The sequence below is a fragment of the Emys orbicularis genome, chromosome 15 (assembly GCF_028017835.1).
Source record: "Emys orbicularis isolate rEmyOrb1 chromosome 15, rEmyOrb1.hap1, whole genome shotgun sequence".
NCBI classification, from domain to species: Eukaryota; Metazoa; Chordata; order Testudines; family Emydidae; genus Emys; species Emys orbicularis.
The window spans coordinates 9387224-9458789 of record NC_088697.1 but is presented as its reverse complement, the minus strand read 5'-3'; the positions used below and the strand labels follow the sequence as shown (position 1 = coordinate 9458789).

The 71566-nt window shown below is 48.0% G+C and overlaps 1 protein-coding gene and 2 non-coding genes across 3 annotated transcripts; 1 reads left to right on the top strand and 2 right to left on the bottom strand.

The window, feature by feature from the left end:
* Positions 1 to 20059: 20059 nt before the first annotated feature.
* Positions 20060 to 20141, bottom strand: TRNAS-ACU (transfer RNA serine (anticodon ACU)). The gene has a single exon. It is a non-coding gene; the product is annotated as a tRNA-Ser (tRNA).
* Positions 20142 to 22876: 2735 nt separating this feature from the next.
* Positions 22877 to 22948, top strand: TRNAC-ACA (transfer RNA cysteine (anticodon ACA)). The gene has a single exon. It is a non-coding gene; the product is annotated as a tRNA-Cys (tRNA).
* A 15684-nt stretch (positions 22949 to 38632) lies between these two features.
* Positions 38633 to 65627, bottom strand: LOC135889543 (zinc finger protein OZF-like). Its single transcript, XM_065417405.1, has 5 exons — positions 65611 to 65627; positions 48502 to 48584; positions 40547 to 40660; positions 39418 to 40137; positions 38633 to 39333 (listed from the first exon to the last, which is right to left on the bottom strand). Exons 1-5 carry the CDS (start codon positions 65625 to 65627, stop codon positions 38633 to 38635), a joined length of 1635 nt encoding a protein of 544 aa, XP_065273477.1.
* Between the last annotated feature and the right edge of the window lie 5939 nt (positions 65628 to 71566).

Sequence of the window (71566 nt, the reverse complement as noted above, 5' to 3'; positions counted from 1 at the left end):
CCTCCCCAAGTTCCATAGCCTCCTCACCCAGATGCCCAAGAACACAAGGGGGGGAGGCTACGGGGACCCACACACTCAACCCCAGAGGATTGCCAAAGCACCAGAAAGCTGCCATATGCAAACTTTTGATTTGGTTTCTGGACTTGTCCTTCCCTCCTCCTCCACCCCCCTAACCCAACCCCCCTCTCCCCAGTCTACCTTCTAATTTCTCTCAATGCATTGCGCATCAAATAATAAAGAACAGTTTTTAAACAATTTTGACTTTATTTACTTTCATATATATAGGGTGCGGGTAACTTCAAGAGAAACAAACACAACTGTCACACCGTACCCTGACCAGTCATGAAACTGGCTTTCAAAGCTTCTCTGATGTGCAGCACGCCCTGTTGCGCTCTTCTAATCGCCCTGTTGTCTGGCTGTGCGAAACTGGCCGCCAGGCGAGTTGCCTCAACCTCCCACCCCACCATAAAAGTCTCCCCCTTACTCTCACAGATATTGTGGAGCACACAACAAGCAGCAATTACAATTGGAATATTGGTTGTGCTGAGATCTAACTGAGTCAGTAAACTGCGCCAGCTCCCTTTCAAACGTCCAAAAGCACACTCTACCACCATTCTGCATTTGCTCAGCCTATAGTTGAACTGCTCCTTACTACTGTCCAGGGTGCCTGTGTACGGCTTCATGAGCCATGGCATTAAGGGGTAGGCTGGGTCCCCAAGGATAGCTATAGGTATTTCAACATCCCCAACAGTAATTTTCTGGTCTGGGAAGTAAGTCCCTTCCTGCAACTGTTCAAACAGACCAGAGTTCCTGAAGATGCGAGCGTCATGCACCTTTCTCGGCCATCCCACGCTGATGTAGGTGAAACATCCCTTGTGATCCACCAGTGCTTGCAGCACCATGGAAAAGTACCCCTTGCGGTTTATGTACTGGCTGCCACGGTGTGCCAGGGCCAAGACGGGGATATGCGTTCTGTCTATTACCCTGCCGCAGTTAGGGAACCCCAGCGCATTAAAGCCATCCACAGTGGTCTGCACATTTCCCAAAGTCACTACCCTTGATAGCAGCTGGTCAATGATTGCGTTAGCTACTTGCAGCACAGCAGCTATGGCCACTCACTTCTCAACTGTGAGGGCTGCTCTCATTTTGGTGTCTTTGCACTTCAGGGCAGGGGACAGCAAGTCACAAAGTTCCATGGAAGTGGCCCTACGAATACAAAAGTTTCGCAGCCACTGGGAATCATCCCAAACCTGCAACACTATGCGGTCCCATCAGTCTGTGCTTGTTTCCCGGGCCCAGAATCAGCATTCCACGGCATGAACCTGGCCCAATGCCACCATGATCTCCCAATCGCCCATGCCGTGCATCTAGGAACGTCTGTGTCCATGTCCTCATCAGTATAGTAATCGCACTGTCGTCGCTTCCTCGCCCGGTTTTGCAGGTACTGCACATACTGCTGGATAATGCGTGAGGTATTTACAATGGTCAAAACTGCAGCAGAGATCTGAGCGGGCTGCATGTTTGCCGTGCAATGGCGCCTGCACGGGTCATCCTTGAAAAAGGGCACGAAATGAGCTGTTTGGTACAAGATGGCTGATAAAAGGTGGTAAATGGTTGTCTTCTGTAGCTTCCACGGGGGCCCAGGACAGCTTCCGCCACTTTCTCCAGATTGTCTGTGCAGCTCTGTTCACGATGGCCGAGAAACGGTGGGGAATTGTTGCCTTCTGTAGCTTCCACGGGAGCCCAGGACAGACAATCTGGAGAAAGCAGCGGAAGCTGTGCGGCTCTGTTGACGATGGCCGAGAAACGGCGGGAAATGGTTAGATGAAAGAGGAGAGGACATTCAAAGTGGATTCAACATACCAGGAGACAGGCGGTGCACCGTGCTGCACCATCTGCTGGCAGCATGGCGTCTGCCGTAGCTTTCACGGAGGGAGGAGCGAGTGACGGCCCACACCCAGAAAAACCTGCGAGAATGTTTTAAGCACTGGGAGCTTAACCCATAATTCCAATGGGTGGCAGAGACTGCGGGAACTGTGGGATAGCTACCACAGTGCAACGCTCTGCCATTTGATGCTAGCCTCGGTACTGTGGATGCACTCTGCCAAATTCATGCGCTTTAGTGGGGACACATAACATCAAATGTATGAACTCGATTCTGGACATTCAAATAAAATAACTTCGAATTAATTTCGTACTGTAGACGTACCCTTAGTGTCTCATGAGAAGAGCGCTCATATCAAGACTTCAGATCAAGCTTTTTGTACCAAGCTATAGGCAGAGGGACTACAAAGCAGAAATTAATAGTGAGTGCCCTTAGTGCTCAAGCTGATGTGCACAGACAAAGTGTGAAGGAATAGTGGCAAATGTTTTTGCTCCATGGGCAATGATGAACTAATCGACAACCTGAAAAATGTTGAATATGTGTCACTGTCAGTGCATTGAATCACAGATATGTGAAATTGCTTCCTCTCTTGGATCACAATTTCAAGGTTTATGAAGGCAGTTTGTGTCTGCAAACTAAACCTGTGTATTGTGCCAAAGTTAAAGAAGAAACATCAGAATTTATTACAGCTGAGATAATAAAATGTTCTGAATAAGTATGGAACCAGATAATACAAAGACAAACTTTGGTGTCGATACAGACATGGAAGAGAACATTTGCACACCAAAGTAAAGATGAGCTTAAAAAGTGATAGGCCTTGGATGTCCTGCTCACATCGTGCACAAGTATACTGAATTACAGGGGATATTATCCTGGTAGACATTGAGAGCATTCTAATTAACATTTTTGGAAATTTTTATATATTCACTGTTTGTGTGGAAAGACTGCAAAGTTTTTATGAGTATGTGGGACGAGAATATTGGAATATACTGGGATACATATCTGTTGGAAGATTATAACAACAAAATGTAATATGGCCAGAAAATTCTTAGCATGTGTAGAGGATAACTTTCTGATTCATAAAGTTGAGGAAACAACCAGGGGGTTATCCATTTTGGATCTGGTTTTGACTAACAGGGGTAAATTAGTTGGGAATGTGAGGGTGGTGGGGAACTTGGGAGAGAAGTGATCATGATCTGATAGAATTCAAGATCCTGTGGAAAGGAGGACATGAGAACAGCGAAGCAAGACCACTGGACTTCAGACAGCTGGATTTCAACCAACTCAGAGAAATAGTAGGCAAAGTCATCTGCAAATTTGATCAGTATGCTCTCTCTTCCTACATCCAGGTAGTTAATGAAAATGTTAAACAACATCAGGCCGAGAAGAGGAGGTTAGACTAGATGACTTTTGTGGCCTGGTCTAACCCTATGATTCTACCATTCTATGACCACCTCTGCTCACATTTTCCTATATCTTTCTAGAAAACCCAACAGACCTCCATCGGTAATCTAATTAATACATTGTTAAGGGAAAGGTTTCTCTGCAGAGGAGCATTGGGAAAAAAATCAAACCACGAGCCTGGAGTTGATGAAAAGGCTGCTGTGACTGGCATTGGCAAGGCGGTTGCTTGGACTGCAATTGCTGCAACACAAAAGCCTGTGCCACACGTCCTTGTGATTTGCTGGAGATGTCTGCACACAGAGACCCTGATAGTGCAATCTCAGTAGGTTTTGCAGGAATTGAGAGTTACTCTCCTTTCAACTTCGTTTAATTATCATTGATGAAAAATGAAGCAGTTAGAAGAAAAGTTCCAGAGAGCAGCAATGTGGCTAATCTGGCCAAGGCCCTGTTAGTATATAGTTTGTTGGCCTGAGATAGAATTTTGGGTTTGATTTTTGATACTCTTATATCCTTACTAATATGTGTAAACAAGGAACAAAGAAACTATGTTGCTTCTGCCCAGCCAGATGGGCTTGTTAGTATAATGGAAAAGTTAAGGGATAGCACTAAATTGTTACTAGGTACGGTGGGAGTGTAATATACGAGCATACACTGCCTGGCTCCTCTCTCAAACCAAGGTAAAGCAACCAGTTAGGAGGGGCAAGGAGGGGAATGGGGGAAGGAATAAGACACACTAAAAGCCAAAGAACAGCCTGGCCTTGACCAGTACACAACCTCAATTCTTACCCCTCTCATGGGATAGAAAAGAGGTGGTACCAAGCCCCCAGACTCATGACTCTCCAAAACAGAACATGACCATAAATTGTAAGGGCTGGGACTAGGGGCAAGTACTGCAGGTATATTTGAGCCTCCTAAGAAAGAGAAGTTGGGAAAAGGGACATGGATAAAGGCTCTGCGGTGTCAGAGCTGCGAACAGAACACTGGGAAACAGATTCTGCTGGCATGTGGACTATGGATATTCTTGCTTGAAACTAACCCCAATAAACATTGCATTAATTGCACTTCAAACTGCTGGTCTCCTGATTTCTGCCTGTGTGACAAGAACCAGGGAAGGGGATGAAGGGAATCCCCCTAACAGACTGCTGCTCAGTAAAGAGGAGATTCAGGATCCAGCACCCAGTAGTGCCTGGCTGAATGTGTCTCCTCTCCCCACAGCTTGGTGATCTTTTGAGGAAATGGAGAAGACTGTCTTTGCCTAGCCATACATTGCTTGCAAAAGAAACAGGTCTTTTTGGTGACAAGTGTTGAAAGGAGCCACTAGACAAATGTGGAGACAAGAAAAATGTCCCCATAACTGAACTTGCATCTGTGGATGTTGAAGCCACAATACAAAGTGGTAAACACTATATGACCACGGCTGGTGTCAGAAGAGTCTCTACTAAAGCCTTTTTCCACTAGCAGGGTCCTCTCTGCGCACAGAACTCCTGGTAGGTTGATGTCTGCAGGGAGTGGAGAACTCTATTTTGGCATCTCTTTGTCTCTTTTGTGGTGAACATCTGCAATGGCTGTTAAGGCCTCTAGATAGTGGTCTTTGGGAAGAGCTGGCTGAAGAGCCTTCCTACTAACCAGGAGAACCTGGCTTGGCCTGCCAGTTCTTCCTTGCCAAACCTAGTGTCTCTGTTGGCTCCTTTTTTGTATCTCTTTTCATGAAAAGAAAAGATCTGTCAGCACAATCCTTCTAAGCGCTTGTTTAAGACACAGAGAGACTTCCTTGCGGCTAAGTCTTAGTGTAATTGGGCATGCCTCACCACTGCTGTGCCTCCTGCTGGCCATCCTGGGAATTAGCTCTGGTTCACCGGTGCGCCTTCATCTAGTGGCGTCTGGCCACCATCTGTTCTATCATTAGGACCCATGTCATTCTCAGGACTGCAGTGTCCTCTTATATACACAGCCCTCTGTCTGTGCCCCACTCAGTTCTCTCCCCACTTCCGGGGGGGTGGCTGTCCTCTACCCAGCCACTTGCCTCAGTGGCCGGCTGCAGTCCAGGGTGTAGCCACCTGTATCAGTGGCAACTGAGGCAAAAGTGGTGAACCTCCAACCCCCGACGTCTGTTTCCCTGGACTACTTCCCCACAGACCTAGCACCTTTCTCCACCTTTTTATTAGGGCCTCAGTCTGGCAGTAGTTGACCAGGAGCTCACTCATGTTCCCCTTACCCACCCAGCAGTACTCTGATCATGGTGCCCTCCCTTCTTCTTCCTTCAGGGCCGTCAATCCTCCCTCCTCAAACTCCAAGGAGTGACTGACTCTTGCTGTGCTGAGCAGCCCTTTATATATGGGCTGCTCCAGCAAGCCTTCTCCTGATTGGCTCTCCCAATAAGCCCTTTCCTGATAGGCTGGGTTCTGTGCAGCCTCTGCGAGGCTGCCTTAATCTTTCTCTCGCTTGTTTGGGGCAGCCACCCCACCACACTTAGAAAGTGGCAGATGAGAAGTCTAGAGCTGAAGGAAAGGTTACCATGACTCAGAATTGAGCCGAGATTGCTGTGACTGAAACACAGATCACTAACCACTATATGATCACAGTGGTTGGTGGGAGAAGCACATGTTAGAAGCCCTGTGTCAACTGAGCTGTGGCTTTCTGTGCACAGAGAGCCATACACCTCAAGGTCTGCCAGTCTTGAGGGAAATGGGGAGCATCTGTACTTTGGAATTTGCAGGTGTTGTCCTTTACCATCAAATAGAACAGTTGCAAATATTTTCTTGAGGTAGGTATTGTGGCTTAGCTGGCTAAAGCACCTGTCTAGTAAACAGGAGATCCTGGGTTCAACTCCCAGTGGTCCCTTATTGTATGGCTTTTATCTCCTCTGCTCACATTTTCCTGTGTCTTTCTAGGAAACAGGAGATACCTCCCTTGGTAATCCAAGTAATTGCTTGCTAAGGAAAAGGCTTCTTTGGAGAGAAGCATTGGAAAGAATCAAATCACAAGCCTGGAGTTGATGAAAAGGCTGCTGTGACTGGCATTAGCAAGGCGATTGCTTCGACTGCAATTGCTGCAACACGAGAGCCTGTGCCACACATCCTTGTGATTCGCTGGGGGGGGGGGGGTCTACCCAGAGATGTCATGTCACCTTCCTTTTGATTGTCATTGATGAAAAATGGAGCAGTTAGGAGAAAAGTCCCAGAGAGTGGCACCCTTGCTAAGACGGCCAAGGCACCTGCCAGGTAAAGTGGAGGTTAGCACCACCCAGTGGTGCCTTGCCAAATGTGTCTGCTCTTCCCACCTTTTGGTCAATCTTTTGAGGAAACAGAGAAGACTGCCTTTGCCTTGCAATGCAAATGCTTGGAAAACAAACCGGTCGTTTTTTCTGACAAGTGTCAGAAGGAGGCACCTAAGAAACGTGGAGACAAGGAAAAGGTCACCGTAACTCAACTTGCATCCATGGCTCTTGAGGCCACAACACAGGGTACTAAGCACTGTATGACCAGAGCTGGTGACAGAAGGGTCTTTTCCAAAGGCATTTTCCACTAGCAGGATCCTCTCTGTGTGCAGAATTCCTGATAGTTTGATGACTGCAGACACTGGAGATCACTATTTTGGCATCTCTCTCTGTCTGTCTCAGTGAACATCCGCTGTGGTTGTTGAAAGTCTGTGATGGGATCTCCAGGATGCAACCTGAATAGTGGGACCCCGAGCCCTTTGTCCCACTGCCTGGACTCCCTCTCACACTGTGATGCTGTGACAAGCTGCGAATCTCTGGCACATATTGCACTTACACAGACATCCACAGGTAGGGACACATCCAACTGCGTTACATGAATGCTTCTGCCAGCCACTCATAAAACTAATGATAGAGAGCCTCCCGCCAATTCCCCCCAGCTCTGCAGCCTTGCACCCCCTGTATTATACCATCTTGTCCTAGTCAGAAGCCTGACCAGTGTGAGTTTATTATCCAGTTCACCCCTCCTTTATTGTGAATAGTGCATACACCAGCCTTGTAATGGAATGGAGATTTCCCAAGAACTTCAAGCAAAGTACACTAGTTTAAGTGCAGCATAAAATAGATTTATTAACTACAGAAAGACGGACTTTTAAGGATTATAAATGGTAGGCATAAAAGATCAGAGTAAGTTACCAAAGAAAATAAAAGATAAATGCACAATCTAAACTTTACACCTTATTTCACTAGGCAGTTTTTAGGTCAAGCAATTTTCTCACCCCACTGGATGTTACCCTCCTTAATACATAGAATTCCCCCTGAAACCTGGACCACAGTCCTCAGATGACCTTTGTTTTCTCAGGATTCCTGCTGCTTCCAGCATAGGTGGGGGGAGGAGAAAGGCAAAAACATGAGGCCACAGTCTCCTATTTTATATTCTTAGTTCAAGTGTCTAGAAGACACTTGCCCAGACATGTCCGGGTGGGCTCTGCTGAGTCACTAGCTTGGGGAATCCTCCTGGTGTGAGTTAGATTCATAGATTCATAGATTCAAGGACCGGAAGGGACCTCGAGAGGTCATCGAGTCCAGTCCCCTGCCCACATGGCAGGACCAAATACTGTCTAGACCATCCCTGATAGACATTTAATAAAGACAAATGCAAAGTGCTCCGCTTAGGAAGGAACAATCCGTTTCACACATACAGAATGGGAAGAGACTGCCTAGGAAGGAGTATGGCAGAAAGGGACCTAGGGGTTATAGTGGACCACAAGCTAAATATGAGTCAACAGTGTGATGCTGTTGCAAAAAAAGCAAACATGATTCTGGGATGCATTAACAGGTGTGCAACTGAGTCATAGACTTGAGCAGTCCCCATAGTGTTGTGTTTGGGCATCTGTCATTGAATTGGAAATCCCTTAATTACAACTCCTCTGCTGATTCATGGTTGTTGAACACCCTCCTCGGCAGGGCTCACTAGCAAAATTATAGCATATTTCAGTAACAACCATACAGCAAAATGCATAACTTCATACACCCTAATGCTATACATATTTGGACAGAATGACAGATTTCAGCAGATCATGACTTTTCATATGATAACTTACATGGAATGCGTTGTATGAAATATTACAACCATATATGAATGATGAATATGTGGGCTACAGGGGACTATTTTGAGGTACATCATGTCACAAAAGCCTCTAGAGACTGGCCTTTGGGAAGAGCTGGCTGAAGAGCCTTCTTAGTAACTGAGAGATCCTGGCTTGGCCTGCCAGTTTGTCCTTGCGAATGAAACTTGTCTGTTGGGCTCCCTTTTTTGTATATCTTTCTCATAAACAGAAAAGAAGTTCTTGGCCAATCCTTGAAAGTGCTTGTTGAAGACACAGAGAGCCTCTGCACTGGGGCAGCGGGGTGGGGTGCGGGAGTAGATCGGGGGTGGTGCTTACCTTGGGCAGCACAGCTCCCAACGTGACCGGCACACACTCCCCTCCGGCAGTGGCTCCTAGTCGGTGGGATACCGGGGGAAGGGGAGCATCTGTGGAGTTTGCACTCGGGGCCACAGGGATATGCTGGCCACTTCCAGGAGCAGCACGGCATGGAGGGAGGGGGGCAGAGTGGGCAGGAAGCCGCCTTAGCGCTGCTGGCACGTCTCCATGCATCGCTTGGGGGGGGCAGCAGGTCTCCGTGGGCTGCCTGGGGCGGGGGCAGTGCCAGAGGGGGCTTGGGCCACCCCTTTACCTCCACTCTCCGGGCTCCCAACTCATCTTGCTGGCCAACAGGGATTTTAGGGTGCAGCAGCGCAGGGAGCGGGAAGGGCGAACCTCAGCAGCCGCCTCCCCCACATGCAGGAAAACGGCTTTAGCTGCTGGCCCCGTGGACTAAGTCACCAGGCCTCAAGCTTCCCAATTCGACCCAACTGGTTGATCTTGTGTCCAGAATTATTTGCTGTTGGGGTTTCCCCCCAACAGTACCCCACAGGGGTTCAGGGTCCTCTCCAGCACAGGCCACACAGGGAGGCTTAATCCTTGAGCTGCAGCACATGCTGGGCAGGCTTAAGGCTGGGCTCCCCAAGGCAGGAGAGAAGAGAAAGATTCGGCCCCTAGAGGGGCAGGCTGGGGCTTCCTGGATTCCATTTGCTCACAGCCACCCCCTGCCCCCACTCCCAAGTCATCAGTGGCACCCCCAGGTTGGCCAGAAAGGAGCAGCGGTAATCACTGGAAAAAGTCCACCTATGGCTTGCAGGCAACTCCCAAGCCCACCACAGCAGAGCATCTCGGCCAGAAAGGAGCCCACTCGGACTAACCATTGCTTCTTTTTCTTCCACCCAGAACCCCACTTCTCCTGGGCTGCAAGTAGCCATCCCTGGGATCCCAAGAGGCAGGCACAGGATTCTACCTCCCAGCAGCCAACCGCACCTCCATGGATTAGGCCCTGGGAAGGGCAGGCGGGGGCTTCCTGGATCCCAGATGCTCAAAACCAGCCCAACCCCTGCCTCCAAAGCCCTCAATCACGCCCCCAGGTTGTCCACAAAGGAGCAGCCATTCTTGCTGCCTCACGGGTGACAGGGAGCCTCTCAAGACCATCACCACACACCCAACTTGGCCCGAAAGGAGTGCTGGCCCATGCTCACTCGGCTGAGCTTTGCTTGTTTTCCTTCCACCCAGAACCCCGCTTCTTCTCCTGGGCTGCAAGTAGCCATCCCTGGGAAGCCAAGAGGCAGGCACAGGATTCTAACTTCCTGCAGCCAACCGCACATCCCCAGGCTTTGGCAGAATGAATGGTGGCACTCTACTAACCCCACTTAGCTGCACAGCTTCTTCCCTGCCTTCCTCAGCTTGACTTTCCTTTTTTGGCCCATTCCTGTCTTACTACCTGTGACGTTATTGATATAATCTGGGACCATATAGATCATTGTTGCAACCAAGGTCCTGTAGTGGCACGCAAATCTTGTATAAAGGGGGTCAAATGAGGTGTCTAAGACAAGGTTATGGTTTACTGGTTATGATTAGGCTGTCTATATGTGTGTATCAATTTTGTAGTTGAAGTTATGAATATTGGCTCTATACTGTCTGTATTTCAAACTTATGCTATGCTGCTGGGTGACATCCCAGGCAGACTGGTGTTAGCTCTGCCTAGCCTGCTTGATGGCCCATTAAGGACCATCAGCTATACAATGGACCCATTGAGAGAAGGCAAATATGCCTTGAGACTCAGCAAAGTATGCAGGGACTGGCCCAGGTGACTGCAGACTCCATCTTGCTGTAATTTTCCACAGTAAGAACAAAGAGGTGTTCTTACACCTGGAAAAGACTATATAAGGCTGATTCCTCATCTCCATCTTGTCTTCAATCCTGCTTCTTACCTCTGGAGGAACTTTGCTACAAGCTGAAGCTTTGAACAAAGGACTGAGGACCCATCCCAGCGGAGGATGTATTCCAGAGACTTGATTTGAACCTGCAGTTTGTTCTATCGCTGCTGCAAGCCTGAACCAAGAACTTTGCCATTACTGTATGTAATTGATTCCATTTAACCAATTCTAACTCTCATCTCTATCTTTTTCCTTTTATGAATAAACCTTTAGATTTTAGATTCTAAAGGATTGGCAACAGCGTGATTTGTGGGTAAGATCTGATTTGTATATTGACCTGGGTCTGGGGCTTGGTCCTTTGGGATCAGGAGAACCTTTTTCTTTTACTGGGGTCTTGGTTTTCATAACCATTTGTCCCCATAACGAGTGGCACTGGTGGTGATACTGGGAAACTGGAGTGTCTAAGGAGATTGCTTGTGAGACTTGCGGTTAGCCAGTGGGGTGAGACCGAAGTCCTCTTAGTCTAGCTGGTTTGGTTTGCCTTAGAGGTGGAAAACCCCCCAGCCTTGGGCTGTAACTGCCCTGTTTGAGCAATTTGTCCTGAGTTGGCACTCTCAGTTGGGTCCCGCCAGAACCGCATTGTCACAGTGGCGTAGTCGTGCTTGGATCCACAGAACCAGGTCAATTAAGCTTTGGGTCAGAACCCCACGCTATCCAAATTTGAATTTTGGGATTGAGAGTTTGGTTGGTTAAAGAACAGTTGCAATGGCTGAGCAAAGAGCATATGAGGGCCTTGACAAAAAAGCCCTGAAAGATTTGTGTTCAGAGAAGGGGATAAGCTTTAGAAAGAAAGCTACAAATCAAGAACTGAGAGATCTGTTAATGGCCAGTGATCAGAAGGCAGGAGATGCCACAGAAGCTGCAGAAGCAATTGGAATGCAAAAGGCAGCAAGTAAACTGCAACTTGAGCATGAACAAAGACTGGCAGAAATTCGATTGCAGGAACTAGAAGCTGAGGCAAAAGTGCAAAGATTTCAGCTCCAAGTCCAAAAAGCAAGGGACGAAAAGCAGACATTGTATCCTCTTGAAAGTCCAGTTTATAACAGTGTTGGTATATTGCATAGCTCTGAGCAGTTGTCTGGGTGTAACCAAATGTACCCCAACACTGCCACCTTTTATGTAAATGCTGTTACTGTGTGTTCAGTAGAGGGTGGCTCCATAACTTGTGCCAATGCTCTGTATGGGAGCGGTAGTGAAAAATTCACAGAGAATGTAAAAGTCAATGGGAAAAGCTGTTTGGGGCAAATTATGGCTTCTAACATCACTCTTGTTAAAGCAGATCTTGTCAAAGAGGAAGATTATTTACCAAATCAGAGTGTGAATGTTGTAGTCCTCTATGAGTTTACTGTACGTGTGCCTTTAGCCAGAATCCACCTTGAATGGAATGGGGCTCAGCATGAAGTTATAGCTGGTGTAAGGAAGCTATTGCCTAAAGATCTTTTGATTGGGGAAAATGTTAAAGCTTTGTTCAGTCCAGGTAGTCAGTCACAGGACAGGAATGATCTTAAACCTCTGTCTATTGTGGGCAATGATTTGCCTGGGGAGGGTTGCTCCAAAGGTTTGTCTAAGAAGAGCTATTTGTCTGTGAATGAAGTTTCTGAATGTCGGTCTAGTGTCTCAGAAGTGAATCTGGAGTTAAATCAAGAGCAGCAAAATCTTACTGGGCAGGAAAATGTTTCTCTGGAGCAGATTAAAGTGGATGGTCAGGTGGAAGCCCTAACTGAGGAAGGAAAGGGTGGATTTTTGATGGGTGATGCATTGGTGGCTAGTACAGCTTGTAAAAGTGAACCTGAAAAGGGTAACTGTGATTTGCTGGCCGTGGCTCAGTGTAGTAAGAAGAGCAGTTTATCTGTTGGGAGTGGCAAGGTGCCTGGTAAGGAAGCTGCCCCACTCTCCCAGTCTTTGTCTGTAATCAGCCCTGTGTGCTGGGACAAAGGAGAGGAAGGCAGGAAAAGTTTGGAGGAGCCAAGGCAGCCTTGTGAGCTGATGGCTTTGTCTAGTCAGCAGTTTGGGAAGGCAGGGATAGTGGAAGATGAATGTCCCTATACCTTACCTGTTTCCTGTGTGGAGAATACTGATAGTGAAGGAAATGTGCCTGTATCTGTCAGGGGTATTGACTTGCCTATGGAGGAAGCTACCTCAGTCTCCAAGCAGTTGTCTGTGAACAGCCCTGTGTGCTGGGACAAGGGAAATGAAATCCCGAGCTGTGTGTCTGGTAAAAAAGGTGTCTCCAGCTCTTCTTTGTCTGTGGAGCAGACAGAAGGTGCCTTTCAGCCTGTGATGGTTGAGAATAGTGCAGTTGTCTCAGAGTTGGTTCTGAATTCAACTAAAGCCCAGGAAGGGAATGGTCCTAAGTCTGTATCTGCTGGGGAGAATGGCACTGTAACTAAGTTGCATCCAGTTAGTGTCTTAGCAAAATCCCAGAGACCAGACAATTCTGGTGCTTATATTTTGCCTATTGCTAGTGTGTGGTTGGTAAAGGGTGTAGCAACTCTGTCTAATCAGGGTAATACCCTAGCCAGGGCACAAGGAGAGCATGAAGGTGATTTGGTTGTGTTACCTACTGATGGTGTGGAAACTTGTAGCAAGAAGGAAAGGATTCCTGAACTTGTGTGTGGCAAAGGGAAGGGAAATGTTTCTAACCTTTTATCTAGGAAGTCTATGGGTTTGCCTGAAAGGGGATTGTGTAGAAATCTGCCTGATGGGCCAAAGGTGATCCTGGATGTAAGTAAGACCCAGAAAAAGTCTGTTGTTGCTCAGGGAAGTGTTCCTTTAGAGCAAGCCCTAGGTGAAGAGGGTAAGGGCAAAATTTCTGTGAGGGGTGATTTGCTGCTTAGAAAAGCTCCTGGGGAAAGGAATCCTCATGGTAATCTGTGCAAGCAGTTCCCTGCAACTGAAGGGCGTGAGAGTGATTTAATCAAGGAAGTTTCAGTTCCTAACAGCCAGAAATTTTCTGTTGTGAATGGATCCACTGACTTTCCTTTCGAAAGATCCAGTGTGGGTAGCTTTGAGAAGGTTTCAGATGGACTAAGAGCTGTTAAGAAAGTTAAGCAGCCAAGTGGCTGTGTGTGGCCAGCTTGTTGGGAAGACAATGGTGTTGGGACAGGACTGTCTCCATGCTAATTCGTTAAGTGAGCAGTCTGTGCCTCAGGGTCTGAGGACAGATTTGGTTATTGGTGTTTCAAAGCAGAACAGTCTTATGGCCGAATGCTTGAGGATGCAGGGGAGAGCAAGCAAACTCTCACCCTCAGACTCTTTGGATTTGTGTGGTATCTCTTTAAGACAGAGTCCAGCCTTGGAAATGATAGCAGTTAAGGATATGAAAACTGGTGGACTGGCTCCTGTCTGTGGTAATGCAAATTACTTGTCTGGCTGGGAGAGGAAGGACTTGCTAATAGCTGTTAGCACAGAAAGCCCACCCCATCAGCCAGTGAATTCTGTTAAGCAAGAGAAATCAGGGTTTGATCCTGCAGGACAAGGAGGAAAGAGAAAACTAAAGTTTGCAAAGGGAAGCAACAGGTTAACCCTAAAATGCCCAAACTCCAATGGTATTGAGCCAAAGCTGTGGCATGACAACCATAATTGTAGACGGACACTTGCAATGGATTTGTTGTTAATGCTAATGGTGATTTTGTAACTAATGTGTTGCTATTACCAAGAACTGTAAGAATGTACAATGTTCCTAATCTGTTGGAAAATCCCTTGAACATGTTAAAAGGAATACATGAGAACACACGTTATGTTAAAAGGCCTTGTTGTACTGGTGTTTCACAGGTAATGCCTGTAAACAGTCTTGGAACTTTTCACTGGGGAAAAGACATTCCAGACCTGATGTGCTGTATAAAAAGGGAAACCGAGGCACACTACCATATTGCTTTCACGGCTAAATGCCAAGATTCCTGTACTATGAACATCATTAATATCTACATTGATTTAATGTTAACTGGGTTCCAAACATTTGCCAGAGCTTGTATGGATAAAGTAGCTGTTTTCTTTAGCTCTTGGCAAGATCACATGAGACATACAGGAACCATGCTGCAAGAGCAGATCCAATCCACTATTGTTCTAACTAAGTTTTACCTTGAGTTTGTAAAGAGGTTCAATCATGTTATTGAACATAATTTTGATAAACCATTTCTGTTATACTCTAATATGGCTTCTAACCCCAATACTGTAGTGAGACAAACCCAAGGATGGGGAGCTCTTGGGATGCAGTCAGTGATGTTTGTGTCATCCCTTCCTGCATCAATTTTGCGTTGGGGGTGTGACGTTATTGATATAATCTGGGACCATATAGATCATTGTTGCAACCAAGGTCCTGTAGTGGCACGCAAATCTTGTATAAAGGGGGTCAAATGAGGTGTCTAAGACAAGGTTATGGTTTACTGGTTATGATTAGGCTGTCTATGTGTGTATCAATTTTGTAGTTGAAGTTATGAATATTGGCTCTATACTGTCTGTATTTCAAACTTATGCTATGCTGCTGGGTGACATCCCAGGCAGACTGGTGTTAGCTCTGCCTAGCCTGCTTGATGGCCCATTAAGGACCATCAGCTATACAATGGACCCATTGAGAGAAGGCAAATATGCCTTGAGACTCAGCAAAGTATGCAGGGACTGGCCCAGGTGACTGCAGACTCCATCTTGCTGTAATTTTCCACAGTAAGAACAAAGAGGTGTTCTTACACCTGGAAAAGACTATATAAGGCTGATTCCTCATCTCCATCTTGTCTTCAATCCTGCTTCTTACCTCTGGAGGAACTTTGCTACAAGCTGAAGCTTTGAACAAAGGACTGAGGACCCATCCCAGCGGGGGATGTATTCCAGAGACTTGATTTGAACCTGCAGTTTGTTCTATCGCTGCTGCAAGCCTGAACCAAGAACTTTGCCATTACTGTATGTAATTGATTCCATTTAACCAATTCTAACTCTCATCTCTATCTTTTTCCTTTTATGAATAAACCTTTAGATTTTAGATTCTAAAGGATTGGCAACAGCGTGATTTGTGGGTAAGATCTGATTTGTATATTGACCTGGGTCTGGGGCTTGGTCCTTTGGGATCAGGAGAACCTTTTTCTTTTACTGGGGTCTTGGTTTTCATAACCATTTGTCCCCATAACGAGTGGCACTGGTGGTGATACTGGGAAACTGGAGTGTCTAAGGAGATTGCTTGTGAGACTTGCGGTTAGCCAGTGGGGTGAGACCGAAGTCCTCTTAGTCTAGCTGGTTTGGTTTGCCTTAGAGGTGGAAAACCCCCCAGCCTTGGGCTGTAACTGCCCTGTTTGAGCAATTTGTCCTGAGTTGGCACTCTCAGTTGGGTTCCACCAGAACCGCATTGTCACACTACCTCCTTTTGCAAGTCATGCAAAGGAGGCCAGCAGGAAGTAACGGCCTCTATAGGGCAACCTCCAAGGGCAGAGGAGGCCAAGCCACAAGCCTCCAAAAGGTAACATGGCTAACTCCTCTAGGTTCTTCAGACTGATGTCAATACACTTTCTCCGCTGATGTCACCACCTTCTGTCACGTGGGGGTTGGAGTTATCCAAGGGATAGGCCAATAGCAGAAGGAAGAGTGTCTTCCTAGACAGAAAGGGGATCCAGGAAAAGAAAGCCAGCATATTTCTGCCAGGTTTTGAACCAGGGGCTTTTTGTATGTTAGGCAAATGTGATAACCACTACACTACAGAAATTCTCTCACACTGCTCTGCCCTTCCCTTCAAATTCCATCCACTTGGCTAGTGCTCGCCCTGGCACACACCTATGGGCGAAACTGGAGAAAGTGGTGGCAGCCCTTCGATAGGTCAGCTGGTAGAGCAGAGGACTGGGGCTGGTGCTCAGGAAGTCATCCTTATGTTGCCCTGGTGATTCTTGCTTCAAGGAGAGCTTCTTTTTCTTCCTCTTGCTGACAAAGAGGAAGAGAAGAATGAAAGGCCAGGTGGGCCGGTGGAGGAGCCCATGCTGTCTTTTCCTGCTGCGTAGCCTGAAATGAGGGACTCATGGCAGTTAAAGGCACTGCTGCACTTTCAGAAAACAGCCCACCCCTGCACAAAGGGGGATAGAAGAGCATGCCAAAGCCTGGGATTGAAACTCGGACCTTTAGTCTAGCGCTCTCCCAATGGAACTACTTCAGCAGCCGCTAGGTTTCTTTTTGGCCTGCTGCTTTTCTGTCTGGGATGTTTTGTCAGCTGTGGCACAGAAAAAGGACATCATTGTGAGTGGCCCATGAAGGCAAGGTTAACTTTTGCCTTCCTTGCTCAGCTTTACTTGCTTCCTCGCCCTATTCCTGCCTTAGTTCCTGGGTTACCTGAAGGCGACTGGGGCCCAGTGGTACGAGGAGGAAGTTGGGCAGCTTGACCCTGGTGGCAAAAGTCCTGCCGCCACTTGCCACCCCACTCTCTACTCCTAGCTTCACATATTGGCCGCCAGGGACTTGGTGCCCAGCAGCGCAACAGAAGGTGGTGGACAGAGCCACCCTTGCCTTGAAGCTCCGGCTCATTAAACCATATTTTCAAACGATGATGGCCAATGAGAGACCAACATCGCTTGCTATTTTAGCACTTGAAAATGCCATTGGCCAATCTTTGGATCTCCCTAATGCTGCGCTTCAGTTCATGAGGGCAAAGGCGAGAAAAGCGACCTTTGAACTAAAGGACTATGGTTAACATTCTAACGCTGTCTCTTACTGTAACACTATTTAATACTGGTCCACCCTGTGTTGGTGACAGTTTGATTTCTAGACGTTAGTACATTTCAGTTACTGTTAAAATTAAAGTTTCTCTATGCTTAGAGGAAATGAATTTATTTTATTTGCTTATATATGGCATGAATAAATAACGATTTACAGATCCTAGCATGCAAATTTATCATCTTATATGATAGAGAAAATCATGCATCAAAATTGTGCATCAAAATCATTAAATGAGTTACAAATGCAATGAAAAATAAGATATTCAAAAGTTTAATGTATGGGGGGGGGGGGCAGGCACCGAAGACGTGTCTTGCCTGGGTGCCATTTGGTTTAAGGCCGACCCTGTCAGGGAGAACAGGAGTTTGTTTCCATGCCTATTTTCAGGCTGTAACCTGTGGCAATCTGCTCTGTGGAAGGGATATTGGTAGCCCAGACTTAGGGCTGGAACAGGTCCCTGGTTTAGGGGGTGGCTGCATGGTTTACAACACTCTGATTTCTCAAACAATCTGTATCTCTCAAAACCTCAGATCTGCGTCCCCATAATGCTCCTGCACTGCCTCCTCTCCTTTCACATTATATAGAAAGGAGCAGCATCAAGGGTTAGGGATGGGCCATAGGGCACTACATGGGTGGCAGAGGCTTCAGGAGCCCAGAGTGTTTGCCTGTCTGGGGCATGTTGGCTGAGACCTCAGGGACACATTGTGAGGCAGAATCCCAGGCATCTATATGAAAGGAGCATAAGGGCAGAAGAACAGCCATACTGGATCCATCTAGCTTAGTATCCTGTCTTCCCATAGTGGGCAAAACCAGGTGCTTCAGAGAGAATAAACAGAACAGGTAATCATCAAGTGATCTATCCCCTTTCACCCATTCCCACCTCCTGGTAAACAGTTAGTCCACCGCCTTAACCACTCAGACACAGCTACTTGCTTTATACAGTTTTCTCACTACACTCTAGTTCTGTTCTCATTAAGTGATCAATTCCAATTGTTTCCTTAGACCAGCTTCCACAACACACTCACTGCTGTGCCATTGTGTAAGTGTGTCCATGGCTGAACAGCAAGAATTCCTGCTCATTTCCCTTCTGGCTGGAGCATGATGAGAGTGTGTTTGTGGTTAATGACATTGCTGTAGATTGTTGTCCATTTCCTGCCTTGATAATTCAGACAGTCTCTTTCCCGTCATATCGCCAGTACATCAGTGATTGCGATAGAAGGGGGCAGGTTTTCGCTGGGTCACTGAGCTTTGCCAGGGGGTTGGTGGCTCCTTTCTTTCCTCTCTCTGGAGCAGGGCCGGCTCTAGTGTTTTTGCTGCCCCAAGCAGCAAAAAAAAAAAAAAAAAGTCAGCGGCAGCTCTACCCCACCGCTTCATTCTATGGTGGCAATTCGGCAGCAGGTCCTTTGCTCCAAGAGGGAGCGAGGGACCTGAATTGCCAAACGTGCCGCCTCTCTTCATTGGTCGCGCCAGGCATCTGCTTGCTACCCTGGTGCCTGGAGACGGCCCTGCCCTGGAGTAAACTCAGCTTTTTATTCCATCCTTGATGTTTTATGGAATAATAATAGCAGCAGGAAGAAAGAGGTGGGTAGGGTGGGTCTCCGGGGAGGGAGCAGAGAGGTGTGGGTTGTGGGCAGACCTTGGGGTAGAGGGTGGAGAGGCACGAGCAGCAGGTGAGGAGGCCTCAGGGGAGGAGAGGAGCAAGTGAAAGGCAGACCAGCAGGCCTCAGCCAAAGAGGCAGAGTGGGGGAGGGAAGTGGCCAAACGGGAGCGAGCGTGGAGCACAGATAGGGCCTCAGAGTGAGGCGAAAGAGCGGGGTGGAGTGGGGGGGCAGTGCCACAGTCCAGGTACCGATGGCCCCCCCACTTCTAGGGAGCTTCCAGCGCTCACACCCAGCCTCCCCAAATGCAAGAGTCACGGGCCACCTATTCTCTGGGTTTTCACTAACCAAGCATCTCCCCAAGCTATGTTGATGGGAGAAGCCCTCCTGTTGACACAGCGCTACCTACACTCTAGTTGATATAACTGCATTGCTCAGGGGGGTACATTTTTTACACCCCTAAGTATTGTAGTTACACCGACCTAATTTTGTAGCATAGACCTGTACAAAGAATCACACACACACCTTGGGAGTAAAACTTCACCTGCTCCTCTGCTTTACAGAATCCAAACACAAGCAATGCTTGTCAGGCCCCTGTGGGGGGTTGGCAGGGAGTCAGGTGTGGGCAGACACAAAATTTTTACCTTAGGAAGGCACCATGGCTTAGCTGGCTAAAGCACCTGCCTTGTAAACAGGAGATCCCTGGTTCAACTCTCAGTGGTGGCCTTTTAGGGCCCCTCGTATTGGCTACTGTCAGAAAACAAGATACAGAGCTAGATGGACCTTTCGTCTATCCCAGTATGGCTGTTTTTAGGGTTTAAATTACACTCACAGGCACTGATAATAGAGTTACTGAAAGCTTGGGTCCAGTCCCCTCGCAGATGACCATCCTGCTGATCTTCAATCTTTGGGGCAAGATAGTATTTTAAATGTCCCATATCTGCAATCTTGTGCCACTGTGTTTGGGGAAGATTATGAGGATGTTACCTTTTGATATAAAAACTAAGAAATACAGAACAAGAAAATTCTTTCAGAAATCTGGGTTTTAGACATATTTCATTTAAAGCAGGGGGTCTGAGTTCCTGAGAAGGTTTTTGTTTGCAGGAGGCAACATGGTTTGGTCTGTCATTGTACCAAAGGGGAAGATGGTTGTTTGCAAAGAAGGGGAGGAGACTAAATGAGTCCAATGAGGATAGGATTTGAACCCATACATGCAGAGCACAATGGATTAGTAGTCCATCACCTTAACCACACGGCCACCTCATCTGAACTGTCAAGAAAAGGACAGGAGGAGAAATCTAAGGCCAACAGAGATAGGGCCAATATGTAGTTTTTAAATACTAAGCGTACGCAGGGTCTGAATGAGTTCCCCCTTCACATCAAGTGATGAGCTGGGGGAAAGACTTCAGGAATAGACCGTGTTTGCATAGACAGACGTACCCTGCCTAGGTACGCAGCATGATGGAGCCACTTTGCCAAAATGACCGACCAGCCCAGGTGAGTTAAGTGGATGCACGTGAATTAAGTGGATCCCTGGATGCAGGGAGCTCTGACGTTGCTCCATGCCCCCACACAGCTCCCTAGAGGTGCACAGAGGAGCAGCATTCCAGGGAGGAGCAGGCAGCAATGCCAGCTGCTCCATGCATACAGGTCAATTTCCCCACATGGGTGCAGGAGGGGGTGCAGGGGTTGGGGTGAAGGAGGTGTAGGAGGGGGGCAGTGGCTGGGGGCACAGGTGGGGAGTGCAGGAGTTAAGGGCAAAGGGGACACAGTGTAGGGGTGAGGGGGCAGGGGTTGGGGTGAAGGAGGTGCAAGCTTTGGGAGTGCAGGATCTAGGGGGAGTGGGAAGCCCACAGGGGCCAGGGGCAATGGGGGTTTGCCAAAATACAAGTTTTGCCCAGGGCGCCATTTTCCCTAAGGCCGGTCCTGGTGGGGAGTTTCCCCATTGATAACATTTCTTGCTGGGTGGGGGAGGGGGGAGAGAGAGAAGAGGCATTTTCTCTGTTTCTTTCCTCTCCATTTCCCCCCATTCCTTCAATTCCAGAATCCTCCCTTGTATTTCAGACTGTGCAGTGACGCCCTCCCCACCCCAGGACTCTGGAGCCTTTGCAGCAGAAAGATCCCAGGAGCTGAGGATGAATCCAGGGGGTGAGTAGCTGGCAGGAAGGAGTCCTAGCAACTCTTCTGGGAGTGCAGGTGAGGAATGACTCTCCCTTCTCTAGATTCTCCCCGTGGGGCTTTGGGGAGCAGGGAGGGTTGTGTGATAAATTCCATCCAACATCCCCCTTTGATCCAAGCCGAGGGACGTCTGAGCTCTCCGCGATCCCCTTGACAGCACCAAACAAGGGGTGTTTTTCACTGCCCAGGAGACCCCAGCCAGGGATTAAAGGCAGCTCCAGACTTTCCCTTTCTCCCTTCTGGGTAATCAAGTTCAAGTTTTTACAAGGAGCTAAAGAAGTCTCAACCCCGCATCTCAATTAATGTCACATTTCTCACTACTGGACAGAAACGAATGTCATTTCAATCCCAGGTGAGTCCACTTCAGTCATTTCTCAGCCTGAGTCCTTCACCCTCATTCCTTAGGGCATTGTGTCACCGTGTGGGCATTTTTTCCCCCTCCTCAGGTTTACACAGAGACACAATTTCCTTTGTACAGATCCATGAACAGCACAAGCTTTCTGTGTCTCTAGTCTGAGCCAGGGCGTTCAATTCCATTGGAACCTTCTCTCCTGCAATGGCAATGGTCCGACAGAGGGGACGTGGCCACCTTCAGCCCTGACAGTGAGATATTCGCTCTCCTCTTTCTTCATGCGACTGTTGTTGTTCCGTGAAACGAATGATGGAATAGAAAGCTGAGTTTACTCCAGAGTGAGGAAAGAAAGGAGCCACCAACTCCCTGAAAAATCTCAGTGTCCCAGAGAAAACCTGCCCCTGCTATTGGAATCACTGATGTGCTGGAGATATGACAGGAAAAGGGACTGTCCGAATTGCCAAGGCAGGGAATGAACAATCTACAACTATGTCATTGACCACAAACACACTCTAACCATGCTCCAGCCAGTAGGGAAATGGGCAGGAATTCTTGCTGTTCAGCCATGGCCACGCTTACAGAGCTGCACAGCAGTGAGTGTGTTGGGTAAGCTGGTCTGAGCAAACAATTGAAAATGACCCTTCAGTGAGAACCGAACCATAGTGTAAAAAAAGCTCATGTGTTAAGTCGTTGTGGCTGAGTGCTTAGGGATCTAACCTAGGAAACCATGGGGGCCTTTCTGTGGAGGTTTGATTCTTGCCAACTAGGGAAGGCTGGTGTGTGGTGTCTTCATGGCTGTACTTTCAGTGCCTGAGCACACAGGGAGCCAAGTCTAGTCTTACTAGGCTAAGGACAAGTCTACATTTCAAACGTTGAGTCTATGCTGCTGCAGCTCAGTTAATGAAGATGTTCTATGCCAGGGTTTCTCAAACTTCATTTCACTGCAACCCCCTTCTGCCAAAAAAAACCTTACTACATAACCCTGGGAAGGGGGACCAAACACCAAGCCCCTCCACACTGGGTGGGGAGGGAGCCGAAGCCCGAGCCCTGCCCCCCTGGCGGGAGGGCAAAACCGAAGCTTGAGGGATTCATCCCTGGGTGGTGGGGATCAGACTTTTGGCTTCAGCCCCAGGACCCAACAAATCTAACGCCAGCCCTGGCAACCCCATTAAAACAGGGTCATGACCCACTTTGGGGTCCTGGCCCACAGTTTGAAAACCACTGCTCTATGCTGATGGGAGAGAGTTTTCCTGTCGGTGTAGTTAATCCACTTCCCCAGGAGGTGGTAGCTATGTCAGTGGGAGAAGCTATGTCAGTGGGTGTGCAAGTTGTGGTGTTTACCACATTTATGAAGTTTAATTGAATCCCGTTTTTAAAACCACCTGTGGTCTGAGAATAGAAAAGGAACTCGCTGAAGCGAGGTCTGTCCTTCAAAGTCCTGGAGATCATGATTCCAGCCCACTGTTGTCATGGGGATATAGCTCAGTGGTAGAGTGTTTGACTACAGATTAAGTGGTCCTTGGTTCAAATCCAAGTGCCCTCTGATAAAGGAAAACATTTTCATTTATATTCTCCATTATGCTCACAAATTCCACTCTATGAGGATTCTTGAAATGAATGTAAACACTCAATGTTTCACTATGCAAATGCATAAAAACGTAGCAACCTGTCCATCAGCTGAAATCATTCCAGTCTTCTGTGTCTAGTTTATGTTTTCATAAATTAAACAAAGGTATATTATGAATGCACATTTGCAGATCCCTGTTCTCCAGGGGCTATGCTGTGCAGAAGAACAAGAATCACATCCAGTTCGGGTTCAGGAGTCTAATGAGCAAAGGCAACTTGGAGCAGGCTAAAGTCACCAGCACCGTGGCTCCTTCACATTCAACCAGCAGCTGGGCCCCCAGGACAAGGAATGAGAAGAAGACAGTGGCTCTGAGCAGGAATATACCCACCAAGAAGCTGGCTAAAGCCGCCAAGATCCCCAGGAAGGCCACCATGCCCATGTCTAGGCTTAATCATCAGACCGTGGTGACTGCAGTGGGAACCAAAAAGGCAGAGACAAGCCCCCAAAAGTTCTAAGCTGCCACGCAGCAGAAGGTGGTCAAGATTCCACCTACAATTAAGACCAGAGAGCCAACTTCAAATCACCCAAAGCCAGGGCTAAGAAGGTGGCACTGAGAAAAAAGTGAAGAGATTTCCATTGGGATGACTCCTGCTCCCCTAATGGCTCTTTTATGATCACCATGGACCACCCAGAGAGATCAAAGTCCTGCAGGACAAACAGCCCCATGGTTAGTATAATGAAGTGGCGGCAGTGGGGGGAAGTGTTTCTCTTCCAGAGAGGAAGTGCTGTGTTTTGTGTAACACCTCCCAGGTGAGTGATGCACTGACAGGGCAGCTGCCCATAGCTCCCACATCAGCTCATTCCCTTTGATCTGTTTCTGCTGTTATTTCAGAACCAGCACCAGCGGGAGTGTGTCCCTGTGACCTCACCAGCTGTACAATAGGCTGTGTCTGCATCCCAGCTTTGATTAATCCCAGCTTTTAATTTATTCCTATTGTGATAGTTTCCCAGTTCTCTGCCTCATTCTAACATTCTGGTCAGAGACTGAATACGGGGAGGAATGGACTAGTTTGTGTGACATTTGGTAAGTTGTCATAGTAGGTGATTGAAAACTCTGCCGGAGGTGGGCAGGAGCCTGTTACAAACATAAAATAGCTAAGCTTTACCAAACTACCTGACACATTCAAACCTTCCTGTACACACACAATAGAAATTGGGGCTCTGAGAAATGGCAACTTTCCTTTAACACAGATCATTGTTTTCTGTAACTTCCAGAGGTATTGAAATGGCAGCTGTTTGAAGGTAAGGTGCTTCTATTTCATGATCAGCAGCAGAGTCTCTGTAAATTTGCCACCCATAGAGCTGGTTGTTTCTGCATCTAACTAATTGCAGGGTTAGACATACCATTCAGTAACATTAATGCTCTGTAATATAATAATTAGTAATGCTGCAAATGTTCCCTTCTCCCTCCAGAACTGCCTCAGAATCACCTTCCTTTTGTAGATCAATCTGCTCATGTGTGTCTATGAGGAAAATATGGTTTCTAAAGGACTGACACCGAATGGCCACACGATGCAGCCAGAACATCAGGAACGCAAAGCAACAGGGTCCTGGTTTGCACATTGATGGTGACAAGGGATTGAACTCGACTCCCCTCTGTTAACAGACACATTTGTTTCATTCTCTGCAGCCGAACATAAGCTTAAATGAATTTCCAGGGCTGATGAAAGGGAGCTTTGGGATTGATTTCACTTGTCCACCAATGCAGCATTTCTTGGTATAAATAGCAGCACGGGCTGGATAGAGAATGAAGCCAGGCATTGACGTCCCCGGTAGCAAAGCCTGGCTTCCCAGCTGCAATCGGACATGCTGCACATCTGCAGGGATGGTGTAAATAGCCCAGCATGGCCGCTTTGGGGCTGTTGTGCCTGGCACAGGGCTGCTGGTAGAAGGGCTCATTCCATGAATGGCTGCACGGTGCATGAGGCCCACACACCCTATGGCAATGGAGGGGTGTTTCCACCCCCAGTTGTGATGCAGGGAGAACAGGAGTTCACATGCCTATTTGCAGGCTGTAATCTGGGGCACCCGGCTCTGTGGGGGGGATCCTGGCAGCTCAGTTTCAGGGCTGGAACAGGCCCCTGATTTAAAGGGTGGCCACATGGTTTCCAACACTCGGATGTCGCAGTCAATCTCCGTCTCCCAACGCCGCAGGCTGTGGCCCCAGGGAAGGCTCCTGCACTGTCTCAGCTCCAACAACCAGGGTTAGGACTGACCCATGGGGCGCTAGGTCAGTGGCAGAGGCTTCAGGAGCTGAGAGTTTGCCTGAGGCCGCAGGGACACAGCATGAGGGAGTATCCCTGGCATCTACATGAAAGGAGCAGAAGGGGATTTACTTGGGATGGGGAGTGAGTTGACAGTGTCTCAGGGGTGTGTATAGATCAGGGGAGGGCAAACTGTGGGCCAGACCCATCAGGGCTTTCAATCTGGGCCATGGGATTGCCAGCCCCAGGGCATGCAGCCCCTGCGGGGGGAGCGGATGACAGAGGACTCCATGCACTGGCCTCGCCTGCAGGTACCGCCTCCCAGAGCTCCCATTGGCTGGGAATGGGGAACTGCGGCCAATGGAAGCTTCGGGGGTGGTATCCACAGGTGAAGGCAGCACGTGGCGGAGTCGCCTGTCCCACCCCACCACCAGAAGCCACTGCCGGACATGTGGCCACTTCTGGGAGTGACGCGGGGCCAGGGCAGGCAAAGAGTCTGCCTTTGCACTGCACACTGCTGCCACCCCAGAGCCACTCGAGGTAAGTGGTGCCAGGCTGGAGTCTGCACCCCGAACCCATTCCCTGAGCCCCCTAACCCCTGCCTTGAGTCCCCTGCTGCACCCTCCAACACCCCAACTCCTTGCCCTGAGCCCCAAACCCCCTGTCCTGAGCCCCCTCCTGCACTCCACACCCTTCCTGCACCCCAACCCTTTGCTCTGAGCCCCAAACCCCCTGCCCTGAGCCCCCACCACACCCCTCCTGCACCCCAACCCCCTGCCCTGAGCCCCCTCCTGCACTCCACACCCTTCCTGCACCCCAACCCTTTGCTCTGAGCCCCAAACCCCCTGCCCTGAGCCCCCACCACACCCCTCCTGCACCCCAACCCCCTGCCCTGAGCCCTAACTTGCTTATTGAGGTTCTGGCTGCACTTTTCCCCGCACTTGTTAATTTACACACACCCAATCCGAGGCCCCATGAAGTCGCGGGACCACCTCGTCAACCTCCTCCCGGCCATGGCGGCCATTCATAACACCAGGGAGAGGAGGTTGGCAGAGGGGGGCCCCTGCGACTGGGGGCTGTTGTTTGTTCTTTTATCCGCTCACATACCTGGGCAGAGTTCCTCTGGGCACCATCCACCAGCTCTCTCAATGCCTTCGAGGAGCAATGGGCACTGTCCGGGGTTCTCTGCTTGGTGTCCCCTTCTGGTTCCCTAGTTTTGGGCCTTTGACCTCCACACCTGTTCCTGTTATTGCCTTTATTGTCCCCCGAACTTGGTTGGGTTCTGGGTTTAGTAGCTCCTCCCTAGGCTGGGGGAGGGGCTTTTAGCAGTGGGTGCGCTAGCGCCTGCCCACATCCTGGCGCCCAATAAGACCATTCTCCCACTGCTCCCTGGCCCTGCAGTATCACAGTAAAATAGAAATTAAATAGCACAATGACATGCATCTGCACAATAACAGAGCTAAATGATGAAGTGATAAGAGTAATTCAGGGAATCCCAGCAGCAGCTAAGACAAATTTGTGAACTGCTATGAGAAAGTATTTCACTGAATTAAGTCTCCTACAGCACCTCAGTAGGTGACATCAGACAGAGAGGAGCTGCAGTGACTAGGCATTGGGATGCCTGTGCCTTTAAGAACCCAGCCCTGGGAAGTCCATGCTGAGAGCTGCTGTCTGTGGGAGGGGAAATAAAAAAGCCCCTCTGCCCCCTCCCCTATTTTTGCAAACACTGGTGTCTCAGTCCACCGAGGTAACTGTTACCCTCTCTGCCCCTGCCAGGGTTTTGCCCTCTGTCACCGTCTGGCAGCGCCTTTCCCCTGGGCTTAACCCCAGTCCCTTCAGCCCTGATTTTTGCCCCCCAGTCCCAATCCTAACCCTGCCTCCAGCTGCTTGACCCCCTCGACCAGTCAATTTCCGCCCCTTCCTCAGATCCCGGCCATCCCCCTCCTCCATTTGCCCCCTTTGCCCCCTTTTAATCCCTGTAAATAGCAGTCCGCAGAATCTGATTCCAAGAAAGGGCAGGGTGAAGGGAAGTGGCTTCAGCAGATGTTACTGAGCATGCTCAGTTCATGTGAGCATGCTCAGTACACCCTAAGTAGGAAATTCCTACAGATAGTTTCTCACACTACACCTGAGGCAGCGGCTCCATCACTGTCCAGGACCTGCCTAAGCACATTCCCTGCTCGGGAGCAGATCCCCAGGGGCTGCGAGAGCAGCTGCTCCCAGAGCCTTTGGGCGGAATCTCTGTCCTGCCCACCCAGTGCTGGCCCCAGGGTCTCTCTGGCCCCTGGTGCCTGCAGCTCTTAGCCAGGGGTGGCAGAGCCTGGGACTGGGTCCAGCTGGAGAAAGTCCCCACCTCGGATGGGCACAGAAAGTGCTTCCGTGAAAGTCTGTCCCTGGAGCCAGTCTGCTCTGCTTCCACTGTGACCCTGCCAGCCTGCTGGCTCCCCCCACCACTTGCTCCTCTCGGCCTGTCTGCCAAGGGCTCCTCTTCACCCCCTGGCCCCACCCACCATCTTCTCTCTGCCCCTTGGTGAGACCACAGTCCACCTCCAGCTCCAGCCAGTCTCTGCTTCCCACCACCTGTGGGGCCCCACCTGTCTCCCCAGAGCTGAGCCACCTGGAACTGGTGCAGAAGCCTGGCCAGTCTTGGCCAGTGGGCGGGGGGGGGGGGAAAGACAGTGTGGGGGGCTTGACTGGGGGTCCCCGCCCCGGGACCAGCCCTGGCAGCTCAGCTCGGCAGACAGTTGCCTCCCAGCAGGGTTGGTGAGTGTGGCCAGGAGGCAGGGCGTGGGGGAGTGGGTGTCTGGAGGGCCTGGAGGGAGTGCTGGGCTGTGAGAGGATGGAGAAGATCTGTGTGTGCTGGGGCACTAGGGAGTGGGGGTTCTGGGCAGTTGTGGTGGGGCTATGGGCAAGGTGGCCCTGGGCAGGGGTGGTGTTGTGCAGGCCACTGTGCATTTGTGGCAGGGTCTAGTGGGGGCACTGGGCATAGCAGGTCCGGGGGGGCTCTGGCCATAGGGAATCGGAGGGCTGTTCCAGTGTTGAGTGGGGATACCCTGTGGCATGGCATGGGCCCATCCCTGAGGGGAAGGGGCATGCTGCCTCTGGCCAGCCATTCGCTCCAGGGACCAACCCCCCTGCACCATTGCCCCCAGGGGGGCCCACAAATATGTTGGGCACCGGGCCCACAAAAGTTTAATCCGGGTCTGCCTGGAGCAGCCCCTCTGGGGCCGGAGCAGCAGCCCTGGCTCCCAGCTCACACTGGAGGCAGCAGCACCAGCAGTGTCTTGTACCCTACAGAGTTCCGCCTCCAGGATTTTCCCCACAGCTTTTTTCCTGCCTTCCTTCCTACCAGCTCCTCACTGCTCCAGCTCCTTCAAGCCCAACCCGGGCTGCAGCTGCTGTATGCACCAGGCCAGGGACTTTGAGGTGGGAACTAGCCCCATCTCTGCTCTTCCTTCTGCCTCTGTGTATCCCAGAGCAGCTGCAGGGACTGACCCACACCCAGGCTCTCGCTCCTATTAGCACTCGCAGGGGCCGATCCAGCTATGGGAGAGTGAGTGCCCCTGGGAGCAGGGAAGTGACCACATCTCCCTGCCAGAGGGCGGGGGGAGGGGGAAGAAAGGGAAAGTGGGGAGATTGAAAGGGGATAAGGAGAAATAAGTGGGGAAAGCAGCACCCAGCCCTTTTCTACTGCATCACCCCTGAGCAGATTGCTCCTGAGCTCTGGGTAAATAGCCCCCAGTGTCCAGGGTCTCCCAGATCCCCCTGCCTCCCCAGAGAATGCACATAGGCGTCTCCTTCCTGCCAGGCGTGATTACACAGAGCTATAGGTGTCACCCTTATGCCATGATTTGAGAAAGACAGCAAACCTTGGGAACGTGTGTCTCTATTTACAGTCCAGTGTAACAATCCCTGCTCCAGGAGATGTTTGTTCTATACTCCTGCTGGATGGGCACAGAATGGGGCAGCCAAGGTTTGTGTCAGTTTTTGTTGCTGCAGATTCCTTAATTTAGAAGAGTAATGAAATGAAGAAAATGGAGATTGAATTAAAGGGAAATATACAAATACAAGTTCCAGCCCCTGTTGCTTATTAAAAGAACGGACTCAATATCCCAGTATGTATTTTATTAACATGAACAAATAAATCCAAGGGCACATGTCACTTAGGCTAAATGACTATAGACGCCACTCAGCTAAGGGTTAAACAATACAGTGATAAAGTTCAGTTCAAATCAGTAAATTAATGAGTTAACATGGATATTGCATTGGAATCAAGTCGTCAATTTGGTCAAACCATCAGATTAATACAGCAGAAAATCAGCCCTTATAAATCCTAAAAGAGCAACCCAAGAAGGCAGGGGCATATTTAGTGATGCCAAAACCCCAATCAGAGATTTTTACCCAGGCAGTGCAACCCAGATTTACCCAGCTGAATATTTCAATACCAAAACCAAATTATTGCTTACATTTAGCCTACAACTTCAAAGCCAATTAGAGTTTTCTCCTTAGATGTCACTATTGTGTAGCTAATACTTCTCCTGTCCTCTCGCCCCAAAACACATACAGACCTTAGAAAGACATCAGTAAAAGAAGTTCAAACAGGTCTCGCTGAACAATACACATCTGACAGCTCAATGCCTTGCAATGCTTCCATAGGTGAGGAGCATGCGTTCAGTCATTTCATAGAGCAGCGTTTTAAGGCTATTCAGATTTGGGGAACAATTCTTCCTAGCATCTTCCCTTTGTAGATTTCAATGGTGTTCACACACTCACACCCACTGAGCCACACTGTTACACGCAATCTAATAGAAAGGCTGGGAGGTCTGCAAGTTAATAAAAAGAAACTGACACAAAATAGAAAAAGGCACAAAACATTTCTAAGATTATAAGGGGTTGGGTCTCTGCACCTCTTGGTCTTTGGATTCACCCGGAGTAGGAACTGTAGCTGCAGTTTAGGAACCAGGTAATGGCATAGATGGTCCAGCACTTTGGGCTAGCAGCCTTTTCAGGTACAGGGAGACTTGTGAAGGCTGCATAGCCTGTCGCCGTTGTGCTTCATTCCCCAGAGGGGATCAGTCCTGGGATCCTGGCAGTCAGTCTCTCTGAGGCTATGTCTACACTGGCAGAGTTACAGTGCCGGGAGTTACAGTGCCGCTCAGCGAGTGCTGAAGGGAAACCGCTATTGTGTGTTCACACTGTCAGCTGCCTGTGCAATAGCGTGTTCACACTTGTGGCACTTGCAGCGGTGTTCGGAGCAGTGCACTCTGGGCAGCCATCCCACCGTGCATCGCTTCCTCTTCTGCTGCTAAGTGTCGTGAGAAGGCAGAGGGGGTCGTGGGGCATCCTGGGTCCTGTCCCAATGTCCCATGAGGCATTGCTTCGCATCCCAGCAATCCCTGTGCTTCCATCCGCATTTGGCGCCATCTTTCAATGGTTGGTGCACTGCGCATTCTGCCTCTTCGGGCTGCAGGAATGGATCCCGCACTGTTGACCAATATGCTACACGTCACGAGTGGCAGTGGAGTTATTTCTTAAACTGCAAAAGCAGAGGAGTTCGATATTGATCTCGCCACACGCAGTAGCTACGACAGGAGAGTGCTTGTGGCATTCACGGAGCTGCTGACCACAGGGGAACGCCGCTTTTGGGCTTGGGAAACAAGCACCGAGTGGTGGGATCACATCGTGATGCACGTCTGGGATGGCGAGCAGTGGCTGCAGAGCTTTCAGATGAGGAAACCCACAATCATCCATCTAGCCCAGTGAGCTGCCTGAGAGTGACCAGTGCCAGAGGCGTCAGAGGGAATGAACAGAACAGGCCTGTTGACCTGCAAGGTGAAGGTCTGTCACCCTTACCTTTAACTTCATTGTTGTCGATTCCTACTTATCCTATCTTACCACACCTCCCCCGAGGTCTCAGGACAAATCAGGTGTGAACCACTCCTTTGATACAGATGTGTCACAATCCAGCTGAATTGAGGCAGACTTTGGGCCAATCTCAGTTTGGAAAAGGCCTGTTTAACCCAGCAGCTTTCTCAAAGTATCTGTTGCTGTGAACCGCATGTAGTGTGGATGTGTCAACCCCAAAGGTATCAAACATGACAGAAACAGAAGGCCAGTTCTGAGGAAGTTTCCAGAGCCAGGCCTCAGGGTTAAACAGCTGTGCTCAAAAGGAAAAGGGGCTTCAGCACCTATAAAAATAACTAGTTGCAAAAAAAAAAAAAAAAAAAAACATTAAAAAACCAACCAACCAACCAGAAAAAAAAAAAAACCCTCAAAAAAGCTACCATCACACATCCATCACCATTGTAGATTTTGACATCTCCTGCCTCATGTGACATCTTTGCTTTGCAAACAAGAGACCTGGAGAACTATGTGGCTGTTACCCTCTAACTGGGTAAAAGGTTCCAAATCCTGTCTCAAGTAATTTTCCTCTTAACAGAAGATTTAAAATCTATCAAAATAAATTCCATTTTAAATAGAAATAATTACAGTCTCTACTGGGTCTCTATTCTCCTACATGCTATTTCTCTCACATATTCCCCCACTCTAATTCCTTTGGAGTAAGGTTTTAATTTCAGGATTAGCCTCCATTTCCAATATAGTAGGATGGGGCAGGGAGAGAACTAGAAGAAAACCTGAATTATATTGTAACACTGAAAGTTATCACATAATTAGCCTCTTACATTACACTAATTAACTTCATGTTTAATTTCATTGTCACTGGTAACAACTTATTAAATGATTACAAAATATAAACCTATAGGGCCGTTTTCTCTTAATTCCCATTTCCACCCAGTGAGCTTTGTGTGAAGTCACATTCTACAATAACCTAGGAGCCTTCCATTTCTGTGAGTTCATTTCTCCGTGGACCTTCTCCCAGAAGTGTGGGTGGAAGGGGTCTCACACTACGTGGGAAGGCTGCATCATGAGAAAAAAAAACACCTGTGCTCTATTTTTGCACTTGCTAATCTTTCAAAGTAGCAGCAGCAGGAGAAGTAATACAAATGCATTTGACTTAATAGCAAATCTAAGAGACTAAACCACAGACTCTGGACTTAGCATTCATGTATCCTGCAGTCTGAACTTGGAATCTGATACATTCCCTCATTGGCTACCATCATTTGCCCAGCATGGAAGTGCTTCTTGTCCAACAAGGCAGCCAGATTGGGACATATAGGCATGGAATGGCTCTGAAGGAATCAGCTATTGCCTGGGAGTTTGCCTGGGGGAGTTCCCACAGAATGTTTTTGCCTTTCAGGCTTCTGTGAGAAGTAAATACAACATCTGAGGAAGACATGGATACTGAGCAATCAGCTGTTGTGACCTGCACAGGATGTGCCATGTTTGTCTTTCTCCCAGAGGATAGAAGTGACTTTGGCTGTACAAAGTGCAAACTGGTCTCCATATTAGAAGGTTAAAGGACTAGAGACACAAGTATGAACCTTGCATTGCATCAGAGAAAATGAAGACTTTCTGGACAGAAGTCAGCATTTGGTTCTGGAGGCACAACATACCGAAGAATCAGAGAGGGCAGTGCAGAACGGGGAGGAAAACTGGCACCATGTGACCTCCAGAAGAAGAATGAGAACCCATGTACCCCCCAATGCAGATAGAGGTACAAAACGGTTTTCAGGCTCTCTGCACAGGTTCTACTGTGGAGAATGATTTGAAAGAGCAATCTAGGGATCAGAAGGAGACCCCATCGACCAGAAGGCATGAGATGCAGTGTCCTAGGATGGAGGTTCCACGACCACCACTCCCAAGAGGCGGAGACGGGTGGTGGTGGTCGGGCACTCTTCCCTAAGGGGGACAGAGTCATCTATCTGCTGACCAGACTAAGAGACTCGAGGAGCGTGCTGCTTGCCTGGAGCTAGAATTCAGGATGTGACGGAGTGTCTGCCAAGACTGATCAAGCCCTCGGACCGCTAGCCCTTCCTACTTCTCCATGTGGGCACCAACGATACTGCCAAGAATGACCTTGAGTGGGTCACTGCAGACTACGTGGCTCTGGGAAGAAAGATGAAGGAGTTTGAGGCACAAGTCGTGTTCTCGTCCATCCTCCCTGTTGAAGGAAAAGGCCCAGGTAGGAACCATTGAATTGTGGAGGTAAATGTGTGGTTACGCAGGTGGTGTCGCAGAGAGGGCTTTGGATTCCTCGACCATGGCATGTTGTTCCAGGAAGAAGGATTGCTAGGAAGAGATGGGATCCACCTAACAAAGAGAGGGAAGAGCAGCTTCGCAGACAGGGTTCTTAACCTAGTGAGGAGGGCTTTAAACTAGGTTTGCCAGGGGACGGTGACCTAAGCCCTGAGGTAAGTGGGATACCAGGAGGAAACACAAGGAGGAGGATGCAAGAGGGGGGCCTCCTGATTCATATTGAGAAAGCAGGGCAATCGGCTAGTTATCTTAGGTGCATGTAAACGAACCAAGAGTGATGTCGTGGTGGCTGTGTGCCATAGACCCCCGGACTAGGAGGATGAGGTAGATGAGGCTTTCTTCAGACAACTAACAGAAGTTTCCAGATCACAGGCCCTGGTTCTCATGGGGCACTTCAATCACCCTGACATCTGCTGGGAGAGCAATATAGCAGTGCACAGACAATCCAGGCAGTTTTTGGAGAGTGTTGGGGACAACTTCCTGGTGCAACTACTGGAGGAACAAACCAGGGGCCGTTCTCCTCTTGACCTGCTGCTTACAAACAGGGAAGAATTGGTAGGGAAGTAGAAGTGGGTGGCAACCTGGGCAGCAGTGACCATGAGATGGTTGAGTTCAGGAGCCTCACAAAAGGAAGAAAGGAGAGTAGCAAAATATGGACCCTGGACTTCAGAAAAGCAGACTTTGACTCCCTTAGGGAACTGATGGGCAGGATCCCCTCGGAGGCTAAGATGAGGGGGAAAGGTATCCAGGAAAGCTGGCTGTATTTTAAAGGAGCCTTAATAAGGGCACAGGAACAAACCATCCCGATGTGCAGAAAGAATAGCAAATATGGGAGGCGACCAGCTTGGCTTAGCAGTGAAATCTTCAGTGAGCTTAAACACAAAAAGGAAGTTTACAAGAAGTGGAAACTTGGTCAGATGACTAGGGAGGAGTATAAAAATATTGCTTGAGCATGCAGGGGTGTAATTCATAGATTCATAGATTCTAGAACTGGAAGGGACCTCGAGAGGTCATCGAGTCCAGTCCCCTGCCCGCATGGCAGGACCAAATACTGTCTAGACCATCCCTGATAGACATTTATCTAACCTACTCTTAAATATCTCCAGAGATGGAGATTCCACAACCTCCCTAGGCAATTTATTCCAGTGTTTAACCACCCTGACAGTTAGGAACTTTTTCCTAATGTCCAACCTAGACCTCCCTTGCTGCAGTTTAAGCCCATTGCTTCTTGTTCTATCCTCAGAGGCTAAGGTGAACAAATTTTCTCCCTCCTCCTTATGACACCCTTTTAGATACCTGAAAACTGCTATCATGTCCCCTCTCAGTCTTCTCTTTTCCAAACTAAACAAACCCAATTCTTTCAGCCTTCCATCATAGGTCATGTTCTCAAGACCTTTAATCATTCTTGTTGCTCTTCTCTGGACCCTTTCCAATTTCTCCACATCTTTCTTGAAATGCGGTGCCCAGAACTGGACACAATACTCCAGCTGAGGCCTAACCAGAGCAGAGTAGAGCGGAAGAATGACTTCTCCTGTCTTGCTCACAACACACCTGTTAATACATCCCAGAATCATGTTTGCTTTTTTTGCAACAGCATCACACTGTTGACTCATATTTAGCTTGTGGTCCATTATAACCCCTAGATCCCTTTCTGCCGTACTCCTTCCTAGACAGTCTCTTCCCATTCTGTATGTGTGAAACTGATTTTTTCTTCCTAAGTGGAGCACTTTGCATTTGTCTTTGTTAAACTTCATCCTGTTTAACTCAGACCATTTCTCCAATTTGTCCAGATCATTTTGAATTATGACCCTGTCCTCCAAAGCAGTTGCAATCCCTCCCAGTTTGGTATCATCCGCAAACTTAATAAGCGTACTTTCTATGCCAATATCTAAGTCGTTAATGAAGATATTGAACAGAGCCGGTCCCAAAACAGACCCCTGCGGAACCCCACTCGTTATGCCTTTCCAGCAGGATTGGGAACCATTAATAACAACTCTCTGAGTACGGTTATCCAGCCAGTTATGCACCCACCTTATAGTAGCCCCATCTAAATTGTATTTGCCTAGTTTGTCGATAAGAATATCATGCGAGACCGTATCAAATGCCTTACTAAAGTCTAGGTATACCACAGCCACAGCTTCTCCCTTATCCACAAGACTCGTTATCCTATCAAAGAAAGCTATCAGATTGGTTTGACATGATTTGTTCTTTACAAATCCATGCTGGCTGTTCCCTATCACCTTACCACCTTCCAAGTGTTTGCAGATGATTTGTAATCAGGAAGGCCAAAACACAACTGGAGTTGCAGTTAGCAACAGATGTGAAGGGTAACAAGAAGGGTTTCTACAGGTATGTTAGCAACAAGAAAAAGGTCAGGGAAAGTGTGGGACCCTTAATGAATGGGGGAGGCAACCTAGTGACAGATGATGTGGAAAAAGCTGAAGTACTCAATGCTTTTTTTGCCTCCGTCTTCACAAAGTCAGTTCCCACACTGCTGTCCTGGGCAACACAGTATGGGGAGGAGGTGAGCAGCCCTCAGTGGTGAAAGAACAGGTTAAGGACTATTTAGAAAAGCTGGACATGCACAAGTCCATGGGTCCAGATCTAATGCATCTGAGGATGTTGAGGGAATTGGCTGATGTGATTGCAGAGCCATTGGCCTTTATCTTTGAAAACTCGTAGCGATCAGGGGAGGTGATAGGAAAAAGGCAAATATAGTGCCCATCTTTAAAGAAGGGAAGGAGGAGAACCCAGGGAACTACAGACCAGTCAGCCTCACCTCAGTCCCTGGAAAAATCATGGAGCAGGTCCTCAAATAATCCATTTTGAAGCACTCAGAGGAGAGGAAGGTGATCAGGAACAGTCAGCATGGATTCACCAAGGGCAAGTTATGCCTGACCAACATGATTGACTTCTATGATGAAATAACTGGCTCTATGGCTATTGGGGAAAGCGGTGGATGTAAGATATCTTGAATTTAGCAAAGCTTTTGATATAGTCTCCCACAGTATTCTTGCCAGCAAGTTAAAAAAGTATGGATTGGATGAATGGACTATAAGGTGGATAGAAAGCTGGCTAGATTGTTAGCCTCAATGGGTAGTGATTAAAGGCTCAATGTATAGTTGGCAGCTGGTATCTAGCAGAGTGCCCCAGGGGTCGGGAAGCTGCTATAAATGTGAGGTGTCTTGCAGAGGACCCTGGGTCTCATCTTGTCAACATGGGAGCATCGATCCGGATCGGCAGAAGCCCGGCTCCACCCCTTCCCCCATGTAACTCACCTGGCCAGTGAAGTTAAGGGGAGCAACTAATTGGTAACAACAAGAAGACAGGAGTGTGCTTGTGTGTGTGTATGTGAGTGCATGAGTGTAATATATATATCATATGCATATGATACAGTGTTAATTAATACATGTATTACTAATAAAAGTGGCGTTTTGCCTTATTCCCCCTGAAAAGATCCCGTGCAGTACTTTAAGTACAACAGCCACACCTGGAGTATTGCGTTCAGTTTTGGGTCCCCCATTACAGAAAGGATGTGGACAAATTGGAGAGAGTCCAGCAGAGGGCAACGAAAATGATCACGGGGCTGGGGCACATGACTTATGAGGAGAGGCTGAAGGAACTGGGCTTGTTTAGTCTGCAGAAGAGAAGCGTGATGGGGGATTTGATAGCAACCTTCAACTGCCTGAAGTGGGATTCCTGAGAGGATGGAGCTCGGCTGTTCTCAGTGGTACCAGATGACAGAACAAGGAGCAATGATCTCAAGTTAAAGTGGGGGAGGTCTAGGTTGGATATTAGAAAACACAATTTGACTAGGAGGGTGATGAAGCACTGGAATGGGTTACCTAGGGAAGGGGTGGAATCTCCATCCTTAGAGGATTTTAAGGCCTGGCTTGACAGAGCCCTGGCTGGGATGAGTTAGTTCGTGTTGGTCCTGCTTTGAGTGGGGGTTGGACTAGATGACCTCCTGAGGTCTCTTCCAACCCTAATCTTCTATGATTCTCTCTGTGCTTCATGAAACTTTGGATCCAAACAGTAAAAGACAGTTGTCCCCAATTTAACCATGGCATCCTTTAGGAGTGTGATCAGTGCCACTTAACAAGGGAGCAGTGTTCTAAAAATAGTCTTCCTGGGCCACAGGTCAACATAGCGTCCATCTCTGGGGTGAAAATCAACTACTAGTACTGGCAATTTCTACCTGAGTTCTTGTCAAATCTTTGACCTTACTTGGAATAATTTTACACTTCTCTGACATAGAATTCTTCACCAACCACACAACATATCAGTAGCGATGAGCTGAACAGAAATGTCACTTCCATTTTTCCCATCTCTACCTAGATAGGGATTGCATTTCCCAAATAATAGGCAACATGCACCTGATTAGGAAGGAGATATCTTCAAGAGCGACCTCCTGCAGAGCCCATGCCACAACTGCTTTGGGAGCCCAATGCATGGGTATTTTGCTTAGTTCCAAGTCATTTACTAGGGAATCCTCTTCCCAGCTCTTTAGAAAAAATACTGACCTAACCAATTGAACAACAGGGGGATTGGGATGGTGATGGGGAATAAGGGAATCCCTCTGACCTACCCTATCTTCTTCTGTTGTTTCAGAGGGTGAAATGACATTTTTCCCTATCCCTGCCCTCTTCCTGTTCTTTGTTATAGTTCAATATATTTTAAGTGAGGAAAATGGTAGTAAAAATATCTGCTCACACACAACAACATGAAGCAACATCAGAACAACTGGGAATGAAACAACTTGTTCCCGAAGGGGGAACTTGATGACTAACAATTGCTTTGAAATGGGGGAACAGTATAACCATGATGCTCAGGGTTTGTTTAGATTAGGAAAAGTGATGGAGTTTAGGTCAGGTCAAGGGGGAACCTAATGCCAACCACTGCACCTGGGCTGCATCTGCTCTACAACTATAATTGTCTTTTTATACCAAGATCACTAACTTGAGCAGCCAATGCCATGTACAGTCCTAGTGGATGTAAGGCACAGGTAGTTTTTGCCTCAGTGTACCTTGTTTTATCAAACCTCTCTCCCCCACCTGGAGCTGATGAACATTCCTGGCTGGAGGGACACACACTCCTACGACTCAAAAGGAAAGGAGTTGACAGAAAAGATCACAGGACTGACTCCAAAGAAGGTGAGCTGCAAAAGGCAGAAGCAGGCAACTCATCTGGTGGAGCTGAGAGACCATGGTGAAGATGGTGCAAAATTCTTTCGCCAGCCCTAGTCAAGGCATTTATTACAGTTCTCTCTCATGTGGATTTTCTGATGTGTAATAAGGCTTGAGCTCTGATTGAAACTTTTCCCACACTCAGAGCATGTGTAGGGTGTCTCCCCTGTATGGATTCTCTTATGTCGGATAAGGTGTGAGCTCCGACTGAAGGTTTTCCCACACTCAGAGCATGTGTAGGGCCTCTCTCCTGTGTGGATTCGCTGATGTGTGATACGGGTTGAACTATGAATGAAGCATTTCCCACACTCAGAGCATTCATAAGGTTTCTCACCCGTGTGGATTCTCCGATGTGTGACAAGGTTTGAGCTGTGATTGAAGCTTTTCCCACACTCAGAGCATGTGCAGAGTTTCTCTCCTGTGTGGGTTCTCCGATGTGTGATAAGGGCTGAGTGCCCACTAAAGCTTTTCCCACATTCAGAGCATCTGTGGGGCCTCTCTCCTGTGTGGATTCTCTGATGTGAGATGAGGGCTGAACTATGAATGAAGCATTTCCCACACTCAGAGCATCCATAAGGTTTATCACCTGTGTGGATTCTCCTATGTGTTCTCAGGATAGAGCTGCGATTAAAGGTTTTCCCGCACTCAGAGCATGTGTAGGGCCTCTCTCCTGTGTGGATTCTACGATGTCTGATAATGTGTGAGCTCTGAGTGAAGCTTTTCCCACACTCAGAGCATGTGTACGGCTTCTCCCCTGTGTGGATTCGCTGATGTGAGATGAGGGCTGAACTATGAATGAAGCATTTCCCACACTCAGAGCATTTATAAGGTTTCTCACCCGTGTGGATTCTCCGATGTGTGACAAGGTGTGAGCTGTGAGTGAAGCTTTTCCCACACTCACAGCATGTGTAGGGTTTCTCTCCTGTGTGGATTCTCTGATGCGTGATAAAGGTAGAGCTCCGACTGAAGCTTTTCCCGCACTCAGAGCATGTGTAGGGCGTCTCCCCAGTGTGGATTCTCTGATGCGTGATAAGGTTTGAGCTCTTATTGAAGCTTTTTCCGCACTCAGAGCACGTGTAGGGCGTCTCTCCTGTGTGGATTCTCTGATGCGTGATAAGGTGCGAGTGCCAACTAAAGCTTTTCCCACACTCAGAGCATGTGTGGGGCGCTTCTCCTGTGTGGATTTGCTGATGTGAGATGAGGGTTGAACTATCAATGAAGCTTTTCCCGTACTCAGAGCACATGTAGGGTTTCTCTCCAGTGTGGGTTCTCCAATGTGTGACAAGGTCTGAGCTCCGATTGAAGCTTTTGCCACACTCACGGCATTTGTAGCATATCTCTTCCAAGTGGATTCTGTCGCGTGTAATAAGGTCTGAGTGCCTACTGAAGTTTTCCTCTGGCTTCTGCTGAGTCTCACAGGCTTTTGCTTTTTCTGGGTGTGCACAACTCCCGGAAACATTTCCTTTCGATCTTCCTGATAACGTCCCATGTGGTTCCACTTGCTCAGCATCTTCCTCCTGGGGTTTCTCCTCCTTATTCTCACTCACCATCCCATCACCTGATGGGAGACAGAGAGAATCCAGACATAGGTCACTCCCTGCGCAGGAAAGAAAGGAGATCTCAGAGAGAGGAATGGAAAAAGGGATGAACAAACCAAAATATGTGCAGGAGAGATCAAACCTATCAGGAGCTGATTTTCCCCAAACCCTTCCCCAGAGGAGAGAGGAAGGGATCAGTTTTGGTCCGTATCTCACCAGAACACTCAGGGGGAAAGCGAGATCGGGGAGGGACCTGCTGCCAGTTGTCAGTCAGAATAGAAGGGAAGCCATGAGTGACATCTGCCATAATGATTCCACATCTGAAGGGAACAATCCTGAACTTGGAGAGCTCACAGGGTCTATGTAGGGCATCCCAAATGTTTCCTGCATTCCCAAACAGTTTTTGAGTTGGTTTAACCAATTCCTCACCTGTGTAGGCAGCTCTCGGGAGCACTTCTTTCTCATAGCCCTGGAGGTCCGGGACCCACGGCTCTTCCCCTCGTTCTAGCTGCGAGATCACATCAGGTTTGGAAATTGGAAACCCTACTCCAGGCAAAGAAAACAAGGGAGGTCAGTGGAATTTGTGGGATACTTCTCACAAAGAATATTACATGGTTTAACCCCAGCTCATTTTTAAGCAGTAACATCCCAAGGCCATCTTCCTTGGTTCAAAGTGGCAGGAGAGTTATTATTATTATAAATCATATTCATTACCTTAGTGCCTAAGGACCAACTAACAGTGGGTCCCCATTGTGCTAGGCAAAGTACAAACAGAGAATAGAAGATGGCCCATGCCCTGAAGAATTTACAATCTAAATAGACAAGACAGACACAGAATGGGGGAAGGGGTAGAACCTACTGTTAGAATAGAGATATTCAGGCCTGCCTGTAAAGCCTATACTTTAAGAAACTTAGGTGTATTTTTATCACTTTGTCTTTATACCCCTGTAACTAGCTAAGAATCAAAATCACAGTCTGCCTGTGTCTGGGCCTTCTCTCACTAGGATAGTCTGAGGCCTTGTTCTTAGGCTAAGGCCTTTGGCTAAGCAGCAGGGGCAGCCATAAGCTGGGAAGCGTAGGGTCACATCCTCACATCCCAAACCAGTCACACTGAAATAAGGTGGTATTGGGCTGTTAGGAAGACGATCCTGTCCGGATAATGCCTATCACCATCAGATAAAGAAACAGTTCTTAAGACGGTTAAAGAAAGCTTAGTTTGATAGCATCCTGTTGTAGCCCTAAGGTTTAATCTGCTTGTTTGCATAGATATATCTTTTCTTATAAATTTTAGTATTTGATGTAATAGGTTTATAGATTTATATTAAAAGTAAGTTTGGCTGTAATGCAAGAGACCTATAGGCTAAAACCCTGTATGTTAAGTGAAGGCAAAGTTAGCATATCTATATTGGGACCCTTTACTCAGAAAAGTAAAGATGACCCAAATAGATAAAACACCCACGCAGATGTCTAGAGACCTTTACCTAACCCAATAGACAACGCAGGATGGCAAAGGGGATTTTTCAAAGTTGTACCCACAGACTTAACAAGTACACCACAAGTGGGTACATACCTGTCATCCATACGCACATACATACTAGCCTATGGGGTAAGTGTACCCTAACATTTCTGTGGGGGAAGGATGAAATTTGGGCATAAGAGGAAGGATTTCCGACCAATGCCCTATAAAAAGGTGATTCATCTTGCCATTTTAGAGGCAATCTACTCTTCACTGTCTCCATCTTCAACAATGTATCGATGCTCCCCATCTACGATGGCTATTAACTATTAATAGGCTGTACTTTGTTTCTTTTCAAACTTTAAGTTTTAAGGGGACTAGGCTAAGCTTGGTTTCCCTACGCTTTGTTTCAGTTTAAGGTTTATTAAGTTAAGTTAGAGAGTAAACAGCTTTAACAGCTCTTTGCATCAGTTTCCTCTGCTAGAGGTGTGAAGCAGGAACCGCTAGAGGCGGGGTCCTGTATCTTCCAACACCAGGTTATTAAAACAGAGTGTATTAACCAAAGTTTGCAGCACATAATATTGTATTATCATATGCATCTCTTGAATAACAGTAGTACAATTGCAACTCTGTAATTCTAACTGTTTTACCATCTGCTTACTATTTCATTGATTTTAAGAAAAGGTCTTTATGACTATATCTGTCTCAGTGTGAACTTCCTGTCATACCCCCGAAAGTCCTTTTATAACATCTGTGAAACCTGATTCAGGACGAACTTTTATCTTCTGATCAAACAAATTGGCGAGCCTAAACCCATACAAATTATATCAATAATAATTATTATCAATTAATTAAAAATTAAATAAATAAAAATACATTAAGTGGATCAATTAAATCAACATTACTAACACACCCCAAATCAGGCTACACTGTCTGGCAAGAAATCACTTATCAATGGTTGTGGTTGTGAAACACTCATTTCTGTATTGTTTTATCTTTATGGCCACCACTTTTACATTGTTAATCAGTCTGGTTCTCTAATTGTTTCTGTCTGCTGTATAATTAATTTTGCTAGGTGTAAGTTAATTAGGATAGTGGGATATAATTGGTTAGAGAATTATGTTACAATATGTTAGAATTGGTTAGTTAAATTTCAGCACAATGATTGGCTAAGGTATAGCTGAGAATATTACTCTATAAACGGAGTCAAACAGGAGAGGGAAGAGAAACTGGAATAATAGAATCATATATTCTATGAATCATAGAATATCAGGGTTGGAAGAGACCTCAGGAGGTATCTAGTCCAACCCCCTGCTCAAAGCAGGACCAATCCCCAACTAAATCATCCCAGCCAGTGCTTTGTCAAGCCTGACCGTAAAAACCTATAAGGAAGGAGCTTCCACCACCTCCCTAGGTAACCCATTCCAGTGCTTCACCACCCTCCTAGTGAAAAAGTTTTTCCTAATATCCAACCTAAACTTCCCCCACTGCAACTTGAGTCCATTACTCCTTGTTCTGTCATCTGGTACCACTGAGAACAGTCTAGAGATCCATCCTCTTTGAAAACCCCCTTCAGGTAGTTGAAAGCAGCTATCAAATCCCCCCGCACTCTTCTCTTCTGCAGACTAAATAATCCCAGTTCCCTCAGCCTCTTCTCATAAATCATGTGTTCCAGTTCCCTAGTCATTTTTGTTGCCCTCCGCTGGACGCTTTCCAATTTTTCCACATCCTTCTTGTAGTGTGGGGCCCAAAACTGGACACAGTACTTCAGATGAGGTCTCACCAATGTCAAATGTTTGTTAAGGGGGGAAGGGGAGGGAAAACGGGAAAAGGGAACCCGGACACAGGCAAGCCTCTGCGGCATGAGAGCTGAGAAGGGGGTCACGGGGTAAACGCTTTGCGGCATCAGAGCTGGGAAAGGAACACTGGGGAATAGATTGTATCGGCGTATAGAGATAAACCTGACTGGTGTGAAGAGCTTCGGAATACGTAATCTTATAGGGGTAAAAATTGTACAGGCTACACTACCACCTTGTGACATCATCAACAAAGTGGCCATTTGTGCCTGGGTAGGGGCCCTGCTATGGGAGGGAGGAAGGCAGCAAGGATTCAGCATCGGTGGCCAGGGTTGCTGTGCATAGAGATGGGGAGGTTATATGGGGAGGGGGGTAATGAGTGAGAGAGGGAGGTCAAGAGTTAAAATAATAATAATAATATTTGGGGAAAAAATGTATAATGAAGTGAAACTGAATAGAAATAAAACTGGAGTGTAGGCTTTAAAGCAATAAGGCTTGGGTAGGAATTCGGGGTTAAAGGTCTGGGATCCCCCACAGCTCTAGATCCCCAAACCTCTTCTCCCTCCCACTGACCCACCCAGCCCACTTCCTGTGTGCCCTTACTCCACACTCCCCTCCCCTTCTTCCCAGTGCTCTCAGCCGTCACCACCTCCTGGTACCTTGGTAGCTTCTTGTCTTCCCTCCTAGTCTCTCTCTACCTCATCCCTCCCTGCTGGTTTTTAGTTCTAATCCTGCACACACCCTCCCCATGTCCTGGCACCCCAGAATTAGCTACTCACCCGCTTCTCCTCCCCTCCCACGGCTCTCTTATCCCTTCACCCGTGGGGTCCTGAATGGCAACATTATACGCTCTCCTATCAAAAGAAGAGCTCATCTGACTGTCACACAAGCCATGCATGAGTCATACACCCATTTACTCAATTTAGAATTTTACAGGCGGCATATTTTCCTCTTAAAATGAGGAAAAGGCATGAAAGCTACAGTTATTAATGTAGTTATTAATGTAGCCAATAAGGATACATTAAATGCAATTTTAAAATGACTGACGGCACCAGAAAGGCACATGTCCAAAAATTATACTAGTGGGTGGGAGATAAAGCAAAAAAAGGGGGGCAAGGAAACTTGTCAAAACTTGTATTATGAATAAAGGTATAAAGTTATTACTACTCAGGTTCTTTAGAGACCCCACAGCTCCTTACCCAGAAAGACCACCGTCTCATAGTTCTCCTGCATGACATCCCTGTAGAGGGCTCTCTGAGTGAGGTCCAGCAGAGCCCCCTCTTCCCTGCTGAAATACACAGCCACCTCCTCGAAAGTCACCGGCCCCTGAAAGAGAAAGAGTCCAACACTCAGTACCTGCTGCCCCACTCACAACCCCACTATTCACGGAACAGCAGCACCAGGTAAATGGAAGCTCCGCGAGGCACATGTTAACAGAGTCCCAGCCCACCTTGCCTAAAACAGCCAGGAGGCATCAGAGGGTGGAAAGAGAGAAACTTTGTGTCTCCCAGCTGACAGATGGAGGCAGGATCTTCACATTTATCACATACCTACTAGTCAGGGCTTGATATAGGAGATGAGGCTGTCTCTGGACCCTACTGGTGGCTCCCTGCTAGGAATCCCAACACTCTCCAAATAAAATATATGGAAGAAAGGGGAAGTCAATAGTAAAGAATAAAAGTTAGAAGGTCAGAATCGCAGAAAATTGGTAAGGGAAGCTATCAGAAATCAATGATCAATTAATGAAAATAAGAAGGAAGTTTTTAAAAAGTATATTAAGTACAAAATTAATCCCTAACAATGGTAGTGGTAAATTACTAGATGGAAATGGCAGAATTATCAAAAATAATACAGAAGAGGTAAAAGTGTTCAATAAATATTTCTCTCCTGGATTTGGAGAAAAACAATCATATAGTCATATCATAAGATGTTGACAATGACACTCTTTCCATTCCAACAATAACTCACGAGGACGTTAACCAGCAGCTATTAAAGTTAGACATGCTTAAATCAGCAGGTCCAGATAACTTGTATCCAAGAGTTTTGAAAGACCTGGTGGAGGAGTGTGGAGGACTGTTAATGTTGATTTTAATTAGGACTTGGAACACTGGGGAAATTCCAGAAGACTGGAATAAAGCTAATGCTGTGCCAATATTTAAAAAGTGTAAAAGAGATGACCCAGCTAATTACAAGAGTGTCAGTCTGACATTGATACTGGGCAAGATAATGGAGCAGTGAATATGGATTTAATTAATAAAGAATTAAAGGAGGGTAATATAATTAGTACCAATTAACAAAGGTTCAGAGACAATAGAGCATATCAAACTAACTGGATAGCCTTATTGGATGAGATCAATACTATTAGTTGCAACCAAAGTTTTTATGTAATACACCTAGACTTCTGTAAGGCATATGACTTGGTTCAGCACAACATTTTTACTAGAAAACTAGAAAGATACAAAATAAACACAGCATACATTAAATAGATTAAAAACTGTGATTGTAAATGGGGAACCATGGTTGAGTGGATTTCTTTCTAGGGGGTTCCCACAAGGATTGGATCTTGGCTCTGTGCTATTTAACATTCTTATCAATGACCTGGAAGAGAATATAAAATCACCACTGATAAAGTTTGCAGTTGCCACAAAGATTGGGGGTGGTGGTAACTAATGAAGTGTCAGTAGATTCAGGCTCCAGCACTGGGAGTCTGGGAAGTTTTCCTAGCCCTGGCTGGAGGGCAATTTCCTGTTCCACAAAGAGGGAAAGTTCCATTCCCAACTCCTGTGCCTTGAAATTAGGCCCTATCTCACACTACACCCCATATTCAGGATAGTGGGGTGATTATAATAGGATTAGGACATAATTATGATGCATTTTGTGCAAGATGCGTCATGTTCGGTGTCATTGGAAAAGTCATGATTTGCTGAATATGATTATCCTACCAGTGTGCATGGATCATGTTTGTATCTGAAGTTATGAATATTGACTATGTATCTGTATTTCAAATGTGCTTACTCTGGGTAACACCCACAACTAACCTTTCAGGTACAACAGTGAAGAAGCCAGACAGTGCTGATGGCTCATCAACAAAGACAATGGACTGTGGAAGAGCTTAGCCTTCCTGTGAATGTGTCAGCCAGCCTATGAGTCATGGCTACTATGACTCAGCAGGGCATGCTGGTGCATGTGACCAGTCCACATGACACTGAACTCCATTTTGGTACCTGTATTTTTCCACTAACTGGACTGGGAACTGAGTTTGGAACAAAGGGTTCCCGCCATATGGAAAAGCTACCTAAGGTGGGGTGTAACATCATCTCTTGGCCTCATTCTCCTGTGACAGGTTGGATCACAGAAACCCCCTTGAGAGCTGCCACCTAATATACCAGGACTACCTCTGCTCCTGTTTTCCCTGCCAGCTCAGGACTCCAGCACCCTGTCTTGCTGAGTCAGACACTCCCATCTGCTCCAACAAAGACCCAGGGTCTGAATTACTTGCCCCAAAGCTGCAAGTTTACCTGAAAACAGCTCACAGAAGTGTGCTTGTCTTTAGCACTCAGATGCCCAACTCCCAATGGGGTCTAAACCCAAATAAATCTGTTTTACCCTGTATAAAGCTTATGCAGAGTAAACTCATAAATTGTTCGCCCTCTATAACACTGATAGAGAGATATGCAAGGCTGTTTGCTCCCCCAGGTATTAATACATACTCTGAGTTAATTAATAAGTAAAAAGTGATTTTATTAAATACAGAAAGTAGGATTTAAGTGGTTCCAAGTAGTAACAGACAGAACAAAGTAAGTCACCAAGCAAAATAAAATAAAATGCGCAAATCTATGTCTAATCAAACTGAATACAGATAATCTCACCCTCAGAGATGCTTCAGTAAGTTGTGTCGTCCCCCCCCCCCCCCAAGGCTGGACACAATTCTTTCCCCTGGTACAGCTCTTGTTCCAGCTCAGGTGGTGGCTAGGGGATTCTTCATGATGGCTCCTCTCCCCCTCTTTGGGCTGTTCCACCCCTTTATATATCTTTTACATAAGGTGGGAACCCTTTGTCCCTCTGGGTTTCCACACCCCCCTCACTGGAAAAGCACCAGGTTAAAGATGGATTCCAGTTCAGGTGACATGATCACGTGTCACTGCAAGACTTCATTACCCACTTGCCAGCACACACATATACAGGAAGACTCACAGGTAAAACACAGCCATCTGCAGACAATGGTCCTGGTTAATGGGAGTCATCAAGATTCCAAACCACCATTAATGGCCCACACTTTGCATAATTACAATAGGCCCTCAGAGTTGTATTTTATATTTCTAGTTTTAGATACAAGAGTGGTACATTTATACAAATAGGATGATCACACTCAGTAGATTATAAGCTTTGTAATGATACCTTACAAGAGACCTTTTGCATGAAGCATATCCCAGTTACATCATATTCACTTATCATATTTTTATAAATCCATATAGACTGCACAACATCACATCCCCAGACAAGAGAACTCCTGAAAGCACCTGAGGAACAAAGACTGAACTAGGGGAAGTGTTGGTCCCAGGGTAAAGGGATTTCTAGCTTGTGTATGGAAACTTGGGGGACTGTTTCTATCATCAGTCAGGGTGAGAAATTGCTAATTCATATTCTATGCATCTAGTATGTTATGCTTAGTTTGAGTTTTTGGTTATTTGCTAAGTAATCTGCTTTGATCTGTTTGCGATCACTCATCACTGGGAAATTGGCTGTTGTCTTCTATCTGTCCTTGAGTGGCTTAGGTAAAGCACTCAGGTAGCTTAGTTGGGTGTATGGCGCCACCTGCTGTCCTGTGGGTGATAACAGGGGCTGGAGAGGCTGGCTGAATCTCCAGCAAAGCAGTGTGAGAAGGGCCAGCCCAGCTTGAGGGTTAGAGGGCACAGCGGTTCCCAGAAACCCCCCAGACTGCACCCCGGGGGTAACAACCCATCACACCCTAGATTACACAAGTCTCAGCAGGTTTGTCACATCCTGTCCCCTCCCTTTTTCCACCCTATTTCCTGCCTCCCACCACCTCTAGCAGCTCCCACCCTCCTTTGCATTTACTGCTCCTCTCCCTCCAAGCAGAACCCACCACCAGCTCTCTGATAATCCCTTACCTGAGCCAGCTCCATTGAAGCCATTTCCTTCCCGCTGGGAGGAGGGGATGATCTGGAGCGAAACGTGGACGTTATTCTGTAACCTGCCAGGGCGAGAAGGGCAATGTGAGAGAATTCAGAGGAGTTTTTTGTCCATTCCACATGACGATTCCCCCCAGGATTTTTCCCTGCTAATAGATATTCTAGGTTCTGCCACACTGTGAAGCAAAGAGTGACCTTATTCCAGTACAGGCCTAGCCCCCTCGCACCAGGGTGTAACCCTATGAGACATGGTGAAACCCTCCCAGTAGCAGAGTCTCTCTGTTACACTTATAAAGTTTGCGGATGATACCAAGCTGGGAGGGGTTGCAAGTGCTTTGGAGGATAGAATTAAAATTCAAAATGATCTGGACAAACTGGAGAAATGGTCTGAAGTCAATAGGATGAAATTCAATAAGGACAAATCGAAAGTACTCCTCTTAGGAAGGAACAATCAGTTGCACACATACAAAACAGGAAATGACTGCCGAGGAAGGAGTACTGCAGAAAGGGATCTGGGGGTCACAGTGGATCACAAGCTAAATATGAGTCAACAGTGTTACACTGTTCCAAAAAAAGCAGGTATCATTCTGGGATGTATTAGCAGGAGTATTGTAAGCAAGACACAAGAAGTAATTCTTCCGCTCTACTCCGTGCTAATTAGGCCTCAACTGGAGTAGTGTGTCCATTTCTGGGCGCCACATTTCAGGAAAGATGTGGACAAATTGGAGAAAGTCCAGAGAAGAGCAACAAAAATGATTAAATGTCTAGAAAATATGACCTATGACGGAAGACTGAAAAAATTACGTTTGTTTAGTCTGGAGAAGAGAAGACTGAGAGGGGACATAATCAGTTTTCAAGTATTTTAAGGAGGAGGGAGAAAAATTGTTCTTCTTAACCTCTGAGGATAGGACAAGAAGCAATGGGCTTAAATTGCAGCAAGGGAGATTTAGGTCGGACATTAGGGAAAACTTCCTGTCAGAGTGGTTAAGCAGTGGAATAAATCGCCTAGGGAGGTTGTGGAATCTCCATCACTGGGGATTTTTAAGAACAGGCTGGACAAACACCTCTCAGGGATGGTCTAGGTCAGGGGTGGCTCTTTAGAATTTAATATGCGGCTCCTTGTATAGGCACCAACTCCTGGGCTGGAGCTACAGGCACCAACTTTCCTATGTGCTGGGCGTGCTCACTGCTCAGCTACAGGCCCTTCCCCCACTCCACCCCTTCCCACTCCCTCCCCTGAGCCCGCAGTGCCCTCACTCCATTCCCCCCCCGCCCCCAAGTGTCTTGCATAGCATGAACAGCTGATCGGGAGGTGCGGGGAGGTGCTGATTAGTGTGGCTGCCCGTGGGTGGGAGGTGCTGGGAGCGGGAGATGTGAGCTGATGAGGGGCAGCTGACGTATTACTGTGACTCTTTGGCAATGTACATTGGTAAATTCTGGCTCCTTCTCAGGCTCAGGTTGGCCATTCCTGGTCTAGATAATACTTAGTCCTCCCTTGAGTGCAGGGGACTGGACTAGCTACCTCTGGAAGTCCCTTCCAGTTCTATGATTCTATAAACCAAAGGCCAGAGAAGAGCAGAACCAAAGGAGTCACTTTGGGGGATGCTCCCTCTCATTGTCCCCAAGGCAGCTGTCTCAGGTTTATAAAGTTGTTTGATGCTTCAGCCTTTATACAGTCTCTCCTGGGAGTGCCCCCTTTCATGGGCTGGGCCTAGTTTTAGCTTTTGACAAGTGTGACCCCGGGGGCGCTGAGACTGGGCCTCCTTGCCTCAGCACACCTTGTTTCTTTCTGTGGCTCCCCAGTGAGTCCAAATGAGTAGATACTCCTGATAGAACCTGTGAACATAAGAATGGCCCACTGCGTCAGACCAATGTCCATGTAGCTCAGTTGCCAATGCCAGGTGCTTCAGAGGGAATGAACAGAACAGGGAATCATCAAATCATCCATCCCGTCACCTATTCCCAGCTTCTGGCAAACAGAGGCTAGAGACACCATCCCTGCCCATCCTGCCTCTGACACTGGCAGATGAGGTGTTAGCTCTTGCAAAAGCCCTCATGTCTTAATTGAACAGGGACAAACGCATAGCTGGAATCAGTCTGACTCACCTGTGTTAGTATTGTTAAAACAGGTATTAGAATTATAACAATGTGTTTAAACTTTATTGAATGCTTGTGAGTTGCCGCCTGGGTTAATATCTGACTAGTTGCATTGTGAGCCTCTGTGACTATGTAAATCACCAGACAGGGGAGAGACTGTACCTATGTGAAGTGCTGATTGGCAACAGAATGCATTATATCCTGCCTGGCAGGAGAGGTCCATCAACACCAGAGAGACTATTATGGGATGTTAAAGAAGACAAAAGACTGTTGTTGTGCTCTTGACCTCCTATTAGCTGAGTACAACTCAGAGCACATGGTAGGAAGGGAATAAAAAACCCCATACAGAAGGAACTGATTATCTGTATGCTGCTTTGACTCTGGTGGGGCAAAGTTTCTAGGCATAAGGAAGAGATTCTCAGCTGCTTAGCCTGGGTTAGTCCTAAAGAATATGTAGAGCTTGCTTATTATAGAAGCTTCCATTACCTTTTGAAATTTAAGACTCTAACTTGTCTGCATCTGCTTTAACCTGCTTTAACTTTGTAAACAACTCTCGTTTCCTTTTAAATAAATCTTAATACAGGTAATTACAGGCCTGGCTACAAGTTTTGTCTTTTTTGGGAGATCTAAGATTCAATTGACCTAAGGAAGTGACTGGTCCTTTGGGACTGGCAGAAACCTGAACATTGCTGTGATTCGTGGTGTAAGGCAGTGGTTCTCAACCAGGGGTCTGAGGCCTGCTGGGGGGCCACTAGCAGGTTTCAGAGGGGCTGCCAAGCAAGGCCAGCATTAGACGCGCCGAGGCCCAGGGCACAAAGTCCAGGGCCCTGAGCCCCACCACCCGGGGCTGAAGCCAAAGCCTAAGCAATGTAGCTTTGTGGGGGCCCCTGTGGCATGGGGCCCAAGGAAGTTGCCCTGCTTGCTACCCCCTAACACCAGCCCTGGATTTTGTATGCAGAAAACCAGTTATTGTGGGCCACGGAGTTTTTATAGAATGTTGGGGGGGGGCCTCAGAAAGAAAAAGGTTGAGAACCCCTGAAGTAAGGGACCATCTGTAATAAAGGTTGGCTCACCTGCGTGGTGAGATATATGGGATGACCCAAGGGGACTGTCTGTGATTCCATGTTAATGCTGTTACAGTGCCTGAAGCGTTTACACTGGATTCTTGGTTGGTAGAACAGTAAAAATAAGTAATAAAGCAACACATACAGCAAATAAAACCACAAACAAACAAGTGACAACACTGAAAATACGAAGGGAAGTAAAACATCACCTGGTTGGTTATGGGTATTTTAAATGAGTGTTTAGGACCCACACTGTGCAAGTGCAACAGAGCCCTGTAGAAACAGGCAAAGTTCTCCTGTTTTCACATTGTGTGTGTGTGTGTTTGACCAACTCAAAAACTCAGCGTAGAAGCCCTGAGCACATTGACACACAGCTTTGGAGTTTGCAGACAGATCCCTGCTTCAAAGAGCTTGCTAATAAGGTCTTCATCCTACAAAAAACCCAGCACCACACGTACTGCTTGCTACTTCTGAGTCAATGGGAGTACTCGGAAGAGCGGGAACTATACCAGATAGCAAAGATCTGGCCTTAATGGTTTCCAATACCTCTCCCCAAACAAATTCTAAAACTTAATGGAAATCACTTGTCTGGAATCCAACTCTAAGTGAAAGGCCAAACAAATAAATGCATCCATGGTAAAGTTCTTCCAGTTTTAACTATTTACCTTGTACTGATTAGTAACACAGGACATTTTAAAAAAAAAATCATTAAGATCACAGTTTTCAGATACCTACAACACTCCAAAAGAATTATGTTGTTAAAAGAATCCTTGTCTTTCTTACCTTAAGCCATTAACACCTATGTAAACTTTGTTTGAAATGTAACCATGCCAATGTCATAAGCTAGGCCTATCCACCTGCTTTTGCTCCAGTATTCATTCACTAATGCCCCAATCCTGCAAACACCTATGCATGGGAGCCCTCCACATGCATAACTGTTTGCAGGGTCAGTATCTGAGAGAGAGTAAATAACATGAAAGCAGTTTCTTAAAGCCACACCAATCTAAATAAAATCACAGATCTATTTCTTTTAACCTTGGATTGCTGTAATTTACCCATCAGGTCACTAAAACAGAAAGATCAACGTGTTTTTTCAGTTTGTTCACTGTGTGGACTTGACAGCAGTTTAGAGCCTGATACTGCGCTTATTAAGACCTCACTGCAAGCTAATCTGCAGTCTGCACTCTTTAAAAATACCCATATAACCTCCTCAGAACTCTAGGAAGAGGACAGATGATTAACACGTATCTACAAAAGCAGCCTAAATGCTTAACAATTAAAAGGGGGAGGGATAGCTCAGTGGTTTGCGCATTGGCCTGCTTAAACCCAGGGTTGTGAGCTCAATCCTTGAGGGGGCCATTTAGGGACCTGGGGCAAAAAAAATCTGTCTGGGGATTAGTCCTGCTTTGAGCAGGGGGTTGGACTAGATGACCTCCTGAGGTCCCTTCCAACCCTGATATTCGGGGGGGGGAGAAATACACCAATACAAAGTCAGATTGTGCATTAAGAGCTACTAATGCAGAAGCCCTCAGCCCTCTTTACCTCTCTTCTCTGGATCTGTCTCCCTCCAATCAAACTAAATCTTAGCACAGTCTTTCTAACATCTCCGGCAGATGTCCACCAGCTGTCTACTGAAACTCAACATGGCCCAAACCAAGCTCTTTATCTTTCCCTGCTGATACTAGGTGAAAAATATTTTGGTCTAGAACTGCAGAGGATTCACTGTTTTGTGTTTGCACTATAATTCTAACAGTGGAAACTAGCGGGGATGCCACATTATTCCTTCCCCATCAGATTATTCCTGGCAGATTTCACTGGCTTTGTTACCAACTGCCCATGACAAACACTTGAAAGAAGGGGAGACGGAGCTGGAAATGGTGGCAGAAGGAGGAGGAGGAGGAGAGAGACATTTGAAAGCATAACCGTTCCCATTCCACTGTAACAAAAAGTACAGGGAGAAGGGAGCTGCACTTCAGAATCACCCAGCAACTACGTGGAGAGAGCACTGGACAGGGACTATCCTGGCTCTGCCATGGGCCTGCTGGGTGACCTTGGGTAAGTCATTGCACTTCTCTGTGCCTCCGATTGCAAACTTGTGTGAGACCCACAACTGCCTATAGGGCTGCTAACTCCTCCAGCCAACATTGCTCTGTGCAAAAAGCTAGGAAATTCACTTACAAAAAACTTTGTGAACGCAGGATTTAAGGTTGCCTGGAGCTGGCACGAGATAGTGGCGTAGCCAGGTGTAGCGAACAGGGGGAGCGATCACAAAAAAAGGCGCCACCCGCTGCGGCACTTTTACTCACCCGGCAGCGCTTTTACTGACGGGGCGGCGCTCTAGGTCTTCAGCGGCAGTTTGGCAGCGGGTCCTTCACTCGCTCCGCGGGTCTTCGGCGGCATTTCGGCGCCACCTCATCAGTAAAAGCACCGCCAGGTGAGTAAAAATTAAAAAAGCGCCAAGAAATTGAAAAGGTGCCGCTTGTGCTCGGCAGGAAAGGGGCTGCTGCCCCGCTCCCCCCCAGCTACGCTACTGTCTCGTGCCCCTCCAGAAGAGAGATCAGCAAAACTCAAACTTGTAATAATCAGGAAATGCAGAGATAAAATACACACCAATGTAATCCTAATTCTGACCCACGTGAGCAATGACCCTTTCTTTACTCCTACAACACACCTATGTGCACCCGGCCATTTGAGATAGTGCCTATCACTAAAGTACTAGGGAAAACGTCAACCACGGCACACAATAAAGCACACAATTTATCTTTGCTAAGACGGAATTTGGTTTTAGGTGAGCTGTGCTGTATAGGAGTTACTGACACCTGTTCTACACTCAGATACTGAGCCTGCTCCCCAGAAACAGCCGCACACTTGGTCAATTGAACACCTCTTCACCCCTTTTTACAACTCTTTCATCCTTACTCGCAGAAGTTCCAGCTAACATTATACATTCACTCACCCATCGTTAAGCACACAGACTGCTCTCAGATCCCGTCTCACTGCTGGCCATTCCCATGGCAAACAGTCCCCTGTTTCCACCTGACAACATGCACAGCTCAGTACAGAAACGATACAGACTGGAAGCTCAAGGTACACATGCAGCTCTCTCCTTTCATCGCACACATGGGGGACTCAGACCCAGATCTTCTCATATCACAATCATACCCCCACCAAGTTGCTCCAACTAACGCCTCTAGCTTTCAGTGCAGCTACACCTAAGACAGAGAGTGCAGCTGGAGTGCTGGCAAATAACACCCAGTGGGTGTAGCAAGCTTCAGAAGGCAGAGTTAAGATAGCATTGGAGTGTACATTAGCTCTCTATTTCCTAGTTTTCAGAGGTTTGAGTTTTGCTGAACCTGACATTCTGGCAGGGCCCAACATACTGCTGGGCAACCTTAACCCTTAACTCTGTATTAATGAAGGTGTTAGTGACTAATTGAATGTTCAGTAAATAAGCAGAAAGTGATGGCTCACCATCCCTACCTGCCATTCGCACAGGCAGCAAAGCCCTGGGCAAGGTAACTTTCAGAAACAAAGAGAAGGGGGCGGAGCTTAGAGGTTCTCTGCCAGTCAGGAAGGGGTGGCAGCGAGGGAAAACTGGCAGCTGATAGTAGGAGGGGTGAAGAGGTTTGGGGTATGGTGGGGGGGCAGAAGCGGATGGCACTGGGTAATCTGGGACTGGGCAGTCTCCATGGGGGACACTTGCTCCTCCTGTGCCCTTTCCACACCCTCTTGCGAGTAGAGAATGACCTGTCCCCACCCCCTGAAGCAGCCGTGTCTGAGGACTCTCCCAAGTTGCATCCACTAACTCTCTTCCCATTTGGGGTATAGCTCAGGGCAACAATTTCCCACCAAGATGAACCCAGCTTGCTGCTGGCTGTTCTGGTGCCACAGGGGCCTCTGGGGGTGAAAGGCAGAACTGCAGCACTTCTCAGACAGAATGTATTTTCTTCATGCAAAAAAAAGAAATTCTTACTTTGAACCAAATTCCGGCAGCTGCTGAGCATGTACAAGTTAAAATGAAACCAAGGTTGTGTCTCTCCAAGGACCTGGCCCCTAGTGCAAAATTACAGACACTCCCCAGAAATCTGAAATGGGCACTTCATAACTGATAGAATGTTATTTATCTATTCACTTCTGGGAATTACCAATAAAAGAAACAACCCAGTGAAGTTGATACCCTGAGGGAAAGATCTCGTGTGTCTTTACAAATTGGTATAATCTAATCTGGGACTTTATACAGTAAAATGTCTTATTCGTAGCCCTATGGCGATTGCCTGGTGTCTCTACAGGGCAGAATTAAGGTTGGGTGCCTTAACTGTGAATTTCCATCCCCTAACATATTGTGATTGCTGTTAAGTGGGTTTGGCAAAATTAATTTTCTTTCTTTCTTTTAAATTCAATAGATGATATCTATTTATTTTTAAGCTTTTTTTAATGTTTACAATTCAATGTTCAGAGCTGTTGGAAGTTATGGGGGTCATCAGACAATTATTTAATTACAGTAAATGTTGATTCAAAAAGCCAAATTTTTATAACTGTTCAAACAAATTGTCAATGTCACATGCAAAATATACAGTGTAAATATCCTTAAATCAAACTCGACTTTCTCCAGAAGCATTTCTGTATTTTACCTATATAAATATTTTTTCCCATCTGTGTGTGTACAGTGAAATGAACATTTATTGCAATTTATTCATAAAAATCCAATACTTTCAAGCGTACTTTTAAGTAATGAAGTACTTTAATTCTTTCACTTCCTGGACTGTAATGCTTGCTTTGAGGATAATTACACCCTCCCTGTGATGTATTTTAGTCTCAGTACCGTAACCCCATCGTGATGTAACCCTGTCTGGGAGCTCTGTTGAGGCCAGTGGCATTATGATCAGAAGGTGACACTGACACATGAACAGAGACACATGGAGGAAGGGGGAGGATGAGGTAATATGGAGGCTACCAGGGTTGAACATGGCCCTACAGAGTGTGGGGAGCAAACTCCCTCTCAGCCTTTCCTCTCTCCCACCTCCCAGAGTCAGTAACTCGATAAATCATTCCCTGAAATCTAAAGAGCCCCAGTATGTGAGACAGAGATTAATGCAGACGCCTTAGGGGCTGCAGCGCCAGCCCCCTGCCTGGACGAGGGGGATGAAGAACTGCAGTAGAAACGGGTTAGGCTGGGAGAGGGCACAGCTGACATGGGAGCTGAGTTGACCAAGAGGCCGGAACACATGGGGGGTTGGAATAAGAAATCAAGAGGACTGGGTAGAGGCACTTCTGTGTATTTCCCCCATTTACCATCCTGCCATCTATTTAATTTAGAAACTTTTCATTCACATTTAAACACATTGGAGCTAAGCTGTGTTGATGCATTTACACTTATAGTGGTACTGATTAATTAATTAGGTGCTTAATCAGATGCTAAGGTAGGGTTACCATATTTCCACAATCAAAAAAGAGGACACTGGGGGGGGGGAAGCCCCGCCCTAGCCCCGATCCACTCCCTCCCACTTCCCACGCCTGATTGCCCCTCTCAGAACCCCAACCCTCCCTGCTTCTTGTCCCCTGACTGCCCCGACCCTTATCCACTCGCATGGGTGGCAGGGTTGTCGAAATTTTGGTGGTGCCCAGAACCCATCCCCCCCACCTGCCTAAGACTCTGGGAGGGGGGTTGGGTGGGGGGAGGAAGTCTGGGGTGCAGGTCCTGGGCTGGGGATTAGGGTGCAGGAGGGGTGCAGGGTGCAGGTTCTGGGATAGAGTTTGGGTGCTGGGTGCAGGCTCTGGGCTGGGGGTGGGTGTGCAGGAGGGGGTGAGGGGTGCAGGCTCTGGGATGGAGTTTGGGGGTGGGGGGCAGTGCAAAGGGTGGGGATGCAGGCTTTGGGCGGGAGTTTGAGGGCAGGAGGGTGTGTGTGGGAAGGGGGCAGGGGGTTTGGGAGGGAGTTTGGGGATGGGGGATGCAGGGGTGAGGGCTGTGGGTCTGAGGATGAGGGGTTCATGATGCAGGAGGGGGCTCAGGGATAGAGCAGAGGGTTAGGGTGTGGGGGGATGAGGGCTGGGGCTGAGGGGTTTGGGGCGTTGGAGAGGCTCAGGGCTAGGGTGGAAGGGCAGGGTAAGGGCAACCTGTCTTCCCATTAGTAGATGGGGGACACTAGGACCCGGGGGCAGCAGACAAGGGAGAGGCAGGCAGGGGGAGGTCCACGGCGGGAGGACGTGAGGAGGGGGGGTGGCAGGTGGAGGCCGGGGACCCATCCAACACTCCCCCGCTCCCTGACTGCCCCCCCCCGGACTCCCCTTACCATTCTGGCTCCACGTGTTTGCAAAACACGCTGCCCGGTGGGTCGGTTTGTGTGTTACACAGGGCTGCAGATAGAGGGAGGGGGGAGCAGAGGAGGGCTCTGGCTGCTGGAGGCCAACGGGAGTGGGTCAATCGGCCCAGCCGCCCAATCAGCAACCGCACTCTGCATGGAAGGGAGGGAGGGAGGCGAGGGAGAAAAACCCCCCAGACATTTTAACCTTGTTACCAATTCCTCCCGGACCGCTATTTAGAGATGCAAAAGCCGGACATGTCCGGGGAAATACGGACGGATGGCAACCCTAGCTAAGGAACACAAAGCAATCAATAATTGGCGTGCTTTCATTAATTAACTTGACTGTGTGCTGTGCATCGTTTTTAAAGAAAAAGATGGTGTAAGCAACTGTCAAAATTTCAGGCATTAAGAAATAGAAATTAGATGTCAGTTCATTTCTCATGCGTTTATCTCGTAATTTTAATTTCAGTTTTGAATCAGTATTAATGCCATGTTGTTTTAATAGCATTAGGGTCTATTTGTATAATTGTTTGCAAGATTTCATTGGATATTGTGAACCAGCAGTCTTAACCTTTTATTTTGAGATTCCTAAATACAATCCAGCGCACCACTCCTGAAAGACTGCAAGCCCTGGCCTGTGGCATGCTCCCTAGAGAGCAAACACCTGATGAGCCCTTTTGCCCTAAAAAGTGCTTTTGTCTCTTTGACATTGCTTTATCCGCCCCACCAGAAAATGCTATAGGTAACCAGGTAATTACAGCAGACCTTCACTAGGTATAGTTCTACCAGCTATGTGCCAAAATTCAAATGGTTCTGTTTGTTTTATCTTTCATTCATTTGCAATTATTAGATCTCATTTAAAAACTGGAACTGAAATAACCAAAGCAAGTTAAGAAGACAGTGGCATGGGTGAGGGTAAAACAATAAAGGGAAAGAACTGACTATGCAAAAAGGAACATCCCAAACTATCAGAGCCCCAGACCCTCGTCCAAGTGAATCCACCCCAGCCAGGCATATCAAGCTGGGTCCCTGAAAAATCGCCCATCCCGTCTGGCAGTGAATGCTGCATGTTCCAGATGGAGCTATGGTGTGTGCGTCTGCTCTGCTGACGTGCTGCTTTGGTACAGAATGCACCACGGCCACAGGGAGCAGAGACATGGACTCCTACAAAACAAAATCCCAAAATCCAACATTGCATTCCCTCCCCACCTCCACACTGTCTGCCATCCCTTCCCCCACCTCCACATGGCCATTCTCAGCCTATTGCTAACAGTTCCTTCCAGCCTTCAGCACTATAAATAAATAAAACATGGTGTTACAAAAGGTAGATCATGCCAAGGAAACCTGTTCTCCTTCCATGAGAAGGTAACTAATTTTTGGACAAAGGAAATGCAGTAGTTCTCATCTATCTGGATGTCAGTAAGGCATTTGATACAGTTCCACATGGGAAACTATTTGTTACATTGGAGAAGATGGGGATTAATATGAGAACTGAAAGGTCGATAAGGAATTGGTTACAGGGGAGACTACAAGGGGTCATACTGAACGGTGAGTTCTCAGGCTGGAGGGAGGTTACTAGTGGAGTTCTTCAGAGATCAGTCTTGGGAAAAATCTTATTCAACATTTTTATTAGTGACCTTGGCACAAAAAGAGGGAGTGTTACACAAAGCTGGGAGGGACTGCCAACATGGAGGAGGACAGGAATATCATACGAGAAGATCTGCACGACCTTGAAAGCTGAAGTAATAGAAATGGGATGAAAATTAATAGTGCAAAGTTATGCAATTCGGGACTAACAACAAGAAGTTTTGCAATAAGCTGGGGACTTATCAGTTGGAAGTGACAGAGGAGGAGAAAGACCTGGGGGTATTGGTTGATCACAGGATAATTATGAGCTGCCAAAGTGATGCGGCTGTGAAATAGGTTAATGCAGTCCTAGGATGCATCAGACAAGGTATTTCCAGTAGACACAGGGAAGGGTTAGTACTGTTATACAAGGCACTGATGAGACCTCAGCTGAAATACTGTGGGCAATTCTGCTTCCCTATGTTTAAGAAGGATAAATTCAAAGTGGAAGAGGTACAGAGAAGGGCTACTAAGATGATCTGAGGAATGGAAAATCTGCCTTATGAGAGGAGACTCAAAGAGCTTGGCTTGTTTAGCCTAACCAAAAGAAGGCTGAGGGTAGATATGATTGCTCTCTATACATCCATCAGAAGGATATATAACAGGGAAGGAGAGGAGTTATTTAGGTTAGGCATCAATGTTGGCACTAGAGCAAGTGAATATTGGCCATCAATAAGTTTTGGCTTGAAATTAGGCGAAGGTTTCTAGCCATCAGAGTGAAGTTTTGGAACAGCCTCCCAAGGGAAGTGGTGGGGGCAAAAAACCTAACTGGCTTCAAGACTGAGCTTGATACCTTTATGGAGGGATTGGTATGATGGGACTGCCTACAATGGCATGTAGTTGATCTGCAAATGCTAGCAGCAAATATCTCCAAAGGCCGGTGATGGGACACTAGATGGGGAAGGCTCTGAGTTACTACAGAGAATTCTTTCCCAGGTGTCTGGCTGCTGGGTCTTGCCCACAAGCCCAGGATCTAATTGATTGCCATATTTGGGGATGGGAAGGGATTTTACCCAGACTCAATTGGCAGAGATGCCGGTTGGTTTTTTGTTTTGTTTTTTTTGCCTTCCTCTGCACCATGGGGCACAGCATGGGTCATTGCAGGTTTAAACTAGTATAAATGGTGGGATTTTTTGTAACTTGAAGTCTTTAAATAATGATTTGAGGACTTCATTACTCAGCCAGAGGTTAGGGGGCTATTACAGGAGTGCGTGAGTGAGGTTCTGTGGCCTGTGATGTGCAGGTCAGACTAGATGATCACGATGGTCCCTTCTGGCCTTAAAGTCTGTGAGCCTATAAACTGTGCCTTGCGTTGCACAGACACTGATGGAGATCAGAGCCCCATCGTGCTGCGCATGGCAGAAAACCTGACTGAGATCAGCACCCCCATTGTGCTGGGCACTGCACAGACAGAGAGGGACAGTCCTTGCCCCAAAGAGATCACAATCCAAGTAGGTAAGAGGAAAACAGAGCGGGGCTGTGAGTTCCCCAAGGTCACTAAGCAGGTCAGTGACAGAGCCAGGAACAGACCCCGATAATGCCAGAGCCCCGTCACCCGCAGCTTGGAAAGGTCCCCAGACCCCATTGTATTAGGCTGCAGGAAGAGGTGGTTTGTCCATGGATGCACAGGCTGTCTTGGCAGGGCAGCTCAGCTGCAGTCCCTGCACCCACCTGGGGGTGTGTCCCCTGGGGCAGGAGAAGTCAGTGTCCAGTCCTGTGGGGCTGTGCTCATACCTCCAGCACTCACTGCTGCCCCTCCGTTACCTGCTGCACTGTTCAGCCAGCCCCAGGCCTCAGTGAGATCACTGTCGTGCCCTCCCCACCCCAAACCTTCAAACTGGGACATGGTGCACCAATGCCAATCAGAGTGCACTAGTGTAAATTCTGTCTATACTAAGGGTTTGCACCAGTGCCTAAAACAGCAGTAGCCCACGAAAGCTTATGCTCTAATAAATTTGTTAGTCTCTAAGGTGCCACAAGTACTCCTGTTCTTTTTTCAGTGTGGCAGAGACCTTCAGTACCCAAAACAGCAGTATGGTGGCACTACAACTGGGATCTATTTCTAGCTCTGTCACGGATAGCCTGGGTGACGTTGGACACGTCAATGTTTCTCCTCCCAACTTTAGTCTCTTTAACCAGCTGCCCACTCACTGGGGTCTCCTCTCTCCAGAGCTGCTCACCACTAAAATCTATGTGGGTGTCACCAGAGCTAAGGTAGTTCAGCTCTGGAATAGTCTTACAAGGGTGACTGTGGAGTCTCTTTCACTGGAAGTTTTTAAGAACAGGTAGGACAAACCTCTGTCACACATAATCTACATATACTTGGTCCTGCCTCGGCAGAGAGAGCTGGACTTGATGACATCTTGAGTCCTATCTAGCCCTATATTTCTATGATGCTATGCAATATATATGTGTAAAAACACAACATACAGAATAAAATCTACCACAACATAATGTCAGCCAATTCAGGAAAAACAAAAACAAACAAACACACACACACACACAACCTACACTTCACAGCATAAAATGACAATACAAGGGAAAAGAAAGCAAAACAATGCAAACTAACACATTCTAGGACAAAAGTACACAATGGAAAATAGCTCAACTCAAACCAACACAGCGCAGGCACCAAACAAGCTGAGGCAAAAAAATTCACCATAAAACCATGCTACACAACATGGTGTATCAGAGTTCCAAATGGCACCATACAAAAAGGTCAGCATAGAATAGGACACAGCACAAAAGAGAATTATTTCAATGTAGGCATGGAAGGGATCTTGAGAGGTCGTCTCCTCAAGCCTCCTGTGCTGAAGCAGGACCAAGTATCCCTAGACATTCCCAGACTGGTGTACCTCTAACCTGATCTTAAAGACCTCCAGTGAAGGAAATTCCACAACCTCTCTTGGAAGCCAATGACATGCAAACACAGACCAAAAGAACGCTGTACACCCACAAGCTGGGCTTGGGGTTAAGGGGAGAGGCAAGAATTCAAACAATCTGGGTTCAGTTTCCAGTTTTGCCCAAAATTCTCCAAGCAAACTTGAGCAAATTACATCAGCTCTCTGAGCTTCAGTCTCCCCATCTGTAAAATGGAGAGTCGCCTCCCACCATTGACCTATTTAGCCTTTGAGCTTTTCGTGGCAAGGACTGTCACTGTGGGCATGTCTACACTGCAGTTAGACGACGTTCCGGCTTGGGCTGCAGCCCAAGGTCTGGCACCATCCAACCTCGCAGGGTCCTTCAGCCTAGCTCCAGCCTGAGCCCAGACATCTACACTGCAATTAAACAGCCCCTTTGCCTGAGCCTTGTGAGCCTGAATCAGCTGGCATGGGCCAGCTGTGGGTTCTTCATGGCAGGGTAGAGATACCCTTGGTGTCTGTTCAGCACCTGTCACAATGGGGACCCTGATCTTGGTCAGTGTCTGTGCACAGCCCTGCACAACAAAGTCCCTGTTCTCTGTAGGGGTCTGTGCAGTTCCTGGCACAACGAGTGCCCCAAACTGGGTCAGGTTTGTGCAGTGCCCAGCACACTGGGGGACCTGATCTCAGGCAAGGCCTGGGCCATGCTCAGTACGAGAAGAGCCCTGATCTCAGTCAGACACCTGGGGAGAAAAGCGGGAAGATTTTCAAGAATTTGATATCAGTATTTCAGAACTGAGGAGAAAATGGGGCACACACTAAATATTTGCCAATAAGAGAGAAACACCAACATCTGGGGAGATTTTATGTCACCATTCAACAGTTTAAGAGAAAAGAGGAGAGATTTGAGGGGATTATACAGCGATATTCAATCAACAACAGAATGGGATGGATTCTTCTTGCCTCACATTCACATGGCCGGCAGGGAGCCCGGGGTGATGCTGCTCTCACAGGGGAAAGGAGTGGGGCTGGAGTCAGAAGGTCACTGGATGTGGTGAGGGGCTGGCAGTGGGGTCTGAGAATGTGACTAGCAGGCGGTGGGGGGCCATGAGGGGAGAAAGCTGCTGGGTTGGGTGGGGGAGGGGGAAGTAGCTGGGACCGGGAAACCAGGGGCTGGGCCATCTCCATGGGGGACGCTTGCTCCTCCCTTCCCTTCCTGGGCCTTTCCATACCCTGTTGCCAGCAGAGAGTGACCCCCCCAGCCCAGCCCTATCCCTGTCTCAGGGCTCTCCCAGCCTCTGCCCATTAACCCTCTTCCCAGTTCAGAAGTCACTCAGGGGAACGATTTCCCACCTGAACAAGGATAAATCACTGCAGGTAAAAATGGGGAGAAACACCCCAAACCTGTGATTGGAACTGGCATTGGCAAAGAGGAGAGAAAATGGGGCACAATCGGGGGCGGGGAACAGGGAACTACACCGGGCAGGGGAGGGTGAGAACGTGCGGGGGGAGGGAGACCTGGGAAAGGGGCGGATGGAAAATGTCTGTGCAGCCCGGACATGGCCGGGGGGGGGGGGGGGGAAGAGCAGGTGACCGCCGAGGAGCGGGGAGAGAAAGGGGGGGGCTGAGATCCCCTCGGATTTACCGCTGCCCCCTCCCGTGGGGACCCCCCCATCCTCTCCAGTCCTGCCCCCCTTCTCTCTAGAGAGCAACGAGCAACATCCAGGGTGACCCCCCCCTTTCCCCCAAATCCCTGAGAAGTTCCCTGTCCCGCCCAGCCCCACGGACACTGGGGCAGAGTCACCGCCCGGCCCGGCCCCGCCCCCGGGGCTCGCTCCGGTACCTGGCGGCTGCAGCTCCGCAGCGGGGCGGGCAGAGCCCGGGGCGGCTCCGGCGGGAGCAGGGCCCGGGCCGGGCACGGGGGGGTTAACGAAGGTCTCCCCGGCACAGACCCTCCTGCTCAGCCCCGCCCCGCAGCGCCAGGGAGCAGCAGCGGGTGAGCGCTGTCTCTGCGCATGCCCAGAGCCGGGAGACACAAAACTCTTCTCCAGCTCCGGGAGAGGCTCCAACAGCCCCGCACGAGTCAGGCAGAACGGTAGCGTCCCGCGCACGTTCGCAGCCAGTTGTCCTCCCGCCCCTCGCCAACGTCACTTCCGCTCCCGGGCGGGGCAGGAACTACATCTCCCAGCCTGCCCCGGGGTGAGCTTCCGCCCCGGTAAGGGAGGGGTTGTACATACTCCGTACGAGCCCCGCTCGTTCTTCCCCCACCCAACGTCACTATAGTTATTGCTTCCGTGTGATACGGGTGAGTGAGAGACCCCGGGGGGGCGCGCTGGGGCCGGGCAGGAAAGTGACTCTCTTCCCCGGGGGACTTGGGAGAAGCCTCGGAGCTGCTTCAGCCCCAGTGGAGCTGCAGCAGGATCTGCCCCCGGCACCGCTGGGATGGGGGGAGGGGAGAAGCCGGAGTTGCGGGGGGGGGGGGGGGGGGTCAGTGGGATGCGGGGGGGAGGGGTATTGCCTCCTCCCCCACATACAGCTTCTCTCTAGTTCTTTCCCTTTCCTCTCTCAGTATCTCACACGTGGCTATAAAATCTGGGGAGATTCCCCCCTTTCCCCCCTCTCCCCCGACTTCCCCCCTCTTCTCTCCATAATTCTGATTTTCCACCTTCAATTGTATAGTTTGTGACACGTTTTCTCTGCAAATTTCAAAGGTTGATATAAAATACCCTAAACATTTGCCCCACTTTTCTCTAGTTGTTTATTTCTAATTGAATATGCCCTGAGATTTTCCCCTGTCTCTCTAATTATAAAATACTAAGAAAATCTCAGATTGATACCTTTTCTCAGTTTCTTAAACATGGATATAAAATGTTTGCAAATGGTGCCCATTTCCTCTCTATTCATTTAACAAATATTGATGTGAAACACTCAGATTTTACCTCATATAAAATCCCTCTGATTTTCCACTTTCCTCTCTATTATTTGCAAAAATGGATCCAAAATCTCTCAGATTTCCAGGCTTTCTCTTACATTTCTATGTTATTAGCAAATGTCAATTAAAAATCCTTTCATGTTTGGGGCTGTTCCCCATGTTTCTAAATCCCAGCAACTTCTCCTTCCTTGGAGGGAACCTGTTACCCTGAGTCATTCTCCATGTTGGCGGTTGCAGGGGGTTAAATTTCCCAGTGATCATATTTCCCCTCTTCTTTGAGAATCATTTCTTCCCCCCTTTAGCGCTGTTAAAATGTTTGCCGATGAAAGCGATCAGCCACATATTTAATACACATCAAAGCCAGAGGCTTACCCCTGCCTGGGGGATCAGTGGTTCCCAGCTGGTAACAGGAGAGTTGGCTGGACCCTTTTCTTTTCTCCAGCTGGCACAGGATGAGGAGGTCACTCTGGCCTGGTCTACACTACGAGTTTAGGTCGACTTTAGCCGCGTTAAATCGAATTAAGCCTGGACACGTTCACACGACGAAGCCCTTTCTTTCGACTTAAAGGGCCCTTTAAACCGGTTTCTTTATTCCACCTCCGACGAGGGGATTAGCGATAAAATCGGCCTTAGGGGGTAAGAATTGGGGTAGTGTGGATGGAATTCGACGTTATTGGCCTCCGGGAGCTATCCCACAGTGCTTCATTGTGACCGCTCTGGACAGCACTCTCAACTCAGATGCACTGGCCAGGTAGACAGGAAAAGCCCCGCGAACGTTTGAATTTCATTTCCTGTTTGCTCAGCGTGGAGAGCACAGGTGACCACGCAGAGCTCATCAGCACAGGTAACCTTGATGGAGTCCCAGGATCGCAAAAGAGCTCCAGCATGGACAGAACGGGAGGTACGGGATCTGCTCGCCATATGGGGAGACGAATCACTGCTGGCTGAACTCCGAAGCAGTAAACGAAATGGCAAAATATTAGAAAAGGTCTCCAAGGCCATGAAGGACAGAGGCCATAACAGGGACGCACAGCAGTGCCGCGTGAAAATTAAGGAGCTAAGGCAAGCCTACCACAAAGCCAGAGAAGCAAACGGAAGGTCCGGGGCAGAGCCGCAAACATGCTGCTTCTACGCGGAGCTGCATGCCATTCTAGGGGGTGTAGCCACCACTACCCCAACCGTGTGCTATGACTCCTTCACTGGAAAAACACACAGGGAAGCGGGTTCGGGGTACGAGGAAGATGAGGATGGAGAAAATGTAGATAGCTCACAGCCGCAAGGAAGCGGAGAAACCGGTTTCCCCAACAGCCAGGATATGTTTATCACCCTGGACCTGGAACCAGTAACCCCCGAACTCACCCAAGGCGTGCTCCCAGACCCTGAGGGCACACAGGGGACCTCTGGTGAGTGTACCTTTGTAAATATTACACATGGTTTAAAAGCAAGCGTGTTTAATGATTAATGATTAATTTGCCCTGGCAATCGCGGCCAGTACAGCTACTGGAAAAGTCTGTTAACGTGTATGGGGATGGAGCGGAAATCCTCCAGGGACATCTCCAGAAAACTCTCCTGGATGTACTCCCAAAGCCTTTGCAAAAGGTTTCTGGGGAGGGCTGCCTTATCCCGTCCGCCATGGTAGGACACTTTACCACGCCAGGCCAGTAGCACGTAGTCTGGAATCATTGCATAACAAAGCATGGCAGCGTATGGTCCCGGTGTTTGCTGGCATGCAGACAACATCCATTCCTTATCGCTCTTTGTTATCCTCAGGAGAGTGATATCATTCACGGTCACCTGGTTGAGATGGGGTGATTTTATTAAGGGGACATTCAGAGGTGCCCGTTCCTGCTCTGCTGAACAGAAATATTCCCCGCTGTTAGCCACGCGGTGGGGGGGAGGGGTGAAGTGATCATCCCAGAGAATTGGGTGTGTGGGGGAGGGGACTTAGTTGGGTTTGTGCTGCATGTTAACCCTGAAACCACAGCCCCTCCTTTTACATTGCAAACCCATTTTAAATGGCCAACCCAACCGGTGCTTGGTATGGGAAATGAGAGCACTACTGTTTGAAACCATTACCACATGTTAAGAAGGTTAAAAAAGCCAAAAGACTGTGTCTTACCATGGCTGCCTGCAAGCTTAAATCTGTGGCCTGGCACTGCGTGAGTGATCTCTCACACCAAACCGACAGGCCATCAATATAAGAGGAAAAATGCGACCTTGTAACGAAAGCACATGTGCTGTGTAATGTGAACAGCAAAATTTAACGTGAAAGAGTGTACCCATTGTTCTCTAAAATGTGTCTTTTTTAACCACCTCTCCCTTCTCCTCCACCAGCTGCAAATGTTTCTCCTTCACAGAGGCTAGTGAAGATTAGAAAGAGAAAACGTAGGACGCGTGATGACATGTTTACAGAGCTACAGATGTCCTCCCACGCTGACAGAGCACAGCAGAATGCGTGGAGGCAGTCAATGACTGATTACAGAAAAGCACAATATGAACGAGAGGAGAGGTGGCGTGCTGAATCGCGGGCTGAAAATGATAGGTGGCGTCAGCTTGCAGACAGAAGGCAAGAGTCGATGCTCCGGCTGCTGGAGCATCAAACTGATATGCTCCAGCGTATGGTTGAGCTGCAGGAAAGGCAGCAGGAGCAGAGACCGCCGCTACAGCCCCTGTGTAACCAACAGCCCTCCTCCCCAAGTTCCATAGCCTCCTCACTCAGACGCCCAAGAACACGGTGGGGGGGCCTCTGGCCACCCAGTCACTCCACCCCAGATGATTGCCCTAGCATCAGAAGGCTGGCCTTCAATAAGAGTTAAAGTTTTAAACTGCAGTGTGTCCTTTTCCTTCCCTCCTCCCCCACCCATCCCGGGCTACCTTTGCAATTATCCCCCTATTTGTGTGATGAATTAATAAAGAATGCATGAATGTGAAGTAACAATGACTTTATTGCTTCTGCAAGCGGTGCTCGAAGGGGGAAGGGGAGGGTGGGGTGGTTGGCTTACAGGGAAGTAGAGTGAACCGGGTGGGGGGGGGGGGGGCGGAGGGTTCATCAAGGAGAAACAAACAGAAGTTTCACAACGTAGCCTGGCCGGTCACAAAACTCGTTTTCAAAGCTTCTCTGATGCGCACCGCGCTATGCTGTGCTCCTCTAACCGCCCTGGTGTCTGGCTGCGCGTAATCAGCGGCCAGGCGATTTGCCTCAACCTCCCACCCCGCCATAAATGTCTCCCCCTTACTCTCACAGATATTGTGGAGCGCACAGCAAGCAGCAATAACAATGGGGATATTCTTTTCGCTAAGGTCTGAGCGAGTCAGTAAGCTGCGCCAGCGCGCTTTTAAACGTCCAAATGCACATTCCACCACCATTCAGCACTTGCTCAGCCTGTAGTTGAACAGGTCCTGACTCCTGTCCAGGCTGCCTGTGTACGGCTTCATGAGCCATGGCATTAAGGGGTAGGCTGGGTCCCCAAGGATCACGATAGGCATTTCAACATCCCCAATGGTTATTTTCTGGTCCGGGAAGAAAGTCCCTTCCTCCAGCTTTCGAAACAGAGCAGAGTGCCTGAAGACTCGAGCATCATGTACCTTTCCCGGCCATCCCACGTTGATGTTGGTGAAACGTCCCTTGTGATCCACCAGGGCTTGCAGCAGCATTGAAAAGTACCCCTTGCGGTTTATGTACTCGGTGGCTTGTTGCTCCGGTGCCAAGATAGGGATATGGGTTCTGTCTATGGCCCCACCACAGTTTGGGAATCCCATTGCAGCAAAGCCATCCACTATGGCCTGCACGTTTCCCAGAGTCACTACCCTTGATATCACCAGGTCTTTCATTGCCCTGGCAACTTGGATCACAGCAGCCCCCACAGTAGATTTGCCCACTCCAAATTGATTCCTGACTAACCGGTAGCTGTCTGGCGTTGCAAGCTTCCACAGGGCTATCGCCACTCGCTTCTCAACTGTGAGGGCTGCTCTCATCCTGGTATTCTGGCGCTTCAGGGCAGGGGAAAGCAAGTCACAAAGTTCCATGAAAGTGCCCTTACGCATGCGAAAGTTTCGCAGCCACTGGGAATCGTCCCACACCTGCAGCACGATGCGGTCCCACCAGTCTGTGCTTGTTTCCCGGGCCCAGAATCGGCGTTCCACGGCATGAACCTGCCCCAGTAACACAATGATTTCCACATTGCTGGGGCCTGTGCCTTGTGAGAGGTCTAGGTCCATGTCAATTTCCTCATCACTCTCGTCGCCGCGCTGCAATCGCCTCCTCGGCTGGTCCTGGTTTTGCTTTGGCATGTTCTGGCTCTGCATATACTCCAGGACAATGCGCGTGCTGTTCATAGTGCTCATAATTGCCGCGGTGATCTGAGCGGGCTCCATGATCCCAGTGCTAGTGTGACGTTATTGACATAAACTGGGACCATTTAGATCATTGTTGCAACCAAGGTCCTGTAGTGGCTCCCAAATCTTGTATAAAGGGGGTCAAATGGGGTGTCTAAGACAAGGTTATGGTTTACTGGTTATGATTATGCTGTCTATATGTGTGTATCAGTTTTGTAGTTGAAGTTATGAATATTGGCTCTATACTGTCTGTACGGCAAATTTATGCTGTGCTTCTGGGTGACATCCCAGACAAACTGGGATTAGCTCTGCCTAGCCTGCTTGATGGCCCATTAAGGACCATCAGCTATACAATGGACCCATTGAGAGAAGGCCAATATGCCTTCAGACTCAGCAATGTATGCAGGGACTGGCCCATGTGACTCCAGGCTCCATTTTGCTGTAATTTTCCACAGTGAGAACAAAGAGGTGTTCTTACACCTGGAAAAGACTATATAAGGCTGATGCCTCATCTCCATTAGGTCTTCAATCCTGCTTCATACCTCTGGAGGAACTTTGCTACAAGCTGAAGCTTTGAACAAAGGACTGAGGACCCATCCCAGTGGGGGATGTATTCCAGAGACTTGATTTGAACCTGCAGTTTATTCTATCGCTGCTGCAAGCCTGAACCAAGAACTTTGCCATTACTGCATGTAATTGATTCCATTTAACCAATTCTAACTCTCATCTCTATCTTTTTCCTTTTATGAATAAACCTTTAGATTTTAGATTCTAAAGGATTGGCAACAGCGTGATTTGTGGGTAAGATCTGATTTGTATATTGACCTGGGTCTGGGGCTTGGTCTTTTGGGATCAGGAGAACCTTTTTCTTTTACTGGGGTATTGGTTTTCATAACCATTTGTCCCCATAACGATGGCACTGGTGGTGATACTGGGAAACTGGAGTGTCTAAGGAGATTGCTTGTGAGACTTGCGGTTAGCCAGTGGGGTGAGACCGAAGTCCTCCTAGTCTGGCTGGTTTGGTTTGCCTTAGAGGTGGAAAAAACCCCAGCCTTGGGCTGTAACTGCCCTGTTTGAGCAATTTGTCCTGAGTTGGCACTCTCAGTTGGGTTCCGCCAGAACCGCATCGTCACAGCTAGCTATGGCGTCTGGTCTGAAAAAAGGCGCGAAACTAGTATCTGACGGACAAGGGGAGGGAGGGAGGGAGGGAGGGAGGGGCGAGTGACGACATGGCATACAGGTACAGGGAATTAAAATCAACAAAGGTGGCTGTGCATCAGGGAGAAACACAAACAACTGTCACACAGAATGGCCCCCCCCAAAGATTGAACTCTAAAGCCTGGGTTTAGCAGGCTGTTGATTTGACAGAGGGAGGGGGAAGCAAATGAATACAGAACAAATCTATTTTTTACATCTTAAGACGACGGTGCAGCATGACTGATAGCCCTCGGCATCTTCTGGGTGCTTGGCAGCAAATACTGGGCGCTTGGCAGTTAATGTACTACGACTGATAACCACATTTTTCCTGTATGATGACGATGGCCTTCAGGCCTATTGCACAATCTGCTGCTCAGGGAAGACTCTGCTAACGTGCGATGATCCAACTTGTAATAGGAAAAGACTACGGTTACCAGTCGTAATACACCATCTACTGCCAAAAGGCAAGTGCAATGCAGCCCTACGGCTGCCAGCACCCAGATCGCCGATGAAGGCTACCACTCATGCTGCACCGTCTACCGCCAAAAGGCAGTTAGCTGCTGCTGCTGTGTAGCAATGCAGTCCCACGTCTGCCGGCACCCAGATGACATATGGTGACGGTGAGCTGAG

Excerpts from the sequence above, each read along its gene's own strand:
- LOC135889543 (XM_065417405.1), bottom strand. Across the intron at positions 40,661-48,501 it reads CTTCAATGGAGCTGGCTCAG|GGTTTCCAATTTCCAAACCT; the intron begins GTAAGGGATTAT and ends TGCCTGGAGTAG. Across the intron at positions 40,138-40,546 it reads CCCGAGAGCTGCCTACACAG|GTGATGGGATGGTGAGTGAG; the intron begins GTGAGGAATTGG and ends GTCTCCCATCAG.